Here is a 72,089-nt window from a genome sequence, read left to right on the forward strand (position 1 = left end):
TAGATTTCTAGTTGATAGTCTAGAGAATCTATGTTTTGATGTGTGGTATTAGATATTCTAATTATACTAAATTGCTATATTTAGTTGATTTCGCATTTTTTATTTTAAATTAGTTACCTTGAAAATCTATATCTTGTTGCTTTGTGTAAGCATATTCCTATCTAGTTGCTTTATGTAAGCATGTTTCTATCTAGTTGCTTTCTGTAAGCATGTTTCTATCTAGTTGCATTGTGTAAGCATGTTTCTATCTAGTTGCTTTGTGTAAGCATGTTATATCTTGTTGTTACGTGTAGCATGCTCTTGTGTTGTTGAAATTGCATAAAGGATGTGTTTTATGCTAGTAATGATCTTAGGTAGCTAGGATGCTCCCTGAGTCTCACCTTTGACATAGACGTTAGGTGGAATGAATCACAATGATTAAATCATGCAAACTTGTAAAACTTAGGTCGATGCATGTTCATTTCCTACGAGTAGCTTTATGTTGCTCACCCCTACGTTACTGGGACATATTTCTGGTACAGGGTACAAGATTGGTGAGTTGCACATGCTTTGGGTGAATTGCAGTATTGAAGTTTCTTTAGAGGCTTTCTTGTTCACATGCAAGTGTTAGCATGTTTAAGATTTGTATATGAAATGTAATTTTCCTAACTTGGAGGTTTGGCATGTCAAATCTTGTAAATGGAATGTAATAAGGCCGTAGGCCATTGTAACATATTTAAAATGCCATATTACACTTGCATGCATGTTCACATCATCACATACTTGCATATAATGCAAATTGAACATGCCATGGGGGATTCCAAGTAGACTTTCAGCCATGGATGCATAACAGGAGGTTAGTGCACTTTCTTGAGTCATTTCGGTCAACCGAAATGCCATTTTGGTCGACTGAAGCCTTTTGGGGTTTTGTTTGAACCTTGAAACTTCACTTTCCAGTAGCCAAAGTTGGCATTTAGGGTCATTTCGGTCGATCGATGGCTCATTTCGGTCGACCGATGGTTCCTTTTGGTGTATCAAACCAACCAAGCCTTAAAGACTTGTTTTCAACTGAAATTTTGTCCATTTCGGTCATCCGATGGGTTATTTCGGTCGACCGAAATAGCTAGATCCCGAGAGTAGCTTCAGTCCAATTTCAGCACTGTTCTTCCGACTTCAAATGACCATAATTCTTCGTTTTAAATCCAAATGGGGTGATTCTTGAGCCTAAATTCATGGATTTTGAGTCAGCTTTCCAATGGTAGTAATTCCATTCTCAGATTACAATCACAGTGGGAATTATTCAACTTTTAGTGAGAGGGGGTTGGTTTTCGCTTAAACCGGGAAATGGCATTTTGTGGGATTCTTATTCAATGTTCTTAGAACCTCTTAGAAAGTCATGAAATGATTAATTTAAGTTGTTTTTACCTTGTTTGACTTGTTTATAGTCAAGTTTCTCTTTTTGGTTGTGAGTTGACCATATTGCCCTTGGTTCATGGTTTTTGTCCGTTTCGACCTTTGTTTCCGTTTTCGTTCTCCTTGAACTCCGTGACTTCTTGGAAGGTCACATTGGTGCCTTAGAGATGGTCTATATCTCTATAGACTTTGGTTCTATTTTTTGCTTCCGCATTTCGTACTCATTCTCGGGTCAACTTTCGGTTCATCACTAACGAACCGGGTTAAAAAACTTGGGTCGCTATAGTGTGCCACTTGGTGGGCTTGTATTTTAAGGATTTAGTTATCCATGATAGAGATGTGGATCTGATGTTTGATTACGGTGTAGTCTTGTAGTTGATCTGTTTCAGGGAGATATGTGGGACTTTCGATTAAATGTCTTGTAGTAAGGTTCGTTTTGATTCCTGGTGGTGTTGATTTATCTGTCAGGCTTTGGATTCTTGATTGATGTTGTTAATAGGAGTGTTTTGAAATGTTGAAGTTGTTGGTTTTGTTGCATTGAGGATTTACGGCCTTAAGCATGGTGGTACCTACGGCATTGTTGTCAGAGTTTCAGGATTGGCCAGGATGGTCCGGTCGGACATCTTTAGACCATATCTCAACTCTCACAAAATGCTGGTCTCCGTAGTGCTTTTGGTAATGATCATTTTTGACATTGATGTCATTGGTATCGAAAGGTTTCATGGGTAGACCTAGTGGGGGGTAGGTTATGAATTAGTGCCTTATACTGTCATACTACTGTACAACTTGTGTGTTGTGGGCGAGTGCTAGTTGCCGTCAATGCTGCCTTACTGACGAGTAAGTGTGGGCGGGCACTAGGCATTGTCATTGCTACCACACATTTGAGTACGTCGTGGGCAGGTTCTGCTCACTATTCGTACTGCCATGTTGTCTTTGTTCGGTACCCTGATTTGATATATGGTGATTTTGGAGCTCTTTTGGTGGTTATTTTTGGTTCCTTATGATGGCTCATCAGGAGGGATGCTTTTGATTGTTGTTCTAACTTGTTATGTGGTTGCGTGGTCACTTTCCTTTTGAGAGGTTGTCCTGTCATGAGCACGTGGGTGTGAATGACATTGGTTTGTACTTTGTCTTTCAGTTCTGGGATTACTTTTGTAGCATGTTGTGTGGGATACTCAGAGATGTACTCCGTAGTTATCCTGGTTTCGCCTTTTATTTTGTTAGGGCAGGATTTCGGGGTTGAAATCCCTTTAAGGTAGGAAGGTTATAATGACCTGGTCATTTTCTTTCCCTATCTTTTTTCAGATTTTTCACGGATATTTTTTTCTGTTGATCTTTTCCTTTCTGAGTTCGGTATCTCGTCACTTAGTGTCATCTTGAGTGCTCGGGGATGGATTCCGAGACTCTTTTCCTTGGATTGATGACTTCTTTGAGGACCGAGTTATTTTCACATTTTCACTTTTGTGACACTATTTACTTTTCGTCTTTTTCTCGGTTGTCATTTTGTTGGCATAACTTCACTTTTCGTGTTCGGATTTGATTCCGATTTTACATGCATCCACGATATTTAAATTCCATGCTATATGCATTTTTACTTTTGTAGAAAAACATGCTAGTTGTGTACTTTCGTCCTTAGGGGTGTGGATGCACACTTCTTTGGAATTTTTCTTTCTTTTAGGGTCATTTGTGTAATTACTATAAAGTAATTATTTTTCATCTTAGGGACCTTTTTGCAATTTAATTTGGAAGATATTTTCAAAAAGGACCTTTTTCAATTTTTGAAAAGTATAACAAGTGTCACACTCTCATTGGTTAACTTATTGACATTTGTGTGGGGACACTTTAATGCCTAGGATGATGACATATGGAGGGTATAGATTGAACCACTTGTTGACCTAGGATAGGTGCACTTGTTGGATGCTTGAGAAGTGTAGGCTTAGGATTAAGCCTACAATGGATGCTTGGATGAGTGAGAAGTGTATGCTCCAAATTAAGTCTTGCAATTATTTTTGGGCCACTTTGGGATTATGGTTTTAAAGAGGGGTTTTTGTGCAATTGACCATAGATGTGTGTGTTGACCATGGTGTACGAATACATAATGAGTGGAGGATTTCTATTTCCTCCACTCACACATTTTCACATTATGTCATTTTCTTCCTCATTAGAACCCTAGCCTCCATGGATGGAGCTTGAAGCCTTAGGCCTTAACCTTGATTTATGAGGGCCTTCCATTGATTTCCAAGCTTAACCTTGGGAATATTTTTGTTCCCCTCCTCCTCCTCTTCATAACCCTTAAAGGGTTTACCATTTTGTACTGATTTGCCTTGGATTCTAGAGAGGCACTTCTATAGTGAGGTAGGGGGTGTTATAATTTATTTTTCGAAGTGATTTTACTTGCTTTTTGTATGAGATATAAGTTGTATGCATGTCTTATGTAAATTTGAGAAATTAATGATGTATCTTAGTTTGCTTATAAGTCATTTTAGACTTGATATATGGCATGGCCATGACTTGATCTTTGTTGTATGTTAATTTGGGGTGATTTAAATGAGTTTTCAAATCTAGAGATTAAATGAATTTAATTTGATTTAAATTCTAGTTAATTATGTTTTGCTTGTATTTCATTTTAGACTTGAGATATGGTATGACCATGACTTATTGCTTGCTATACATTAAATTGGGATCATTTGAACAATTTTTGAAAATTAGAGATTTAATTAATTTAAATTAATTAAATTCTACATGATGATGTCTTGCTCATTTTGCTCTTTTGATTTGATATATATAATGAGCATGTTATGTTGTTTAACATATAATAATTTGAGGTCATTCGAAATTGATTTAAAATTTAGAGAATTTAATTATTTTTGTTTAATTAAATTCTATCTAATGGCTTCATGGATCTAATTGTGTTTTAGAAGTTCTTTCTATATTCAAATCATGGATTTGGACTTGTTGTATATTCACTTGGTTATGTTTTAAGCATAGGATGACATTGTTGTTATATTTATATTCATGAGAGCATGTTTTCCTTGTGGATTATATTGTTGCCTTATGTAATAAGTTGTACACTTTGTTCTTGACATCTTTCATGCCATAGTAGTTATGGACTTAGAGCATGTATTATATATGTTTCCAAATTTGGTTGTGCGTGGTAGATAGTTGATTATCTTGTATATACATGTTGATATATACGTTGTTGCATAACTTGTTGATTTTGGTAACTTGGGAATGTCGTTGTTTGACTACGGCTAGGACATGGTTCCAGTACGGGGGAATGTCCCTCTATACTCTAGTGCGCACATAGGGCGATTACCCGTGGGCTAGTAACCCTAAAATAACTATGGTGTCGGTCTGATCCGGCGTGATGTCCAAGTATCCACCTTATTTGATTTTGTATTTCATTTCAAGTTCATAACTATACGATGTTGTAACTTGTTATTCCTTATTTGATTTCCTATTTTAAGTTACAAGATGTTAACTTTGAGAATTCGTACTTTATGCGTTGTATTGGAAGTTCCAATGTTGGTTAAATTGTATCGGTATGGTGAAATGTGTTTTGTTGTTCTAATGTAGCCTAGGATGATTCCTTAGACTCATTTGGAACGTAGATGCTAGGTGGCATGAACCACTTTAGTTGATTTCGTATCTTAGATATCAAGTTAATGATTTTGAGGATATATGTCTTGTTGCATTGTATAGCATGCTTCTATATTGTTTAATTGCATAAATATTGTAGTTTATGATTGGAATGCTTTGAAGTAGCCTAGGATGATCCCTGAGTTTCACTTTGATATAGATGTTAGGTGGCATGGCCCCTTTTGAATTGTTTCAAGTTAATGTAAAAATCTTTAAAGAAATCGAGTTGATGCATGCTCATTCTCTACGAGTAAACTTGTTTATTCACCTTGAAGTTATTGGGGGTTTTGTTCAGGTACGAAGATTTGGTTCGTGAAGTTCATCATTGCTTGGATGATTGTAGACTCGAAGGTTTTAATTCTTGTAAAGGTTGGCTTGAAATGCCACTTGCAGCCTTATTTGTCAAAATGTGTATATTTGATTCCATATATGTAATGTGTACATGAGTACACCTTTTGTATTGTATTCGACATGTATGAGATGAGGCCGGAGGCCAATGACATGTATCTAGTATTTTATGTAACTTTTAAACTTTATAGTTTGTTTATGGAATTTCAAGGATTGAATCTAATTTGTAAATGGCATGGCATGAGGCCTTAAAGCCATCCTTTGCTTTATTTTTATTTTTATTTTTTTTGTTGTTGATTAAAATCACTCTTAAGTAGTTTGCACAACCTTAAAAATGATTAATTATGTTCATCCATGTTTCCCCTTAATTAGTTTTCACATTTGAGGGGTTCTAGCACCCATATTGGTGTACAACTAGCGGGCCCCTGTGGATTTTCGAGGCTACTGCTGCATTTGGTGGGCCCCCACAGCATTTGGGCGGGTGCCCGCGGGGATCTGTTCCTGCTCCAAACATCTTCATTCAGAGGGCCATATCTCACTCATTTCAAATCCGAATTGGTCCGTTCTTAAGTCTAAATTGACTGTGTCAAAATAAGATTTCTAATGGTACCAATTAGAGCTTTAGATTCCATTTGTAGCTCAAGTTATTCAAGCTTTAGTGAGGTAGTGTTAGGATTTGGTTTGAACCGAAATAGGGTTTTCTTTCCTTAACTTCAAGACTTGATATCTTTTCCGTCCAAACTTTGAATTAGGTGATTCTTGAGTCGATTTTAATTCATTTTGGTTCGAGTCAGGATAGGGTTCATTTGGGATTTCACTTCCTTTGCCCTTGGTACTTCATGTAAAGTCACCAAAGAATGTTTTTGGATGTTTTTGATCTCATTTGACTTGTTAGAAGTTAAATTCCTTCCTCTTAGGGTAAAATGACCATTTTACCCTTGGTCCTTCTTTCGGTAGGGTTTTGATACCCTTGTCTCCGTTTTGCTTCCGTTGAGTCTCGAAACTTTTTGAAAGTCCATTCTTGTGTCATAGGGATAACGTACATCTCTATGGACTTGTTTTCATTTTGGTTCCCCATTCTGGATCCTGTTCGGGTCATTACAGGACACACTGGGTTGAAAAATCTAGGGTCGTCACAAGAGGTGTAAAAGGTTTGGTTTATTTGTCACTTAGAACTAGGAAATGAAATTTGCATAAAATGTTAAATGGAAGGAATTTAAGATGAGACGAACTTATGTAGAGAGAGCTAGGGAAGTGAATCCTCCACCGACCATATAAACATGCTTGCTTGTGATTATCTTGGGGAATCACTTATGTATATGACCATGATATGTAACAATACATGATTGCTACATTATCTTCAAGAAATTCATAAAATTAAGAAGTAAGTACAATCTATCAAAGTTTTATGTGCTTGAACTACCTAAACTAAGGTGTAGCTTATGACATGCTCACTAAGCTAGGGACTATCAAACTCCTCAATTAATATGATAATAGCACATGAAGTCAAAAACCAAGAATAATCCATTAAAAGGAGGCCCTAAGCTATGGATCACAAACTTTCCATACATCATGCCATTAAAAACATTTTCATAATCTTATCTCCATTCTCACTATGAAGATGTAAGCAATATAATCATGAGAAAATACAATCTAAGACAAGATAATGCATTTAACACAATCATTTATTGAAATAAAGATCCATTACAACTTGTGTAAGTCTCTAGAATATGAAAATATCACATACATACTTCATTCCCCAAATTAAAACAAAACTAGAGCATGCTTACAAAGAAAGGCTTCATCACCTCCCTATAAAGGGAGTTAGTTACCCATAGAAGCAAGGGAGGAAGAGGTTGAGAAGATCAGCCCTTCCATTTTCCCCCCTCTTAGCAAAATACCGCACAAAGCTCTCAATAACACAATATTTCTCTCTCTAGAGATCCTACCAATCTTACATAATGATTTTCAATGATTTAAGCCCTTCAAATAAGCAAAAGATCCTACCAAAGTCCATTAATTTCGTGGCTAGAAATCCCTAGAAGAGTGCAGACCCATCCCTTCAATCAAGGGGACAACATTGGGTAAAACAATGAAGCCCACAACCTGCTGTTTGTAGCTTGGCAAGCACCCGTAGCGGATGGCGGGCGCTCGCGGGGTGCCATAGCTGGCTTCCGCGTGCTAGTAAAGGGGCATCCTGGAGCTGTGGTGGCAACTGGAGGGCTCCTGCAAGAACTAGCGGGGCCTTGCGAAATCTGGAAGCTACTGCCCGCGGGCGCCCGCAGGATTTGTGCATGGCTGGCAGGTGCCCGCCATGGTATTATCTTGCTCAAAACACTTCTCTAAAATTAGCCTTGGGCTTGGCCCAACGATTACATCTTCCTTCTCAGGCTCTGCAGAATGCGTCCATGAGTTCATTGGACCATATTTACTTAGCAAAACTGTAGATCCCCGGCTCGGCATGCTTTGACCTTCAAGAACTCACCAAAACCTCAATTTTATTTCTTTTTGAGGAACAAACCTGAAAGTGCACAAAAACACGAAATTGAAGATAATCTATACAATAAAACCAACTAATGGACTTAACTAAGGCAAATAAGGGAGCTTAAATATGCAATATTCGGCGCTTATCAAAAGTTGAAACCAAACCTTATGTTATCACTAGTTCTCCCAAACTTATTTTAACATGTCATTTTTTCGGAGAAAAAGGGCATATCAATTATAAGTGTCAGAAAAGAAAAATTGAACTTGGGAAGAAATTAAAAAATCTAGAGAGTTCAAATAAGAAGAAGAGAAGGATTAGGTCTTTTGAGCCTTGTGACACTTTGCCTAGGACAATAGGGAAATCATTATATAATGAATCTAAAATTGTTTGGGTAAAGAAAGAGAATTTTAAATGCCTTGCCATGCGCACTGCACTTAGAGCACTAGGTCCATATGGTTAGTACTTTGATAGTGGTTGCTCTAGGCATATGACAGGGGATAGAACATTGTTTACCACTTTTAAGGAACGCTCAGTTGGAACTGCTACTTTTGGTGATGGTAATGCTTCTAGTGTAAGTGGTAAAGGTAATATCAAATTTTAAGGCATTGGAGAGTTGAAAAATGTTTTATATGTTGAAGTTTTAGCTACTGATTTGTTGAGTATTAGTCAAATATGTGATGAGGAGTTTCAAGTCAATTTTACTCAATAAGGGTGTTTTGTAACTAATGAAAAAAGTGAATGTGTTTTGAAAGGAACTAGAACTTCTGAGAATTGCTATGTTGTGTATTCAGGTCCATCACTAATGTGTTTTTCTACAGTTACTAATGAGACAATTTTATGGCATATATGAATTTAATGATTTGGTGAATTTGTCTAATAATGATCTTGTTCGAGATTTTACTAAGTTAAAAATGCATAAGAATGAAATATATGATCCATGTCAATTAGGAAAACAAACTAAAGTGTCACTTAAGAGACTTATTCATAAAGTCACTATTCGACCTTTAGAATTGATACATATGGATATGATGTGGTGTGTGTCGTGCACCCAAAGCACAAAAGTGTGTAGTGTGGCCAAGTTTGAATTTATAGAATGCCACTACCACTACTAACTATTAATGTAGATAAAGTAAGTAGGGATCGTCCTAAGGGAAATGGAGTGTATTTTTGCTTGGAAATCAATGTTGGATTAGTAGGGCGAATGATCAAAAAATGATTTGATTGGTTAATTAAACTAAGATTCAATTAAAATGATACAAGTAAGAAATAACCTAGAAATTAGGGAAAGATATAGGAGAGAGAGGTCTTGGGGCTTAGAGTTCACCACTAAGCTTCCCTTCACCAAACACTAGCAATTGTAAATTAATGGGGAAATTTAAGTTGTAACTTGTGTGTGTGTGTGTGCGTGCCATTAATTAAAAACTAATCATGGATGACAAATAAGCATAGATTGTCTAATAATTCTAGTGAGTGGCACAAACTATCAAATGAGACTATTAACTATTTAATTAAACTGCAATTAGTGCACATACAAATATCTAGAGAAATGTACTCTTTGTATTCAAAAGCATAGAACATCAAATAATAAGAATGGATTATCTACCTACCTAAGAAATTAAAGCAATTATACTACAACTAAGCTAGTGACATGAAAATTAAGCTAATTAAACTAAAGGTGTGGCACAATCCATTAACAAATAAGTATAAACCATCAAATAACCACAATATTGTTCAATTAAGCACCATGCCTTGACCATCACTAGATTAACAACATCAACACGCATAGACATGTATCAATTTCATTAAATCTAAAGACAAAAATATGAACATCAATTCTAGCAGACATAGACATATGGATAGAACTAAATAATCAATTGAAAGCATTAATCCAAACAAGTCAAGTAAAAATTACAAGATCTATATTTATTCATGATCAAAACATCTATTACAACTAAAATTCCTAAAAATACAGAAAAGCTAGGTTTAGAAAGCAAGCATAGGGGCTATCTCTAGCCCTAAGAGAAGGATTTAGCCACTCATTGTAGTGGTCATGGAACCCTCAAGGGCTAGCTTGGAGGTTGGCATCATCATCTTCATCCTTACTTTCTTCCCAAAACCCTAGTTCTAGAGAGAGAAATATTTTTATAATTGGTAATAAAACTCTATGATGATATCTTATAATATTGGTTCAATGAATCAATTACATTCTACTTTGAGTAGGCACCAAGTTAGAAATATAGCCTATGATTGGAGGAAATTCGCAGCTACACAAGTTAGGTAGAGATCGGCGCGCTCGGGAATTCGACAGCTCACTGCCAACAGCATTCTTAATCGGTGGAAGATTCTCTATCGATCAAACATTTAGCTTTGATTGATTGAAGCTAATATGGCACCAAAAATATCTTCTGGGCCTTATCCACTTTGCTGAGCTGGCATCACCTCATTTTGATCGATTGTAGACATCTTCGAGCGATTGGGATTCCTTTTGATTGATCAAAGTTCCTCTAGTGCATTTTCTTGGCTTCTTTCCAACTTTGCTCCTTAGCTCCAAAATTGATCTAAATGGCTCATGTTAGCCTGTTTGAACTTTATTGACTTGAAAAAGGCAAAAACAGAAATAAGTGTCTAAGACATGAAAGTAAGAAAGATGAATAGACTAAAATACCCTAGCTTAGGTGCTAAAATGCATTGCATTTGAGCATTTATCACACCCCCAAACTTAGATATTGCTAGTCCCTAGCAATGAACTGCAAGGAAAATAAAGAAATAAGCAACTATACAACTATATACTAGAAAACAATAAAAGGATAACACCACTTTCGTAGGGAACACGATTGCATTTAGCATATGCAACAAGCCTTTTAAACCCCTAAGTAACCCTTAGTAGATGAGTGAAGTCTCCTGAGGGTTTCCAGAAATGATACCCACAAACATTGAGCTCTTTCTCACTAAAGAGGCACCAGTATACAAAATAAGCATTGGGAGAAAACTACCTTAAGTATGCAATTTTTCAACCCTTTTCCAAGCAATCTCCCAAAATCTTAACACCAAGCAAATAAATATGGTACTCCACACAACAAGACAATGATCATGCAAATAAAAACAACACTAGAATACTTTTAAGTGAATTGGCATTAAATATGTTGCTATCTAAGCCAACCAAAGAAATAATCACATCCGGCCTCAAACTAGCACACAAATCTAGTACTGATCATCAAGACAAAGAGTAGACCTTTTATTAAAGCTTTATTCATCTAGGTTCGCTTATTCTTTTCACTCGCTTTTTTTTTTTTTTTTTTTTTTTTTTTTTTTTTTTTTTTTTTTTTTTCTGATCCTAAGGATCAAAGATGGAAGCATGGTGTAATGTGTTGATCTATTAAGCTTTCTAGCGATCCATGAGGTCGAGCGTTAAGTCAATGACTCCCAAACCGGATGGCTTTAGGGCATTAGGTGTTTAAACACCCCTAAAGACTTACAAGCTCAAATCAACTAGGCTACAAATCAAAACAACCTCCATCTAATCATTTTCCACTTCTCACCTTTTGGGAGAAGTTCTTACTTTTTTTATTTGCCTTTACAACCCTTATTTATTTATTTTTTTTTAATTTTTTTTTTTTTTTAACCTAGAGTTTCGGCCCTTCACCTTTCTGCGTGAGAAATTTAGTACTTGATGAGGCTAGAATCCCAGTTACTCAATGAAAAGGGTTTGTTATTCACCTTTATCAAGAATGAAAGTTTTCAATGCACTACTAATTCAATTGGGATATAACCAAATCAATAGTCAACAAAGCATGTTCCCCGTCAAATGAATGCTAGTGTGCGCCTGTCCTACTATAAAATCCTAGAGTGAATCTTAAAACAATCACAAGATTAGGATGATGTGGATCATAAATGCAAACAAGATATACATTTTTCAAAAAACTTATTACTGAATGGCATCCATAAAGCATACAAGGAGTATTGGACTCTCAAGTTAAGTAATTTTTAAATTCTAAGTATCATGGTCCTCAAAAGGTCAAAATCATAGCCTAAGACTCTCAAATCATACCACATGCATAAAAAGTAAGTACGACAAGTAAAATATGTAAACAAACCCCCAAACTTAATTTGTGCATTGTCCTCAATATGCAAAGAAGTAATAGATAATGGAAAGAGTATACCAAACGGAAGCTTAGCATTAGAAGGCGCACCCCCAAACTTAGATTCTGAAAACCTGTCTGAAAATGGTCACACTAACAACTATCAAAGCATATGCATCAATGATATAAATGAGAGGTGAAACTGAGAACTGGGAAAAAATCATGGCATATAGTAATGTAAAGTGCAGAATATCCAAGACTGATAACAAAATCCCAAAAATCCATATATAACAAATATATCCAAAACCATATATCCAAAAAGCAATGTGTAGCAAGTGCAGTGCAAGAAATAATATCCAAAATATCCAAAACTAATGTAAGTGTCAAGAAGGTACAAAAATATCTCAACCATAACAATGCAAGTATTAATGACATATAATAAGTAGAATAAAGAATGGTAGAATTAGGTAGTGGGATCTGGGACCATCATGTCAGCAATGTGCTATAGCATATCAGACATCTGGTTGTTGTGGCGAGTGAGAGAAGTCATAGGGTCTATCTTCAAAGTTCCAAGCTCATGCCTTACCTTAGCAATATCAGCTTTCAAGTCATTAGACCGCATAACTAAATCATTGTGTCTCCCCTACCAAGTCGTCATGTTGCCTCACTAGGTCATCATGCCACCTTGTGTCATCCGGTCATATCAGCTCTGAAGGAAATGAAGTCTGTGTGTAGCCCTGTAACTAGAATCAGTACTGGTAAAGCGGGATCGAGTGTCAGTCTGTGCTATTAGCTCGGCGGAAGGGGCATGTGAAGGGTCAGCCTGCTGAGATGTAGTAGGTACATCTGGCTACGAAGTAGAACTTGAAGTGGTAATGCGACACCTCTATCTAGGGTGAGATTTATCTGCCATATCCTCTGCAGCGTCGTCTGCTACTGCTGCTATCTTTCAAGCTGTCTTTTCATGTCTCTATTTTGCTTATTCTTTAGACAAGAATTGTAAGTCTTCGTCCACCTGGGTAGATCATATGTTCTCCTCTCTCTCTCTGCATTAGTCTCAGGAATCTCATCCGGGTCAAACTGGTAACCCTGATCCAGGAGTAGCTGTGTAATTAGATGGCCATAAGGTAAAGGCCAAGTCGTAGCTCTAGAATTCTGCGTATGATACAGATTCTTCCAGAACTTATGGATAAGCTCCCAAATGAGTGCAGGTATAAAAATCCAGTAACCCTAGCTCAAACAGTAAAGAGCCTGGAAAATCCCCTCTCACCTTTAAGTATTATGGCCTGATGGAAATGCATTGAGGTGCAACACAGAATTAAAGAACCAATACCAGGGGTCAATCTCAACCCGGTCTGCAAAGCTGTGGCCCTCAAATACAGCACGCAGAGGTAGTGTAACAACCATGGTCGGCTCAGGTGGAAAAGGTGGAGCAGTTGGATATAATAGATCCTAAGAATTAGTAGCCAATCGAGATGAATAGGGGCATTAGCTAGCAGCAGCTATGGCCGGGAGAGAAATATTGATCTCCTGACCGTCAATGGTGGTATGTAGAAGAAGTCTGTCATCCTCATCCATCCGAAGGTGCTGGTAGAATAGTACAAAAAATCGGGGATAGACAACTGTGTCTGCTAGTGTCATAATAGCATCAATGCCCCTCTGAACAAGCTTATCATAGGACCACTTAGTCTGGTTTAACACAGAGAAAAGATCACGGTCAAATCTGTACTCGGGCTCTTACTTTTTATGGGAGTAAGACTCATCAGGAACCTCTCGAATAATAGCATACTCGGCATCCATAGAAGATGTCTCAGAATGGACTGATGCAAAAGATGAAGACGATGACGAAGACTCTGCAACTGGAGATGGAAGAGGTTGTGGCACTCTGTATACTCTTTTCCTAGCAAGAGTCTTTCTTCTGTGCTGCATATGCAAAAGCAAGAAAAATAAGTCAGTGCACAGGTATAGGATAATATAAGCAATTGATAAGAAAACACAAAGCATACCTAAGTTAGATAGAAATAAAGAACAGACAAGTAGGATTATGTTTGTGCAAGAACTGATTAAGAAAACTTCAATATCATCATTCTACATGCCTCAGCTAAATAGAACATATTAGATATACAATGATGGCATAGAGGGTAGAAAAATCACATGTGGAACATTTTGAGCAAAAATATGATCAATAGGGCAAGCATAGGCTGTGATGTGCTTAAATGATGCAACGTGTATTCACAAACCTAAAAGCTTAAATAGATGCTGCAATGACATGACAAGTAGACCCTAAGAAGACATTGTATGAATTCCTAAGTAAGAATGTCTAGAATTGGAACAGTTAAGATCAAATGGAGCAAGTATGATAACATAGAGCATATATAAGCATGGCAAATGTCAACCTATGACTCAAGAAATAGACATGTCATGTAATAAAGACTATGTGAAGTGTACAGTTGCAAAGCACTACAATCCAAGGCATGCTATGACAAGCAAGTTCAAGAATGAATCTTGGACATGGTATGTAACTAGATGGCATATATCAGAATGATGCACAGATATCAACAAAAAATCTAGATAAAGAAATATCTTGTACTGTAATGCAACAAAATCAACATCCTATGATCACTCATGGCTCATGACCCCCTCTATAGCTTAAATGAAGCAGAGAATGATCAAAAATTGAGAATACAAGAAGTTTACCATAGTAGAATCAAAATCTGGACCGGAAAGAACCTAAGTCATCAAGAATGGATCACAAGGTATAAGATATCAAACAAATGGCATTCAACAGACAAATATCAAGATTAAGCAAACATATTCCCAAACTTGGTTTAAATTGCAGTTCAAAATTCAAGTTAAGTTTAAGAATTGATACTAAGGCTAAAGAACAAAAACATCATCCAAATCATGCATTTTAAACTCCAAGAATCCATAACACACCCCCAAACTTAGTCAAAAATCAATTCCAAGAAGATGTGTTCAAAGGATTAACAGAAACTCAAAAAAACTGTTGATGTGATATAAGTGTGTGCAAAATGGTGTATATACAAGCAACAAGTTGCAATTATTCCAAAGTGCACACAATTATTCAAAAGAGATCACATTTAACAAGGTTCAAAGTCATTAAGCAACAATGGAATCGTTTGACTTCAAATAGTTGGGTTAGAATGGCAATTCAACTCAATTTGCACGAGAAGATCAAAATCATGATAAGGAAGGTCAAAAGACATCAAACTTGTGCCCTAGCATGGCAAGAATCAAGAATTGCATCACAAACAAGTTCAAAGGCACTTACAAGATGCAAATGGATAAAAAGGAATCAAATGGAACAAGCTTCAACTCAAACAAGGTCATGTTGGTCAACTTTGGAATTACTCAATACATTTGGGGCAAAATTCAAATTTTTATAAACTTAGGGTCAAAACATTCAATTGCATTGTATAAAAGCTTCATGACAAGAATCATGCAATGAATTAACATCAAAAGAAGGAATCATGCAACTCGAATTCTCATTTTTTAAATAAAGTTCAAAAATTTCCCTTTTTAATCATTTAAAACCCAACAAGTGAGACCGCAAAGCATTTCAACATTTCAAGGCCATTTTATCAAAACAATGCACTTGACACTTGAGCTTAAGATCAAAGAGATCCATTTGAAACCTTTTTATGCATTTAAGACAACTTAAAACACATCCATGTATTTCATATTCAAAAAAATCAAATGAAACAAGTTGGATTATGATCACAACAATTCAAACTTTTCAATGCCACTCAAGTTCAAAAACTATTTCAAGTCCAAACAATTTTTCCTTTCATTGAAATCTCAAGACAAGAATTTCACTTTAACTTTCAAATTTGCAATTTAAATCAACAAACAAAATTTGATCAATTAATATATTTCCAAAGTCAAAAACTATGCATGTCAAAACAACTTGGATTTTTAAAACAATTTAAAACTTTTCTTTGCAATCCAAATCCAACATCTTAACTTCAAAATCCTTTTCAAATTCTATTTCAAGTCCCAAAAAAAAAAAACCACATGCCTTTCTGGAATCGAAATCAAAGTTTAATTTTTTTGAAAATCCGGCATGATTTCCCCTTAAAAATGGACATTCCCAAAATTTTTCAACCACAATAAGATTCATTTCATTCACAATCATCAATCAAGAATATATGGCATACAAATCAAATGTATTCAACAAGCAACAAGGGACACCACCCACTGCAATTAACAATTCCAATTAAAGTTTGTCCATTCTCCTTCTAAACTACATCAACAACCACAAACCAATCTTCAATGTGTCAAAGTGTGCCCATCACCATTCAAGCAAAATTCAAAGGCAAATCCAAATGCGAGTTCTCCATTTTTTTTTATAAAAAAATTTCTATTTTTATTTTTTTTTAATTTCCATTTTTTAATTTGTTTTTTATTTTGATTTTTCAATTTTTATTTGTTTTCCATTTTTTGTTTTATATTTACAAGCATATAAACAATTGGCAATAACAATGCAAGAATATAAAATGAAATGAGAACAAACTAAAAAAATAATAAAAATAAAGTGAGCAAAAACAAAAATAAAAAATAAAAATAAAAATAAAAATAAAATCATTTGGCACATACCCGACCAAATAAGTGAAGAGGAGGGTGAAACAGAGAGATTCAAATGTGGTAACCACTTGATCGTTCTCATGATGAAAGTTACAAGGAGTAATCTCATCATTCATAGAATTCTCTTTTGGATTGACCACAAGTTCAATTGAAAATTCTTCTTCCTCTTCATGATTTAAAGCATTAACTGTAACGACCCTGGATTTTTCAACCCAGTGTGTACTTTGATGAACTGAAATTTGATCTGATAATGAATCCGAAATGCGGTAGCAAAAGATAAATCCAAAGTCTATAGAGATGCAAACCATCCCCAAGACACCAATGTGACCTTCCATGAAGTCACGGAGCTCAAGGAAATAACCGGAAGCTAAAACTAACATGAAAAGGGTCAAATGGTACCCTATGGCACCAATGACAACTAAAGGGACAAAATCTAGTTCAAACTAAACCAAGAACACCACTAAATGGCTTACACAAGATTAACAAAATCTAGTAGGAAGGAACGAAGTGATAAAGGCCTGAAGAAACAATCTATCAAACAAAACCTATAAGGCAGCTCCATTTCAAAGGGACAAAATCTAGTTCAAACTAAACCAAGAACACCACTAAATGGCTTACACAAGATTAAAAAAATCTAGGAGGAAGGAACGAAGTGATAAAGGCCTAAAGAAACAATCAACCAAACAAAACCTATAAGGTAGCTCCATTTCGGTCGACCGAAATGGAGCTTCGGTCTGCTAAAATGAGCCAGGAAAAAAGAAGGAAAAGAGCCTTCATTTTGGTCGACTGAAATGACAAACCGATTGACCAGTTTGTGGCTCGAAACTGAAAAAGGCTACTGGAATTGGACTTTTACTGTTCAATTGAAATTCGAGGCCATCGGTCGACCGAAACAAGCTACAGGTCGACCGAAATAGGTTGAAAATGCAAAAGTGAACCTGTTATGCACCAACAATGAAAAAAAGTCCCTAAGGCTCAATTGGATCCCCCATTGCATGATCAAATTGAATTGTATGTAAGTGTGTGATGATGTGAACATACACGCAAGTGTAAAATAATATTTTAAACATACTGAAATGGCCTATAGCTTTATTACAATTTATTTACAACATTTGACATGTCAAACCTCCAAGTTAGAAAAATTACATTTCATAGGCAAAACTTAAACATGCTAACACTTGCATGTGAACAAGAATGCTTCTAAAGAAACTTCCATTCTGCAATTCACCCAAAGCAAGTGCAAATCTCCAATCTTGTATCCTGTACCTGAAATATGCCCCAGTAACTTTGGGGTGAGCAACATAAAGCTACTCGTAGGAAATGAGCATGCATTGACCTAACTTTTTACATATTTGCATGATTTAAACATCGTGGTTCATTCCACCTAGCGTCTATGTCAAAGGTGAGACTCAGAGAGCATCCTAAGCTGCCTAAAATTATTTCTAGCATAAAACACATCATTCATGCAATTCAAACAACATAGGAGTATGCTATACAAAGTGACAAAATATAGATTCTCAAAGTCATCAACTTGAAATCTAAAATGTGTAAACAACTAAATATAACCATTTAGCATAATTGGAATTTCTAGTACCACACGTCAAGACATAGATTCTCAAAGTAATCAACTTAAAATCTAAAAGTGTGTAAACGACTAAAGTGGGTTGTGCCACCTAACGTCTATGTTCCAAATGAATCTATAGGATCATTTCTAAGTCACATTTGAACAATATAGCATAGATGTACTTAGCAATATCAAAGTTTATAATGATTCATTAAAAATCATAAAACATAAATGTACTTAACAACATTAAAGCATGCTATGATTCATTCAAAATCATAATGTATAAATGTACTTAACAACATTAAATCGCTAATAACCAAAACCACAAGTCATATTTAAGCATTGGTTGTCAACTTGGAATTGAATGCGAAAATAAATAGTGGAACACTTGGACATCACGTCTCGGACTAAACTAAGAACAAAATGGTTATTCTGGGTATTAACCCGCTGGGAAGACCACCCTAGTGCGCACTATCTCAACGGAGAGAACTCATACCTCCCGCACTAGAGCCAAACTCTAGCCATATCACAGTAATAATGTCCCAAGACTCCAAAATAAATAAGTTAACAACTTATATACGAAATATGTATATACGGCATGAAACTACATTCCATGCACAAGTAGGTTAAAACCACACAGTGCATGCTCTAAATCCACAACTACTATAGGATGACAATGTCAAATCTTCAGAGCGCGATTCGTTACATACTATAATAGCATCACATGTCGAATCTTCAGTGTGCGATTTGTTACACGCTATCACAATATATTTCAACATTAAAACATAAACTCATGCATCTATTACAAGTCTAAAATCATGCTTCAAACATATTATCAATGTCAAATACGTGATTTAATCAATAATGCAATAGAAATGGAAATTAATCAAATAGCTAATTAATTTCCCTAGGTTTCAAATCCCAATCAAATGGTCCCTAATTAACACATGTTATACAACATAACTTAATCACTACGTATATCAATTCAAAAACTTGATTAAGCCATTTGAACAACAAAATGGAATTTAATCAAATCATGATAATCAAATCCCTAAATTCTAAAACAACATCAAATGGTTCCAAATTAACATATACTAGTATACAAGCCCTAGTCATCACAAATATCAAGTTGAAAACTTAATTAGGCCAATGGAACCATTAAATCGATTTTAATTAATCATTTTAATTAAAATCTCTAGATTTTCATACTTATCCAATTGCTCTCAAATTAATGTATGTCAAAGGACATGCCAAGACTTAATTTAAAAGAACATCATAAGTTCATTTCATGCAAGGTACGACCATGGAATTTAATTTTTCACAAAAGATAAATATTAAATAAAAAGTGCAATTCTTATTCAAATAATTCCAATTTAATATATGTTAACAAATATATCAAAACATAATTTATCATCATGCCATAACTCAATTCTAGACTATATACATCCTTGAAAATTAAATCTTATACAAAGAAATAAATAATACTAATTTTTCCAGATTTGATACAAAACATGCAAATAAGTTGTATAATCATGGAGAACACTCAATACAACACATACAAAATCCTAAAACATCCCCTACCTTAATTTGAGATGAAAATCTCAAAAGCCACCAAAATGAAACGGCTCCGAATCCGACGATACTTTGGGGTTTTGTCGGGGACAACACCGTAAACAATAAACTCCAAATAGGACCTACCAAAATCCTAACTTGGCCTCAAACCTAAACTCAAAAATTGGCCAAAAACGGGTTCTAATAAGGGTGAAAGATGCGCATCATCAAGACGAGCAATAAACATTAAGGCACTACACTATTTTACAAAAGGGAAGTGGCCGGAAAAGAAGAAAAAAGACTGGCAGCCATGGCTACCATGGATGGCCGGCCATGAGAGGGGAGAGAGAGAGAGAAAAAAATCTAATATTTTCTCTTAAGTCACTCTATTTATAGAAAATCTCAATAAGTGCCCTGAACGGGCCTCGCCAGGTCCGGAAAAGTGGAATTTGAGTAACCATGCTTAAACGGAAAAACTCTGTGAATGAAAAAGATTTAAAATGAGAAAATATAAACAACAAAGGAAATGGCGTCAAAAACTGAGTCCTAAGCAGAAAGTTTTGACCCAAACAAGTTCGGTTGCAATTGGTGCCGGAAACCCTGAAACTGGAGAAAAACAACCAGAAGGAAATTCGAAGAGTATGCGACTCGATGAAAAGTGAAAATGAATCCCGTACGAGGATTCAGGCTCAAAACAAGGAATTTGGCAATAACTTTCGTTAATTGCACAATGGCCCCTCCAAAAAGTGAAAACTACACTAATTGGCCAGAATGAAAATATCTTCCAAAAATATTTTCTTAAAAACCCCTAAAATAAAATATCTTCGAAAGATATTTATGAAAAACACTCCAAGAAAAGAAAAAGATTCTTAAAAACTATGCATCCATGCCCCTATGGACATCGGGAGCAACCAGAGTACTTTCTTACAAAAGTAAAGATACGTATGTCGTGGAAACCACTTAGAATAAAGATATGTGAAGTCAAAAACCAACTCCGAACACAAGAAGTAAGGTTATGACAACAAAGTGACAAATGGGGAAAAGACAAAATACGAAAAATGACGAAATAGGGAAAAAGACGAAAAGTGAATAGTGTCGAAAAACGAAAAAATGTGGAATTGACTCGGTCCTCAAAGGAAGTTGTCAATCCAAAGAAAAGAGTCTCAGAACTCACTCCAGAGCACTCGAGATGATACTAAGCGACGAGGAACTGAACCCAAGAAGGAAAAAGATCAACGGAAAAAAAATATCCGTGAAAATCTGAGAAAAAGAAAGGAAGTAAAAAGACCGGGTCATTACATTAACCCTTTGTTGAATTTGGTCTATTTGGTCATCTATCATTGCACTAGCTTGGAACTTGTGGTATGGTACTACTTGATTGATGAAATCCATTGTAGATTGCATGCCATTAAGGGCAACCAAGATTTGATTGTTGTTATCCTTTATTTTTGCTTTCAATACAGAAAATGTTGGAGGTGAAGGTTGGAAAAAATGGTCATTGGACTGAAAATTTTCATTCTCACATATGTTAACAATTTGATCATTTTCATTATGAAAGTTACTAGGAGTAATCTCATCGTTCAAAGAATTTTCTTTTGGATTTGTTACATGCTCACATGGAAATTCCTCTTCCTCTAAATGATTTAAATCATTAGCTATTTGTTCTATTTGCATTTCTATCCTAGCTAGAGCTTGAGAATGAGATAGAGCTTGGGAATGAGAATGGATCAACTCAATGGTGGATTGCATGCTAGAAAAGGCAACCAACATTTAATTGTTATTAGTAATTAGCTCGTCAAATTGAGATGGTGAAAAAGGAGAAGAGGGCTGGAAATAATGATCATTGGGCTGAAAATGTGATTGAAAATGTTGCCCATGAGATTGTGGGGTTGAATTTCCCATATCATGCCACAAAAAAGTTTTGATGATCTCCCCAACTCGGATCATAATGATTGAAATATAAATCATTCCCCTGTTCAAAGAAATCTGCATTTTCTTGTTCTTGATAAAAACTAGAAAATTGTCCCATTGTAAGACAATCCCTTGTATTATGTGTATGACTAGAACAAAATGCACATAACTCATGTGGTATGTAAAAATGAGTTGAAGGATAATTACCCTCCATTTAGGACTAATTCAATCACTTGTTTAGATACATAAAAAAAAAAAATTCACACAAAATATATACAAATAGAGTATAGAGTGCAAATAAATTCAACTTTGAAAACTCATAAAGGGTCTAAAATTTCTAGAATTTCCAGAATTTTCCTTTTAAGCAAAACAGCCCCTTGTACCTACATAAATGCACTCAAATACTCCAAAACAAGTTAAAAATAGAATATATACAAAATCTTAAACTAAAAATCAAACTAAATTTAATCTTTAAATCTTAATCACAAAACCGTGTGCATTCCCTTGCAACGGCACCAAAAGTTGATGGCTATAATTTGTTTACCAATTAAAATCACCACTTGCAATAGCACATATCAATGTAGAATAGGGCTATTATAAGGGTTTGTTGAACCACAAGGAATGCTAGCTTCTGGCAATCAAGATTGTAAGATTAATTTTCGGTTTGATTTGTGAAATATAATTGATTGATTGTTTTGCTTGTCACATACATAAATTGCATTTAACTAAAATTACTGAACTAAAATTTTGATTGTAAATAAATAAGATAATAAAGATAAGGGTTAGGGAAATGACTTCATCACAAGCCTTATAAACATGCCTAATTGTAATTAACTTGGGGAACAACTTATACATGTAACCATGTTATGTAGAAATGCAAAACAACTACAATATCTTCCAGAAAATTATATATTTCAGGACTAAGCATAACCCATCTTTGATTGGCATGGTGCGTTTGGATGCCATGCTTACTGGCAGCTGACCAGTTACAGGATTGACTTGTTTTAATGGTTACGGGATTTTGTTATTTGGGCTTATTTTGTAACCTATTGGGCTCTAATAGGCTTGTTACTTAAGGGCCGTGAACCATTAGTTTAGGGTTAGTTATTATTTTATTTGAGTGAGTATTTTTTTTATAATTATTTTATAATTAAGTTTTAATATTCTATAACGAAAATATCATCGTTCTCTCTGGAAAACACGAGAAAAAGGAGAAACAGAAGAACGGGCTAAGGTTTGGAAGAAAAAGCTCAGAGATGATGAAGCTTAGTTAGTTTAATTAACACTTAGTTTAATTTCAAGCTTAGTTAGTTTAAACACTTTTCATTGCAATTATTAGCCATATTTAGATTATACATTATTATTGAATCCTATACCCTAAGTCTCTTTCATAATCTTTTAAACTCTATTTTTTTTATTGAAATTATTTAGATTAAAATTAGTTCTAATCACAAAACAAACCTCTCTCTAGCAATCACATAAGCACTAAAGTAGAATTCAATTCTAAAAACCAACATTTATAAGATCTCTTGGGACGATCCCTACTCGCTTCATACTCGATAGTATAAGTGTTTAGTTGTTTTATAAATTATAAAATACAATGCCCACTTGACATTATTTCTAAACCTAAAGTGTTGTGCATTAATTTGTGCACACGCTCGGTTGCATCATAGTTTTGGCGTCGTTCGGACGCTATGCTTACTGGCAGTAGACTAAAAAGGGCAACATAAAATATGTTCAAATAAATTCATGCATTGGATTATGATTTGAAAAGATAAATTAAGGATGTGGAAGGCATTGCATGAGCCATAAAAGGGTTAAAAGTGCATTATAAAAATAAAATTAAATTCTGGTTCACTTATAAGGAACTTATGATGAAATTCTATTATAAATGAGATGTTGAAGATCATGTATGTGGACTACTTTGTTGATGCATGAATGATGTGAATTGAATATTGTTTTGAGATGTCATTGTATGCATACTTGTTGTAGTCTTCATGATAGAATCTTTTCCCCCAAAGTCACATGTTTTAGTTTATACTAGAATGAGCCTTGTTACTTAATGTTTGTGGGTATCATTTTTGGTAAATCCTCATGAGACTTCACTCGTTGTCTAGGATTACCTAGGGGTTTTAAAGGCTTATTGCATTTGCTAAATGCAATCGTCACTTCCACGAAAGAGGAGAAATATGTTTTTTTTTTTCATTGTGTGTTCCATTTTGTGTTACTGAGGGACTAGCAAAATGTAAGTTTGGGGGTGTAATAAGCGCCGAATATTTTATATTCAAGCACCCTTAATTGCATTAGTTAAGCCTATTAGTTGATATTTGTATATAGATTATCTCCATTTTCATGTTTTTGTGTTTTTGTAGGTCTAATTGTTAAAAAGGAATAAAAATAATGTCTTAAAGGTTTTTGGAGAACAAGTTATATCGGGCATAAACATCAAGTAGTTTTTAAGAAGATATGGCCCAAACAGGCAATGGATACAACCAGTACTGTAGAAGAAAAAAAGAAGCCAAGCAGCATGCTTCGTGTCCGGACGCAGGAACTCGCTTCCGGATGCCAACTAGTAGTACCTCACGTCCAGATGCCATGTTTCGCGTTCGGATGCAAGCCTACGGGCCCCCACTTTGAATAAGTCAGAGTTTGTTCCATATTAAGGGGGAATTTGAATTTTAATGAGTTGGGTTGTTTTGAAACTCATCTTGGGATAAAAGAGAGGGCAGAGGCTTGAATTAAATCAGTTAGTTTGGTTTCTAAAAAGATAGAGAGGGGGAGAGAATTTTCCTTAGGGTTTTTATGCTGAGTTTTGCAACAATGGGGCTGAAAGGGAAATCTTTCTCTTCTTCAATCCTTAAAGTTGCTATCATATCCATGAGAGGCTAACTTCCTTTCCTAGGGAGTTGATGTAACCTAGACCAAGTAAATATGTTGTAATTGCTATTTCAATTTGGGGATTCTTCTTGTATATATTTGATTTCATAAATGAAGGTGTTTACATTGAATTAATGTGTTTTTACATTGAATTAATGTATGTGATGTTCATGTGAATATATAATTAAGTTGATATGTTTATCTTGTCTTAGAAATCATATTGATACAATTATGCACTTGATTTCCTATAGTGACAATGGGAAGGAATTTATGAAATGGTTTTATTGGCATGTAATTGAGAATTTATATAGATTATACTTAAGGAAGTTGGACCATGCTACACCTTTAGATTAATGTAGTTAGGTAGATGATCTATACCAACTGAAGATACTCTATGATAGATAATTGATTTCATGTGTTGCAACATACAATTAAACAACCTTGATAGGCCATGCCTAGGGAAGATGGTTCATTCCACAACCTAGTTTAGGTGGATGAACCATGCCAACCAAAAATGGGTTATGCTTAATCCTTAAATGTATGATTTTCTTGTAGATGTTGTGGTTGCTTTATGCTTTTACACATCATTTTATATATATAGTTATATATCCCCAAGTTAAGTGCAAGTTGACATGTTTATAAGGTTGAGGTGAAGTCAATTCCCTAGCCTTCTCTTTATAAGTTCAATCCATTCTATTCATTTTATTTACTATTTTTATACAAGTTTAATTCATAGTTTAAGTGACAAATCAATTAAACTATTATCTCTTTTATCAAACTAAAAAGTAATTTTACAATTTTAGTTGCCATAAACTAGCAATCCTTATGGGTCGACAACCCTTTACTATAGCATTATTCTATATTGACTTGTGTTATTATTATAAGTGGTATTTTTAAAGTGGTACACATTTGTAGCCCATCAGAGAGCATGGAATTTCTTTTGGATGCATGATTATTTTGAGTTTTCTTGAGTTATCTACATATGCTGATTGTTTAAAGGACTCTTGGGTTAGTCTCTATGTTGATTTCTGAAATTTATTCTGGTGTAGTTTTAGGTAGAGCTCAAGCTTTACAATTTGAAGCTTGAGCATTGGTTCAAGCTCAAGCTTGGACAGTTAAGCTCGAACCTTAGTTTCCAGATTGCATAAATTGAAGATTTTTGGTGATTTTGAGCAATTTCTTGGAGGTTATTATTAATTAAAAGTTAAGATGGTTCGTCCTGCTCCTTCTAAGCGTGCCAGGGTGACTAAAACTGTTTTTCCAAGTGCTTAGAAGATAATTCCAATTTCTTATGAAATGACCTTTGATTATGAGGCGTTCATCACTGATCCTCGCATTAGATGGGCTATGGAGTATTTTAGTTATAGGCATCTTTTGCATCTTATGGTTCCTATTACCAAGATATGGTTCAGTTGTTTTATCTTAATCTTGTTTATAATAAGGATGACCCTTGGGAGCTTAAAACTATAATAGATGGGCATAACTTGATTGTTAATCATTATGCTATTGCCACAGCTTTAGAATGTTATCATAAACTTCCTCCAGTGGTTGATGAGAGGCGTAGTTGTCCTAATTTCACACCTTTCCCTAGGGTATCAATTACAAAAAATTTGATTCAAAAGTTATGTGATGGAAGGTTTGCTAGAAGAAAACGATGTAGTACTACCAAAGCTAAAATTCTGAAGAGGTTATGGATTTTGGATTCCATTATCTCTGCTAATGTTCATCCTCTTGGGCATAAGAATATTCAGAATATGGACTTTCTTCACGCACTCTATGCTATTCAGTTTGAGCATTGGTATTCATTTCCTCGGATGATTTTCTGTCAGCTATTGGACTTTTGGTTCGAGATTGGACTGCATAAAAATGTTCCTACCTATAATCTACCTTTTCCATATATAATTACTAGGCTATTAGAGCTACAGGGTTTTATGGTGGATAAGAAAGAGGAGTCTTGTGCTGAATCTCCTCTGTTTGGATTGAAGGAATAGAATAAGGTGCGGACACATATGCCGGCGAGTCGCCCAAATACAGTAGAGTTTGGAGATGAGGGTTATATAGAATTTACTACTAAGGTGGTTGATGATGAGGCCACAGAGGATGAGATGGATCTCTCTGATGGCCAAGCTTTACTTAGGAGGAGGCCAGTTCCTACAGCACAGCCTGAGAGTTCTTCTCAGGCTGAGATTAGAGTTTTATAGGCCCAGGTGGCAGAGTTGCAGGACGGACAGACAATGCTGAGACAGATGCTGACTGCACAGTAGAGCATTCTTGAGGAGCTACTACGCCGCACTCCGTCTGCTCATTTTATTTCTACTGAGACTCCTCCACCTCATATGGATTAGCTGTCTAGGGCTTTTTTGTATTTTCTTTTGATAGATAGGCACTTTTATTGACTAGGGCAGTATTTCTGATATATTTAATTCTCTATGCTATATTTCTGCCCCAAGTCTGTTATTTAAAAGCATTGTATGATTATAATCATATATATATGTGCTTTTTTCCTGTCTAATACTTGTGTTGGTATATGAGCTCCATATGTTATTTCTCTGATATTACTCCATATACTTGATACTTTGATGTGTGTTGGAGATTGTTTATTTTGCCAGGTATTACAGATTAAGTTTGGGAGTGATTTCTTTACTTTGCCCTCTTGTGCTTCATTTTGGTATATCTTTGCTGGTCTGTTTTTATGGTAATATCTTTCTAACTCTATTATGTTTTCACACATTGAGGACAATGTGTACACTAAGTTTGGGGGTAAGGGGAAATTCAAAATATTTGCTGGAATAGCACAAGGTTTTACAATTTGATGTTACAAGCATGATTTTGAGTCTATTGATTATCAAGTATTATTTTTGTAGTTTGATATTGGTTAGAAATGGTTTGTATGACAATAGAATGTTGAAAAGGATTCTTAAAAATTTTTGAAATTAGTTGGTGGCCTATGGTCCACTTTGTTAGGATGGTTATTGTTTGATGAAATTGATCTATGAAATACCTTTACACATATTCATACTTACATGATTTTTTGTGGGGTATAGACTAGAAATCTTGTTTTGTTTTGAGTTAAACTGAGATTAGCAGGTGCATTTGATGATTTTGATAACCGAGGCATTAAAAAAATAAGAAAAAAAAGTTTTAAAAAGGTATGCATGCAAGCAAGAAAGAAAAAAATTTCTTCACCAATGTGAATGAGAGAAAAAAAAAATGAATAAAAAATGAAGAAAAGAAATAGAAATGGGTCAAGTTCAGGTTTGTGTCTAGATTGCTTGAGCAATTATGTCCTTAGGGGTGTGTTCTGACACCTAATGCCCTAAGACTATCTAGTTTGGGAGTTATTGGCTAAAAGCTTATTACATAAGGGGTTTAGGTTGCGTAGATTACTTTAACAATTAGGTCCGGAGGGGTGCTTTACCACTTAATGCCTTAAAACCGTCTGGCTTGGGAACTATTGGCCGAAAGTTCGTTACATGGATGATTTAGAAAGCTTAATAGACTTGAACATTGCAAAATATCCTTTTCGAAAAATGCATACCAGTAGAGAAATAATAATGCCTTGGGAGTTGGAATTTTGAAAAGTTTGCTTGTGAGTTGATGAATAACAATGAATAAATGCAAGAATAGACAGTAAGCCACATGTTTGACTGTAAGTTCACTACTAAAATCTTTTGGAGATTAAAATTATTGAATAAATGATTAAATTGACATATGGGAACCATGGCTGCCAAATTCAAATTGGGAGTTGAAAGTTTTTCTGATTAATATAATTAGTTGTACTAGCTATATTTGATTGACTGATGAGTTGCAGGGATATCATGACTTGAAAATAGGCTTGAATGAGCTTATTGTGCAATTAAGGCACTGTTTGAGATGTTTATGGGTACCATCATTGGAAACCCTCACGAGACTATAATTCGTCGGCTAGGGTTAACCTAGGGGTTTAAAGGCTTATTGCATAAGGTAAATGCAACTGTGATTCCCATGAAAGCAGTTTTTTAGTTTTGTATTGCTAAGGGACTAGCAATATGTAAGTTTGGGGGTGTGATGAGAGTTGAATATTGTATATTCGAGCCCTTAAATATACGTATGTTAAGGCCTAAAGTGATACTTTTATCCATTGTTAGATTGATTTATGTTTATTGTGTGTTTATAGGTACTTTTCCAGATAAACGATTAAAATCGGTACCTTATGATGAAAAGATTGATATCAAAGCTTACAGAGTCGTTGCTGGTCATTCAAAGCAAGCTGAGAGCTTAAATGGTGAAGTTTGGAAGAATGCAAGTCCTAAAGCTCGAGCCTAAGTCCTACGGCTCGAGCCCTGCAAGAAGAAAAAGAAAAAAATTAACAAGGCATTAACACTCGAGCCTTGTACCTTCAGAGCTTGAGCCCTAACCAAGGGCACTCAAGCCTTGACCCTTAAGCTCGAGTATGAGGTGTCAGAATTTGAAGAGTTGATTGAAATGAAGAACCAAGCTTCCACGGTCTCATGCCAAACCTCAAGGATCGAGCGCCATCATTCAAAACTCGAGCCTTGAGCACCAAAAGCTCGAGCCCAGCACCAAAAGTTTAAGCCTCATGAAGATTGGATCGAGCACTGTTAAAAGAAAAGAACCCTGAAATATTCTAAATGTTGAAGGAAAAGACCCTTCGGAAAATATTTGAATAAATTTGACTGAGTACAAAATTGAAGCTCGAGCACCATCTTTTGAAGCTCGAGCAATACTTCAAGAAAGCTTGAGCTTTGCTCCTAAAGTTAGAGCCTGAGCCCTAACTTTTGGTGTGAGAAATTCAGTATTTGATGAGGCTAGAATCCCGGCTACTTAGTGAAAAGGATTTGTTATCCACCTTTGTCAAAAATGAAAGCTTTTAATGCACTATTAGGTCAATTGGGATATAATTAGATCAATGGTCAACAAAGCATGTACCATACAAATGAATGATAATGTGCACCTGTGCTAGCATAGAATCCTAGAGTGTATCTTAAAACAATCACAAAATCAGGATGATGTGGACCACAAATGCAAGCGAGATATCAATTTTTCGAAAAATTTACTCCTAAATGACATCCACAAAGCACACAAGGAGTATTGGACTCTCAAGTTAAGCAATTTTTAAATTCTAAGTATCATGGTCCTTAAAAGACCAAAATCATGGCTCTAGACTCTCAAATCATACCACATGCATAGAAACTAAGTGTGATATGTAAAATATGCTTACACACCCCCAAAATTAATCTGTGCATTGTCCGCAATATGCAGAGAAGCAACAGATAATGGAAAGAGTATACCAAATGGGTGTAGCAAAAGGAACCCGGCAACAGAAGCTTAGCTTTGGAAGGCACATCCCCAAACTTAGATTTTGAAAACCTGTCTGAAAATGGTCACACTAGCAATTACAATCAAATATCAAATGAAATAGAATTAAACATGTAAATGCAATATGGCATGGGATGGAAGAGAGAAGAAAGTGCAAGCCCAAAATGAAATTAGCAAGACTACACAATAAGGCAAAATATATATATTTTTAGTTTTTTATTTTTTTGATCAATCAAAAATTCTTTAATCGATCAAAACCGCTGAAAAACTGAGGCCAAGGATCAAAAATTTCTGATGCAAACTTGATCGATTGAAATTATTTTTGATCAATTAAGACCATTGTTCGACCGATCGAACATTTTTGACGCATTTTCGATTGATCAAAATTCAGATCAATTGATAGAAGACTCCAGCCTTTGAAATTTAAAGAATGCAAATTTTGAAAAACTCACAACATGCTTGGAAAGATTAAAGAGGAAATGGAGAAATAGAGTTTGGAAACTCTATTGGAACTAGGTTTAACGTCTCTAGACTATCAAACAGTTCTATACATCAACATAAACTGGATCCACCAAGAGGGCGGATTCCATATGTCTTTGAAAAACTTGCCTTTCAATGTTGGGCTTCAACCTTTGCCCATTTACTTTGATTGCATTGCCAACTTTTAAGCTCTTTATCTCAACTGCCACATGAGGCATAATAGAAATGATTTCATATGGGCCTTCCCATTTGGTACGCAACTTCCTAGGAAAGAGTTTAAGTTTAGAGTTGAAGAGCTATGCTTTTTGATAAGCGCTGAATATTGCATATTCAAGCGCCTTTAGCTACATTACTTAAGTCCATTATTTGATTATTCTATATAGATTATCTTCATTTGCATGTTTTTATATATTTTCAGGTTTATTGGCTAAAAAGGAGCAAAAATGATGTTTTGTTCAATCTTTGACTAACAATGTGCTCAAGGCTAAAGTTCTGGCAGCAGTGGAGTCTGATTTTGGTCACCATTTTTGGCCTACAAACTCAAGAACTAGACTTCCATTAAAACATGGCGTATTTAGAGCTTTGAATTAGCTTTCCAAATCTTCAAACGGTTCGTTATTTGGAGTTCGGAGCAGAAAGTTATGGCTATTTTACCAAAGTAGTGCAAAGTAGGTCAAGAGAAAGGAGCATTCTGGCCAAACTTCGAGCGCTCGAAGTGCTTATTTAAAGCACTCGAACTTTGAGCAAAATGCTCTCCGGGATCCATCACTTCAGCCCATTTGCACCTTGATTCCCTCATTCATGATTTCCATCTTTATGGGTTGGTTGGAGATGTCTTTTGGAGGGGAGTTGCGCTTTGTTTGGAAGGGTTTGGTAGGAGGATGTCTACAAAAAGGTGAGGGGAACCACATATCAATATCATATCTCATCTTGCAAGATTTCTAGAGAGAGAAGGAGGAGGAGAAGAGAGAGTTCTTGAAGCTACAACAAAGGAACTCGAAAATGGGGATGGAGACCAAGCTTCTTCCTTCCTTTAGAGTTTCCATGGGTAACTAAATCTTCTTCTAGGGAGGTGATGAAGCCCCTCCCTTGTAAGCATGTCCTAGTATAGTTCTATTTTAGGGATTGCAATGTATAATCTTTGGTCCTTTCATGGTCTAGAGCATTTTGCCTCTTGTAATGGATCTTCATGTATTTAAATGATTAATGTTGAGTCAATTATCTATCTTAGATGGTTTATTCTTTAAATCATATTGCTTGCACTCTCATGGTGACAATGGTAGTGAGATCATGGAATAGTTTTAATGGCATGGAGTTGGAGAACTTTGATAAATCATTGCTTAGGTGAAGCCTTTGATGGTTTATGCTTATTTCTTACCTTCATGTGCTTCATCATTTTATCTAGGGCTTGATAATCTTTCATTCAAGTAAATGTGGTTAAGCTACACCTTAGTTAGGTAGTCTAAACATATTAACCTTTGATGGATCATGCTTACTTGAGATTTAATGTGCATCTTGTTGATTATATGGCAACTATATGTTGCCATATATTTCTTGACCATCATATATTGTTTGTAACGACCATAGTTTTTAGGCCAGCGTGTCCTGTGATGAACCATAAGGATGATCCGATAACGGATCCGAATGCAGAAGCAAAAACAAAAAAACAAGACTCTAAGAAGTCAAAGTGACCTTCCATGAGGTCGTGGAACTCAACAAAAACTGATGCGGAAGCAAAAGATCGAAAATATGGCAAATAAGCCCCCAGGGGCAAAATAGTCATTTCTAAAAACATTAGATTCGGGTGCCACCGAGCACACCGCTGGAAGGACAACGAAAAACTAATCAAGATGGACTCAAGAATCGCATGATTCGGAGTCTGAACGAAGGAGAAACGGCATGACGAAGAAAAACGAGCACTTAAAGCAAAAAGGGTAAACTGGTAATTATCTAGGAAGAACTGGGTGCAACCGAGCACACCGTTAGAAAGACAGAGAAAAATTAGTCAAGTTCAAAAAAAAATTCACTTGAATTGGAGTTCGGAAGAAGGAGAAAAGCCCAAAAGAAAAATTGACGTCGCGGCGGCTCGACGAGGGGCCATGGCGCACACGGCGCCCATGTGCGAGCCCACCGGCGCCCAAGGACATGGCTGGTGGCAGCCCTTGGCTGCTGCTACATTTTTTTTGATCTGCCCAGAACTGAGGCTTGAAACGGAGGTCAAGATGAGTTTTTCTGAAAAAACACGAAGAAGAAACCCCCCTAAAATCAAGTTTTCTACCCGACAGCATAGACGGAATCGAAAAAACTCACTGTGAAATCCCCAAAATGCCCCTAGATCAGAACTGAACAAGAGGGTCATAAAGCTGCTAAATGAAAACTGGAAGCAGAAACTTCACAAGGGATTTCCGGTACTAAGACGACCTTTTTTGGAAAAACACGAAAAAAAAACCCCCCCTAAAATCACGTTTTCTAAGCGACCATGTTGAAAGAAGAAAATAAAACTAAGGTGAAAGGTCCAGAATGCCCCTAGATCAGAATATGCAAAAAAAAATGCGAAATGAATTCACAAGAGGCTCAAAACACAAATGATGAGGTTTTGCCCAGAAACGACTATGCAAGCAAACGTAACTTACCTATTTAGATGCGCTACAATGGTCCATGGCTTAAAAATATAGCCAATGCAAAATCCGACCCCCTAACGGGCAAAAAGGCAAAAATGGACTTGGAATGGAAAACATGGAATCCAAAAATGCAAAACGGGATCAAATGATCGTTTGGCCCTTGGCCACACTTCATACAAGATTAATAAGACCCTATAAAAGAAGGAAAATGGAATTCCCACACCCGATGCAACCGTGGTGAAGGAATGACTTGCGATTTTTCAAGATTTTCACAATATTTCATGAAGTTAAAAAGTTGCATAAAATACAATATACATGTCATTGGCCTCCGGCCTCATCTCATACATATCAAATACATTGAAAGGAGTGTACTTAAGTACACATTACAGACATGGAATCAAATATACATATTTTGACATATAAGTCTACAAAATGACATTTCATGCTAACATTTGCATGAAATGGAAACTTGAAAGCTACTCGACATCCAAGGAATGCTAGGCTTCACGAACTAAGTCTTCGTACCTGAAATATGTCCCAGTATCGTAGGGGTGAGTAACATAAAGTTACTCGTAGGAGATGAGCATGCATCGACCTAGCATTTTACAAATTTATCACCTTAAGGTGAAACATGTTAAAGGGGCTCATGCCACCTAACGTCTATATGCAAGTGAGACTCGGGGAGCATCCTAAGCTACCTTAGAGTGTAAGCAACAAGAATCATGATATACATACGTGTATGAAACGAATCATGGTTGGGATAATCTATAGAACACGACAAGAGGAATGCTTGAGCATATATTAACATGAATTGCATTTTCAATACAATTGAACTAGGTCTAGAGTAATCTATACAACATAACAAAAGCATAGTTGAATACAAGTTAACAAGAATCACATTATCCATGCAATTCAAGAAGAAAAGAGCATGTTATACAACGCAACAAGGTTTAAGTTCTCAAAGCCATCAACTTAGAATCTAAAGCACAAAATAACAGTAGTGGTTCATCCCACCTAACGTCTATGTTATAAAAGAATCAATAGGATCAATCCTAAGCTTTATTAGAATGTTAAAACACGATTTTCAATATCGATGCAATTTAACCAACATTAGAACTTCTAATACAACGCATAAAGCATAATTTCGCAAAGTTAACATCCTATAACTTAAAATGGAACGACAAATAAGAAACAACAAGTTACAACATCATCTAGTTATCAACTTGAAAATGAAATGCGAAATTAAATAAAGTGGATACTCAGACGTCACGCCGGATCAGACCGACAACATAGTTACTTTAGGGTTACTAGCCCATGGGCAACCTCTCTATGTGCGCACTAGACTATATATAGAGGGAATATCTCCCGTGCTAGAACCACGTCCTAGCCATAGTCAAACAACGACATCCCCAAGTTTCCAAAATCAATAAGTTGTGCAACAACGCATATATCAACAGGAATATGCAAGATAATCAACTATCTACTAAGCACAACCAAATTTGGAAACCTATACAATACATGCTCTATATCCACAACTAATATGATATGATGAATGTCGAATCTTCAGTGTGCGATTCGTTACACGCTATGCACGAAAGATGTTAAACACGAAGTGTACAAATCATTACACAAGGCAACAATATATTCAATAAGGAAAACATATTCTCAAGAATACAAACATAGCAACTATGTTATCCAATGTTCAAAACATAACCAAATGAATATATAACAAGTCCAAGTCCATGATTTTGATATAGAAATGACTTTCAAACACAATTAAATCCATGGCTCAATTCGATAGAATTTAATTAAATAAAAATAATTAAATCCCCTAGATTCTAATTCAATTCTAAATAACCTCAAATTAATACATATTAAAGAACATGGCATGGTCATCACCTATATCCATTCTAAAACTCAATTAGGTTATTGGAACAACAAAGTAGCCTTCTAATTAAATCATGCTAATTTAATTACCAAGGTTCTAAAGCAACTTCAAATGGTCCATAATTAATATATACTAGTAAACAAGTCATGGCCAATACAAATATCAAGTTAAAATCTTAATTAAGCTAATGGGACCACAAAATAGATTTTAATTAATTCTTTTAATTAAAATCTCTAGATTTTCAAACTTAACCAAATGCTCTCAATTTAACATATCTTAGAGAATATGCCAAGGACTAATGTAATATCACATTACAAGTTTATTTCATTCAATTTAAGACCATGTGACTTAACCTTTCACTAAAGTTAAATATAAATTAAAAGTTGCAATTCTCATGTAATTAATCCCAATTTAATATATGTGAACAACTACACCAAAACTTAATTTTCTAACATGTCACAATTCAATTCCAAGTTGTATATCACCATGAGGATTAAATCTTAAACAAGGAATTTAATTAAATGAAAGGTTTGAAAATCTAACCGAATATTCTAAATCAAACATATGTGAAGCTATATGGCATGTAAGTCAAGAATATCAAGTCGGAATTTAAATAGAGTGAATAGTGCACTCGGAGCAAATTAATTAATAATTACTAATTTTTAAAACACCTCCAATTACTTTCAAATTCAACTACGTCGGAGAGCATGCAAATGCCTAATTTAATATGCTAACACATATTGATTTTAAGCTAGTTAAGGCCATGCGAATTAATCTTTCACCTAAGATAAATATTAAATAAAATCTTTAATACTTATTCAAATGTTCCAATTTTAATACATGACAATGAGCATATCAAGGGGCAATATAAAATCATGCTACATGTTTAAACCAAGTCATGAGCAACCGGGAAAATTAGATCCCGTACAAGAAAAATAAATAATAAAATCTCTACATTTTATATTTAATCATACAAACAAGTAGTATAAGCATCACAAGCATGCTATATAACAAGAATTTAAACCTAAAACATTTCCTACCTCAATTTGAGATGAAAATCTCAAATGCCATCAAAATGGAACGGCTCCGAATCCAACGAAACTACTAGGTTTTGTCGGGGACAACGCCATGAACATAACCCCCATGAAAGCCCCATCAAAATCATAACTTGACCTCAAAGCCAAACTCAAGAAATGGTCAAAACTGAATCTAATAATGGGGAAAGGTAGAGCACGGTGAGGGGAACAACAAACGTTAAGGCTGAAGACTTTCCATCAAGGAAAAGTGAACCAAAAGAGGAGAGAGATGATGGCTGCACCCCTTGGGCTGCCATGGGAGCTCCAGGTCGTGCATGAAGAGGGGACAAGATGAAAAATGAAATATCTCACCCCCCTTTTATAGAAATCTCAAAAAGTGCCCCGAACGGGACCCGCCGGGTCCGAAAAAGTAAAATTTGAGCAAACACGCTTAAATGGCAAAAATTTGTGAACAAAAAAGATTCAAAATGATAAAATATGAATAACGGAAGAAACAGCATCAAAAACCGAGTCCCGAGCAGAAAGTTATGCCTAAAACAAGTTTGGCGAAAACTGGGGCCAAAAACACTGAAACTAGAAAACATTGACCAGGTGGAAATTCTATGAATTTACAAGTCAACAAAAAGTGAAAATGAATCCCGTACGTGGATCCAGGCTCCAAACAAGACATTTTGCAATAACTTTCGTTAATTGCACAATGGCCCCTACAAAAAGGATTAACTACGAAACTGGCCCAGAATGAAAATATCTTCCAAAAGATATTTTCTTAGATGCCCCTGAAATAAAATATCTTCAAAAGATATTTATGAAAAACACCACAAGAAATGAAATTAATTCCAAAGATTTATGCATCCATGCCCCTATGGGCACCGGGAGCAACCAGAGTACTTTCTTGCAAAAGTAAAGATACATATTTCGTGGAAACCACTCACGATAAGGATACGTGAAGTCAAAAACCAAATTCGAGCTTGAAAAGTGAGGTTGTGCCAAAAACTGACAAACGGAGATAAGACGAAATAGGGAAAAGGACGAAATAGCGCATAGTGTTGAAAAACGAAAAATGTGAAAATGACTCGGTCCTCAAAGGAAGTTGTCAATCCTCGAAAAAGAGTCTCAGGAACCAATTCTGAGCACTCGAGGTGACACTAAGCGACATGAAACAGAGCTCAGAAAAGAAAATTAAACGAAAAAAAATTCATTCGTAAAATTTCAAGAAAAAGGAAAGGGAGGCAAATGACTGGGTCGTTACAACCTACCCTCCTTAAAGGAATTTCGTCCCTGAAATTAGGAACATACCAGAGAGAACAGAATAATGACCGAACAAAAGGTCAAATCAAAGGACAGCTCACAACACACTGAAGGACGAATCCCGAAGTCTACAGATCAATTGAAGGAACGCGAAACCAAGAACTGAGGCAACACCTAATACCAATCGGCACGTTAACTCAACGTCAACTACCGAGAGAATCCCAAGACAATGAAACGTTGAAACATGATAGAAGAAGAGAATGACAAGGCAGTACGAACAGTGACCAGAACTCGCCCACATTTACTCGTCAGCAAGGTTGCATGACGGTATAAGGCACTAGTTCATAACATGCCCCAACCAGGTCAACTTTGAGAAACCAATTGATACGAATGACATCAATGTCAAAAATGATCATTACCAGAAGCACCGCGGGAACTAGGCATCTGCGAGAGTTTGGGTAGCTAATCCCAAAACTCTGACAACAATGACACTGGCACCATACGCTTAAGGCCTTAGATCTAGAAGCCACGATGAAAGGGAATGAAAAGGTACCTCCCTGGCCCACGTCTTACCCTACCATAAAATGAAAAGGAAATGAATCACAGTCGTCTACGCTCACATGAGCCTCACTCGCATAAACCAACAGAACAGACAAGAAGGTTCCCTACATGGGTCCTCACAGAATGAATTTCTCCTATCCAAGGAAGAAACTCGTGAAACAAGAACGCATCCAAGGGATACGACAAATCCTAAGAGACAATGCAAAAACCTGACATAAAGTAAACAAGTAGCATGCAACATAGCATAACTATCAAATCACACAAGTAGTAAACAAGTTGCCACATAAGCAAATAGGCATGTTATCAAATCAAACATGTTATCAAGAAGCACACAGACATGTTATCACACTAGAACATGATAGTGACACAGAACATGTTATCAGGAAGCATATATACATAAAAGCATGCTCAACCAATGATAGATATCTCAAAACACCTGAACATGTGAACATGTTATCATACAAGACAGGTTATCAAGATACAAATGATAAATCAAAGCAAAACAACATGAGCATGATATGCACCCAAAACCCGTCGTCCAAGGTATTCAAACCCGGATGCTCTGATACCACCTGTGACGACCCTGGTTTTTAGGCCAGCGTGTCCTGTGATGAACCATAAGGATGATCCGATAACGAATCCGAATGCGGAAGCAAAAACAGAAAACAAGACTCTAAGAAGTCAAAGTGACCTTCCATGAGGTCGTGGAACTCAACAAGAACTAATGCGGAAGCAAAAGATTGAATATATAACAAATAAGCCCCCAGGGGCAAAATAGTCATTTCTAAAAACTATAGATTCGGGTGCCACTAAGGACACCGCTGGAAGGACAACGAAAAACTAATCAAGATGGACTCAAGAATCGAATGATTCGAAGTCCGAACGAAGGAGAAACAGCATGACGAAGAAAAACGAGCACTTAAAACAAAAAGGGTAAACTGGTAATTATCCAAGAAGAATCGGGTGCAACCGAGCACATCGTTCGAAAGATAGCAAAAAATTAGTCAAGTTCAAAAAAAAATTCACTTGAATCGGAGTCCGGACGAAGGAGAAAAGCCCAAAAGAAGAATTGACGTCGCGGCGGCCCGACGAGGGGCCATGGCGCACACAGCGCCCATGCGCGAGCCCACCGGTGTGCATGCTGGCGCCTAAGGACATGGCTGGTGGCAGCCCTTGGCTGCTGCTACATTTTTTTTGATCTGCCCAGAACTGAGGCTTGAAACGGAGGTCAAGACGAGTTTTTCTAAAAAAACACGAAGAAGAAACCCCCCTTAAAATCAAGTTTTCTACCCGACAACACAGACGGAATCGAAAAAAACTCACTGTGAAATCCCCAAAATGCCCCTAGATCAGAACTGAACAAGAGAGTCATAAAGCTGCTAAATGAAAACTGGAAGCTGAAACTTCACGAGGGATTCCTGGTACCAAGACGAACTTTTCTGGAAAAACACGAAAAAAAACCCCCCCTAAAATCACGTTTTCTAAGCGTCCATGTCGAAAGAAGAAAATAAAACTGAGGTGAAAGGTCCATAATGCCCCTAGATCAGAATATGCAAAAAAAATGCGAAATGAATTCACAAGAGGCTCAAAACACAAACGATGAGGTTTTGCCCGGAAACGACTATGCACGCAAACGTAACTTACCTATTTAGACGCACTACAATGGTCCATGGCTTAAAAATATAGCCGATGCAAAATCCGACCGCGCAACGGGCAAAAAGGCAAAAATGGACTTGGAATGGAAAACATGGAATCCAAAAATGCAAAACGGGATCAAATGACCGTTTGGCCCTTGGCCACACTTCATACAAGATTAATAAGATCCTATAAAAGAAGGAAAATGGAATTCCCACACCCGATGCAACCGTGGTGAAGGAATGACTTGCGATTTTTCAAGATTTTCACAATATTTCATGAAGTTAAAAAGTTGCATAAAATACAATATACATGTCATTGGCCTCCGGCCTCATCTCATACATATCAAATACATTGAAAGGAGTGTAATTAAGTACACATTACATACATGGAATCAAATATACATATTTTGACATATAAGTCTACAAAATGACATTTCATGCTAACATTTGCATGAAATAGAAACTTGAAAGCTACTCGACATCCAAGGAATGCTAGGCTTCACGAACCAAGTCTTCGTACCTGAAATATGCCCCAGTATCGTAGGAGTGAGTAACATAAAGCTACTCATAGGAGATGAGCATGCATCGACCTAGCATTTTACAAATTTATCACCTTAAGGTGAAACATGTTAAGGGGCTCATGCCACCTAACGTCTATGTCCAAGTGAGACTCGGGGAGCATCCTAAGCTACCTTAGAGTGTAAGCAACAAGAATCATGATATACATACGTGTATGAAACGAATCATGGTTGGGATAATCTAAAGAACACGACTAGAAGAATGCTTGAGCATATATTAACATGAATTGCATTTTCAATACAATTGAACTAGGTCTAGAGTAACTCATACAACATAACAAAAGCATAGTTGAATACAAGTTAATAAGAATCACATTATCCATTCAATTCAATAACAAAAGAGCATGTTATACAATGCAACAAGGTTTAAGTTCTAAAAGCCATCAACTTAGAATCTAAAGCATAAAATAACAGTAGTGGTTCATTCCACCTAACGTCTATGTTATAAAAGAATCAATAGGATCAATCCTAAGCTTTATTAGAATGTTAAAACACGATTTTCAATATCGATGCAATTTAACCAATATTGGAACTTCCAATACAACGCATAAAACATAATTTCGCAAAGTTAACATCCTGTAACTTAAAATGGAACGACAAATAAGAAACAAGTTACAACATCATCTAGTTATCAACTTGAAAATGAAATGCGAAATCAAAGAAAGTGGATACTCGGACGTCACGCCGGATCAGACCGACAACATAGTTACTTTAGGGTTACTAGCCCATGGGCAACCTCCCTATGTGCGCACTAGACTATATATAGAGGGACTATCCCCCATACTAGAACCACGTCCTAGCCAGAGTCAAACAACGACATCCCCAAGTTTCCAAAATCAACAAGTTATGCAACAACGCATATATCAACAGGAATATGCAAGATAATCAACTATCTACTAAGCACAAACAAATTTGGAAACCTATACAATACATGCTCTAAATCCACAACTAATATGATATGATGAATGTCGAATCTTCAGTGTGCGATTCGTTACACGCTATGCATGAAAGATGTTAAACACGAAGTGTGCAAATCATTACACAAGGCAACAATATATTCAATAAGGAAAATATATTCTCATGAATACAAACATAGCAACTATGTTATCCAATGTTTAAAACATAACCAAATGAATATACAACAAGTCCAAGTCCATGATTTTGATATAGAAATGACTTTCAAACACAATTAAATCCATGGCTCAATTCGATAGAATTTAATTAAATAAAAATAATTAAATCCCATAGATTCTAATTCAATTCCAAATAACCTCAAATTAATACATATTAAAGAGCATGGCATGGTCATCACCTATATCCATTCTACAACTCAATTAGGTTATTGGAACAACAAAGTAGAACTCTAATTAAATCATGCTAATTTAATTACCAAGGTTCTAAAGCAACTTCAAATGGTCCACAATTAATATATACTAGTAAACAAGTCATGGCCAATACAAATGTCAAGTTAAAATCTTAATTAAGCTAATGGGATCACAAAATAGATTTTAATTAATTCTTTTAATTAAAATCTCTAGATTTTCAAACTTAACCAAATGCTCTCAATTTAACATATCTTAGAGAATACGCCAAGGACTAATGTAATATCACATTACGAGTTTATTTCATTCAATTTAAGACCATGTGACTTAACCTTTCACTAAAGTTAAATATAAATTAAAAGTTGCAATTCTCATGCAATTAGTACCAATTTAATATATGTGAACAACCACACCAAAGCTTAATTTTCTAGCATGCCACAATTCAATTCCAAATTGTACATCACCATGAGGATTAAATCTTAAACAAGGAATTTAATTAAATGAAAGGTTTGAAAACCTAACTGAATATTCTAAATCAAACATATGTGAAGCTATATGGCATGTAAGTCAAGAATATCAAGTCGGAATTTAAATAGAGTGAATAGTGCACTCGGAGCAAATTAATTAATAATTACTAATTTTCAAAACACCTCCAATTACTTTCAAATTCAACTATGTCGGAGAGCATGCAAAGGCCTAATTTAATATGCTAACACATATTGATTTTAAGCTAGTTAAGGCCATCTGAATTAATCTTTCACCTAAGATAAATATTAAATAAAATCTTTAATACTTATTCAAATGTTCCAATTTTAATACACGACAATGAGCGTATCAAGGGGCAATATAAAATCATGCCACATGTTTAAACCAAGTCATGAGCAACCGGAAAAATTAGATCCCGTACAAGAAAAATAAATAATAAAATCTCTAGATTTTCTAGTTAATCATGCAAACAAGTAGTATAAGCATCACAAGCATGCTATATAACAAGAATTTAAACCTAAAACATCCCCTACCTTAATTGGAGATGAAAATCTCAAATGCCATCAAAATGGAACGGCTCTGAATTCGACGAAACTACTAGGTTTTGTCGGGAACAACGCCGTGAACATAACCCCCATAAAAGCCCCATCAAAATCATAACTTGACCTCAAAACCAAACTTAAGAAATGGTCAAAACTAAATTCTAATAAGGGGGAAAGGTAGAGCACGGCGAGGGGAACAACAAGCGTTAAGGCCGAAGACTTTCCATCAAGGAAAAGTGAACCAAAAGAGGAGAGGGAAGATGGCATCACCCCTTGGGCTGCCATGGGAGCTCCAGGTCGTGCATGAAGAGGGGAGCAGATGAAAAATGAAATATCTCACCCCCCTTTTATAGAAATCTCAAAAAGTGCCCCGAACGGGCCTCGCTGGGTCCGAAAAAGTAAAATTTGAGCAGACGCGCTCAAATGGCAAAACTTTGTGAACAAAAAATATTTAAAATGATAAAATATGAACAACGGAAGAAACAGTATCAAAAACCGAGTCCCGAGTAGAAAGTTATGCACAAAACAATTTTGGCAAAAACCGGGGCCAGAAACCCCGAAATTGGAAAACATCGACCAGGAGGAAATTCTATGAATTTACAAGTCAACAAAATGTGAAAATGAATCCCGTACGTGGATCTAGGCTCCAAACAAGACATTTTGCAATAACTTTCGTTAATTGCACAATGGCCCCTACAAAAAGGGTTAACTGTGAAACTGCCCCAGAATGAAAATATCTTCCAAAAGATATTTTCTTAGATGCCCCTGAAATAAAATATCTTCAAAAGATATTTATGAAAAACCCTCCAAGAAATGAAATTAATTCCAAAGATTTATGCATCCATGCCCCTGTGGGCACCGGGAGCAACCAGAGTACTTTCTTGCAAAAGTAAAGATACGTATTTCGTGGAAACCACTCATGATACGTGAAGTCAAAAACCAACTCCGAGCTTGAAAAGTGAGGTTGTGCCAAAAACTGACAAACGGAGATAAGACAAAATAGGGAAAAGGACGAAATAGCGCATAGGTCGAAAAACGAAAAATGTGAAAATGACTCGGTCCTCAAAAGAAGTTGTCAATCCTCGGAAAAGAGTCTCAGGAACCAATTCCGAGCACTCGATATGACACTAAGCGACACGAAACAGAGCTCAGAAAAGAAAATTAAACGAAAGAAAATTCATTCATAAAATTTCAAGAAAAAGGAAAGGGAGGCAAATGACTGGGTCGTTACATTGTTTTTCCCCAATTTAGCTCTAATCTAGCATGTGTATAGGGATGGAGGCGGATTCACTTCCCTAGTCCTCTTTACTTGTATTTCATCTCCTTTAAATTCTTGCAAGCTTTTATTTTATGCATCTTAATTTCATAGCTTAAGTGACAACCAACAAATCCTCTATGAACACCCCGTATCATTTAAAAAGACTCTAGAAACTTAGGTTGCCATAGATTAGCGTAGTCCCAGTGGTTCGACTTACCCGACCAATAGCCCTATTTTACAATGATTCGTGCTATTGCGAAGGTTGATTTATAATTGTAATCGACTCAACCAATCAATTTTTGGCGCCATTGTCGGGGACTGCAAAAGATCTATGCAGTATCCCATTCCTTACTGCATTCAGTTTGAGCGCTCGAAGACACCATTTCGAGTGCTCGAAAGCCCATCCATGCCCACTGTCCAAACTTCGAGCGCTCAAAACCTACTGTCTATACTTCGAGCGCTCGAAGGGCTTACTTCGAGCGCTCGAACTCCCCCACTCCTTTTAAAAATTGACTTATCCTCTTCCATTTATTCAATTTCACTCATCCATTCCCCTAGCTCCCACGACCTCCTTGATTCATTTCACCTCCCTAACTTCTCCACCTCTTCCTCTTCCTCATTTCTTCATCTCCAACCTTCTCCTATCTCCATCACTCTCTCATCCACATCACCAGCACTTACCACCAAGCACAAGGGGCCTTTGGTTCTCCATTTTTGGGTGAGTTTCTTCTTTCTTTTCTCTTTCACGTTTTTGGTATAAATGGAGGATGGGATTGTTTGTGTAGAGGTATAGTATATGTTTGGGGCTTGTATATAGTCAATTGCAGGTAAAATTTTTTGGGTTTTCAAGCACCATTCACTGTCTTTACCTCTAATTTTTGCAAAGTGCACACTACCTGCTTGACAAAATTCCTGAACCAATTTCATCTCTCTAAATGGCCCCGCTTTTGGCATTATTTTGTTATCCGTTTTAAACTTGTGGCTAATGTGTGCATATTTGTGTTTTGTTTGGATTTTTTTCTTTCAATAAAATTCATGTTAATGTTATTATTTCTGTTTTGGTTTTTCTTAAGATACCTATGCGTTTACAAGTGTATATTAGTTGTATTTTGACAGGTCTTCATGTCCAAGTTTAGGGGAAACAGTTGCGTATTCACATAAATGGAAACCTTTACCTTCGTCATTCCACTTGGTATTATTGTTCTTTTACCCTCTATTCTCTTTATTTTTACATCTTTGTCTTCACACATTGAGGACAGTGTGTCATTCAAGTTTGGGGGTATTGTGTATTGTATAGTGTTTACATTTGCTATTTTGTTCAAATAGATTGGTATAAAACTAAAAATTAAAAAAAAAAATAGAAGAAATGATTTTATAGTCTTGGAACTTGTTGGAGATTGAAGCACGTGTTGAATACTTTGTGTATAGGGGTAAATGATAGTTATGAAATGAGGAAAATTTGAAATGAACATGTGGATTCAAAATGGTTTGTATAAATGCTTCAATTAGACTATCTTCGAGTATCACTCTCTTCTATGCTTCACACTTCACATATGCACACCGGAAACTTAATTGTGAGGCATGCAACCCGATTTACCTTGACCATGACTTTGTTGATTTGAATTGATGACCCTAATGAATGGATATCTTTGGCATTGAATATATATATATATATATATATATATATATATATATATATATATATATATATATATATATATATAGTTAGATAAGGATAATTGCTAGTTTAAGTTCGTAGCCTTACTAACTCGAGTTATTAAGCCTTAGGAGTGTTTTTACACTTAGCACCCTAAAGCCATCTGGTTTGGGAGTTGTTGGCCTAACACCTGCTACATGGGTTAGTTAGAAAGCTTAAAGGACTTAGGCATTGCACGGTCATTCACAAAATAAAAATAAATAAATATGGTTCGTTGGAGTTTGTAGCCTTTCCAACTCGAGTTATTAAGCCTTAGGAGTGTTTTTACACTTACCACCCTAAAGCCATCTAGTTTGGGAGTTGCTGGCCTAACACTTGCTACATGGGTCGATTAGAAAGCTTAAGGGACTTCGGCATCGCACGACCATAATATGTATCATCTAAAAATAAAAAAAAATAAAAAAAGAAAAAGAAAAAGAAAAACAACAAAAAGTTGTATGGTGAATAAATTCATGCCTTAGAGACCTCATTAAAAAGGAAAATTCAATGATTTGAAGACTTGTGTTATGAAATTGGAAAAAGAAGGTAAAAGCCACATGTTGGGAATCCGGTTCACTTTCACTGAAGTTATAGTTGATTTTTATTATAGATATGACAATTGAAGTATTTATATGGATCATGATGTTGATGCATGAGAATTGAAAGATGTTTTCCCATTTTGTATATCAAGGCCTCATATACACACGGTAGTCTTCATAATGATTCCATCTCCAATGTTCTCTATGTTCCAAGTTTGAAGATAAGCTTTGTGCAACTTTATGCACCATGTTTGATGTTTGTGGGTAACATTTCTGTTAAACCCTCACGAGACTTCACTCATCCTCTAGGGATGCCTGGGGGTTTAAAAGGCTCGTTGCATATGTTAAATGCAACCGTCACTCTCACGAAAAAGAGTTAAAAGAGATGCTTTGACGAGTTCTTAAAGAATTAAAGCACGCCGTTGCCAGGGACCTTCATTTTGGCCAAGATTAATGATCCATAGGACTCATGACACTCTATGAAAAAAGTTCTAGGAAGAATTTCCGCGTCTTCGGGCCGAGCCAAATCATTTTAGGTTGCAAGTAGCAAATTGGTGCAAGGTTGTAACAGCGCGGGCGCCGGTTCATTTTCCATCAGACTTTGGCCTCCAATTCTGACCCTTTGTATGTGCGAATTTGGTCTTTAGTAAAACATGAAATATGAAGGTCTATGAGTCAGCTTTCCATAGACATAAAGTTTACCTCATTTGGAGTTCAGAGCAAAGAGTTATGTCATTTTTACCAAAGGTGTACAGAACAGCCTGGCAGCAGTGAAGTTCAACTTTGCTCTTCATTTTAGACCTACTAAACTTAAGAACTAGACTTCTATTAAAACATAGAGTACTTAGAACTTTGAATTAGCTTTCCAAATATTTAAACAGTTTGTCATTTGGAGTTTGGAGCAGAAAGTTATGGCCATTTTACCAAAGTAGCTCAGAGCTAAACAAGTTAACTTCGAGCGCTCGAAGGGCTTACTTCGAGCGCTCGAACTTTGAGCAGAATGCTCTCTGGGATCCATCACTTTAGCCCACTTGCTCCTTGATTCCCTCATTTATGATTTCCATCTTTATGGGTTGGTTGGAGATGTCTTTTGGTAGGGAGTTGAGCCTTGTTTCGATGGAGAGGATATCTAGAAGGTGAGGAGAACCACATAACATATATCATATCTCATCTTTGCAAGATTTTTGGAGAAAGAAAGAGGAGGAGAAGATAGAGTTCTTGAAGCTATAACAAAGGAGCTCAAAAATAGGGATGGAGACCAAGCTTCTTCCTTCCTTTAGAGCTTCCATGGGTAACTAAACATCCATCTAGGGAGGTGATGAGGCCCCTCCCTTGTAAGCATGTTCTAATTTAGGCTATATTTTGGGGATTACAATGTATATTCTATGATTTTTTCATAACCAAGAGCACTTCATTTGTTGTAATGAATGTTGACATATATGGATGATTTCTTTAAGTTGATTATCTTGTTTTAGATGATGTCTTATATTAATCATATTGCTTGAGTTTTCATGGTGAGAATGGAGACAAGGTTATGAAATGGTTTAATGGCATGTTGATAAGTACTTTGATAGATCATTGCTTAGGTGAAACCTTTGATGGTTTATGCTTATTTCTTACCTTCATGTGCTTCATCATATTATCTAGGGCTTGATAATATTTCATTTAAGTAAATGTGGTTAAGCTACACCTTAGTTAGGTAGTCTAAACATGTTAACCTTTGATAGATCATGCTTGCTTCAGATTTAATGAACTTCTTGAGGATACTATAGCAACCAAGTGTTGCTATGTATCATGACCATAATATATATTGTTTTTCCCCCAATTTAACTCTAATCTAGCATGTGTATAGGAATGGAGGCGGATTCACTTCCCTAGTCCTCTTTACTTGTATTTCATCTCCTTTAAATTCTTGCAAGCTTTTATTTTATGCACCTTAATTACATAGCTTAATTGACAACCAACAAATCCTCTATGAACACCCTATATCATTCTAAAAAGACTCTAGACACTTAGGTTGCCATAGATTAGCGTAGTCCCAGTGGTTCGACTTACCCGACCAATAGCCTTATTTTACAATGATTCATGCTATTGCGATGGTTGATTTATAATTATAATCGACTCAACCGATCAATTTTTGGGCCCGTTGCCGGGGACTGCAAACGGTTTAGCAACCGAAGTTTTAGGGTTAATTTTAGTGTGATTGTTAATATCATGAATTGTGAATATTTCTTTTTTAGTTTGACCACCATGTGTTGTAAGTGAGATTCTAGGGATTAGTAGCTCGCCGAGGGAAAACTAGCTAATTTGTAAGTCTAGAGGACTCCAGGTAAGTCTCTTGACCTTCTAGTTTCATCATTGTAATATATTGTGCATGTGTTAAACTTATTGATAATTTAGTTTTAAAGCCCTGGTTGAGGCTTTTATCTTGTTTAAATTTCGTGTACAAGCATCGGTCCTTGTCGTGGCCATTTAAATTCTGTCTTGATAATTGAGGAGAATGGGAACATCGTATGTAGAGCTGTGAATAATGAATAGTAGCATTGATAGCATTATGTATTGTTGATGTTTGGCCGTAGATCGCTCTCCCTACCAACTCTTGACTTGCCAGTTGACATAAATTCACTTGAAAGAACTCTTAAACGAAACCTTAGGGAATCTTCTAGCATAAGAGAACTTGAAACTGAATTTAACACAATGGCTGAAAATGTAGGAGATGTCAGAAATGAGGGAATTAATAATGATAGGGCCGAAATTCCAAATGTAGAGCCAATGACTCTCAGGGACCATTTCATCCCTACTACATGTGCTTCACCTTCATGCATAGTGATTCCAAACATCGATGCGGCTCAATATGAGATCAAATCAAGTACCATTCAAATGCTTCCATCTTTCCATGGCCTTGATAATGAAGATCCATATAAGCATCTTGATGAATTCCTTGAAATCTATTCGACCATCCGGTTGAGAGGTTTTCCTGAGAATGCACTCCATCTGCATCTTTTCCCATTTTCTTTTAAAGATAGGGCAAAGTATTGGTTAAACTCACTCACTCCAAATTCCATCACTTCTTGGGGTCAATTACAGTAAGAATTCCTTAAGAAGTATTATCCGGTGAGTAAAACCAACCAAATGAGGCGTTCCATTCTTAGCTTTTCTCAAACGGATGGAGAACAACTCTACGAGACTTGGGAAAGGCTACAAGACCTTCTTAGAAAATATCCGCATCATTTGATTCCAAAATGGCAATTAGTGCAAGCTTTCTATGCTGGCTTGACCGAACCCCATAGATTCATGGTTGACTCTTCTTGTGGTGGGATGTTCATGTCCAAGAATGCGGATGAGGCTTGGACCCTAGTAGAGAATTTAAGCGAAAATTCACTTCAACATAATTCTCGTAGGGCTCCGACCTCAACCAATGTAAAGAACACCAACCCTTATCAACCAAAATCAATAAGGGAGGATTCATCCCAAGTGGATGCCATAGCTCATAAATTCTATCAATTGATGGCACCACATCTCTCTCCTTCATTATCTCAAAATTCGGCAAGTTCGGTATGCTCATCGTATACTAGTCTATTCCATCTCACAGAAGATTGCCCCACACCGGAGCAATTTTCCAATCCAAATCAAGAGCAAGCTAATGCCATGTTCTCAAGATCCGGGACTAATCCCTATTCCACTACCTACAATCCGAGATAGCGAGATCACCCAAATTTTTTGTGGCGGCAACAAACCCCACAAAATTCCCAATTCCAAAATCAAGGGCATCAAAATCAGCCCCCTCCTCAATTTCAAAATAGGCAATTTCCAGCCTCTTTAAGCTACCGTCCTTCGTATAATCCAAATGTCTCTAATCAACCTCCGGTGTACCCAACTGATGAAATTGTGGCTGCAAACAAGCAAATGATGGATTCTAACAAGCAACTCTTGACATCTTTGCAGCCTACTCTTCAAATGGTTCACTCTCATACTCAATCCATAGTTAAGCTCGAAAATCAGGTGGGCCAAATAGCTAACTCTATGAACCAATTGCTTCAAAAGGACAAAGGTAAGCTTCCCGCTCAACCATTTGAAAATCCTAGAGGGATACATGCGATTGATGAAACCCCTCCATCGAGTGGGCTGAGTCATGAGCATGTTCAAGCAATCACCACCTCTAGGAGTGGTAGAGTGGTTGACAACAAGGTTGATGGAGACAAAAATGAAAAAGAACCTCCTTTGAAAAATCCAAATTCAAGCTCTTCCAATCAAATTCCAAGCTCTTCTCGTCCAAATACCATTCACGAAAATCCCACACATGTTAACCCAAATGTGGAAACTACTTATGACCCAAAAGCTCCGATTCCTTAATGTCTTCAAGAGTCAACACATATTGGGAACAAGAATTGTAAAATTCAAGACATGTGGGAAGTTTTCAAGCAAGTAAAGATCAACTTGCCCCTCTTGGATGCTATCAAGCAAATCCCTCCTTATGCAAAATTTCTCAAAGACTTGTGCACTCAAAAGCGCACTTCTAAAAGTCATTTGCCAAAGAAAGTGAGGTTAACTGAAAATGTTAGTGCTATCATTCAGCACAGCACTCCTCCAAAGTATAAGGATCCGGGTGCCCCCACAATCTCTTGTGTCATTGGTGACAACAAAATCGAGAGGGCCCTCCTTGACTTAGGAGCTAGTGTGAATTTAATTCCATACTCAGTTTACTTACAGCTTGGCCTAGGAGATTTAAAGCCGACTTCCATGGTTTTGTAACTTACCGATAGATCGGTCAAGCATCCACGAGGCATTCTTAAGGATGTTATCATCCAAGTGGACAAATTCTACTTCCCGGTAGACTTTATGGTTCTTGACACGAAACCGGTCCACGATCCAAAAAAGCATATTACCATGATCCTTGGTGGGCCATTCTTAGCTACGGCTAATGCATTAATTAATTGCCGAACCGGGGTGATGGACATTGTTTTTGGAAATATGCAAGTCAAACTCCATATCTTTCATGCAACTCAACATCCTTCCAATGAGGATGATTGTTTCCTTGTTGATGTCATTGATGAAGTGGTCGAAGAATCTCTCCCCTTCATTCTAAGCAAGGACCCCCTTCAAACTTGTATGTCTCATTTCGACTTCTCAAACTTTGACATTGATCAATCCATCCAAGAAGTTAATTCTCTGCTTGATGTCGACGCTATCATGGATATTCCCCCTTGGAAAATTCCAAGAGAGCCGCTTCCTCAGCTTTTTACTACTCCTCCGGTTCCGTCTCTGAAATCTCCACCACTACTTGAGCTTAAGTCGCTCCTGGCCCATCTCAAGTATGTATTCCTTGGTTCAAATCAAACACTCCCGGTCATCATTGCATCAGACCTTCTAAAGGACCAAGAAACTAACCTTTTAGCAGTGCTACAAGAGCACAAAGAAGCTATTGGTTGGGCAGTGGCTGACTTGAAGGGAATTGATCCCTCCATTTGTATGCACCGCATTCATATGGAGGAGGACGCAAAGCCTACTAGAGAGGTTCAGTGCCAGTTAAATCCTAACATGAAGGAAGTGGTAATGAAGGAAGTGATAAAATTGCTAGATGCGGGAATCATCTACCCCATCTCTGATAGTAAGTGGGTAAGCCCCACACTAGTTGTTCCTAAGAAATCCGGTCTCACCGTTGTTGAAAATTCAGCGGGTGAGCTCGTGCCACAACGAACCACCACTGGGTGGCGTGTGTGTATTGATTACCGGAAGCTTAATTCGTCAACTAGGAAAGATCATTTTCCACTACCATTTATTGATCAAATCCTAGAAAGGTTAGCCGGCCAAAGCTACTATTGTTTTCTTGACTGTTATTCCAGCTATAACCAAGTGGCAATCGCCCCCCAAGATCAAGAGAAAACAACATTCACATGTCCCTTTGGAACTTTTCCATATCGACGCATGCCTTTTGGGCTATGCAATGCTCTGGCAACATTTCAAAGGTGTATGATGTCCATATTTTTCGATATGGTTGAAAAATTCTTGGAAGTTTTCATGGACAATTTTTCTATCTTTGGCTCCTCCTTTGATTCATGTCTCAAAAATTTATCTTTTGTGCTCCAAAGATGCAAGGAGACAAATCTAATTCTAAGCTGGGAGAAAAGCCATTTCATGGTCCAAGAAGGCATTGTTCTAGGACATGTCATCTCTAAACGGGGAATCAAGGTAGACAAGGCCAAAGTTGAGTTAATCTCTAATCTTTAACTAATCTTCCTCCTCCGAATTTTGTCCGTCAAATCCATTCTTTTCTTGGCCATGCCGGATTCTATCGTCGCTTCATCAAAGACTTTAGCAAAATCTCACGGCCCTTGTGTAATCTCTTAGCCAAGGATGTTCCATTCAATTTTGATGAAGCTTGTATGAAAGCTTTCATTAAACTTCGTACTCTCCTCTCATCTGCCCCAATAATGAAACCGCTTAATTGGTCTCTTTCGTTTGAGATCATGTATGATGCATCCGATTATGCATTAGGCGCGGTTTTAGGCCAACGTGTGGACAAGCTCCCATACGTCATTTATTACGCTAGTCGAACTCTTTCTGATGCTCAATTAAATTACGCAACTACTAAAAAAGAGTTGCTAGCTGTAGTTTATGCTTTGGACAAATTCCGCTCCTATCTTCTAGGTTCCAAGGTCATAGTTTTCTTGGATCATGCCGCCCTTCGGCACTTGTTATCAAAGAAAGAGACCAAACCCCGCTTGATTTGATGGATACTCTTACTTCAAGAGTTTGACATTGAAATCCGGGACAAAAAAGGGGCAGACAATGTTGTCGCCGATCATCTCTCTCGCTTACTCATTGAAAAATCTTCCGATTTCGCCGCTGTCCGTGATTCCTTTCCGGATGAACAACTCTTCCAGATTTCCCATGCAAATCTTCCATGGTTTGCGGATATTGTTAACTACCTTGCGGTAGGTAAAATTCCAACTCATTGGTCCAAACAAGAGAAGGACCGGTTCTTCTCCCAAGTCAAGCATTTCTTTTGGGAAGATCCGGAACTATTCAAATACTGCCCGGACCAAATAATCCGGCGATGTATTCCCGAAACTGAGACCACAAGCATCCTCAATTTCTCTCATACTCTTGCTTGTGGAGGCCATTTCAGTGCCAAAAAGACCACTCACAAAGTTCTTCAAAGCGGATTCTATTGGCCTTCCTTGTTTCGAGATGCATACAATTTCTGTAAATCATATGAAAGATGCCAAAGGCTCGGATCCATGTCCCAAAGAGACATGATGCCCCTCACTTCTATCTTAATAATTGAAATTTTTGATGTGTGGGGAATCGACTTCATGGGACCATTTCCACCTTCTTATGGCTATAAGTACATCCTTGTAGCGGTGGACTATGTTTCCAAATGGGTGGAAGCCGCGACCACCAGAACCAGTGATCATAAAGTCATGATTAAGTTCATTCAATCTAACATCTTTAGTCATTTTGGTACGCCCCGAGCAATCATCAGCGATGACGGATCACATTTCAGAAATCATTATCTTAAATCCGTCCTTTCTAAGTATTCCGTCATTCATAAGGTTGCTACACCTTACCATCCTCAAACGAGTGGTCAAGTAGAGGTTTCTAACCGGCAGATAAAGCACATTTTGGAAAAAACGGTTCGATCGGACCGCAAAGATTGGTCACTAAGACTAGACGATGCACTTTGGGCTTACCGGACGGCTTATAAGACACCCATTGGCATGTCGCCATATCGACTTGTCTTTAGCAAAGCGTGTCATCTTCCGGTAGAATTAGAGCACCGTGCTTTTTGGGCCATAAAAAGGCTAAATTTTGATCTCAAATAGGTCGGCTTTAATCGTGCTTCGCAACTAAATGAACTTGAGGAAATCTGAAATGATGCATATGAAAGTGCCAAAATCTATAAGGCAAAGACTAAAGCTTTTCATGACAAGCATATTGTTAGTAAGTCTTTCACCCCGGGACAAAAGGTTTGGCTTTTCAATTCCCGCTTGAAACTCTTTCCCGGTAAACTCCGGTCAAGATGGGATGGTCCATACATCGTCACTACTGTCTTCCCTCATGGAGCAATCGAACTCCAAGATCCTGCAAAAGGATCGCTCTTCAAAGTAAATGGCCAACGACTTAAGCCTTGCATTGACGGCATAGTCCCAACCCAAAAAATTAAGAAAGTCTTCTTAACGGACCCAATTTATGAGGATTGATGCCTGCTCTAGCTTCGTCTAGCTATCGACTTTAAATTTAGCAAAGCAAGGGAAGCAATTCTTTCTATTTCCAGGCTTCTCTACTTTTCTAATTGCCTGAGCCTTGAAATTTTCTGGGAAATGGTTAAGAAAAGCCAAAACTTTAACCTTATCTGGAACCTTTTTAAATTGTGTTCTCGCAATTCAGACTAGTTTTCTTAGACCTTCTCAACCCTTATTTTCATTCCCGGATGTTTCTATTTCTTTCCAGCAATTTCATCGGATCTTTGGAATGCTACATATGTGTATAACTTCTCATTTTTAATGCATTGTTGGATCATGGTTCCCCAAATTCCATCCATGTATTGGAGTGATGTTGCAAAGTTTGAAAATTTTTCCCAAATTCCATTTATGTATTGGAGTGATATTGCAAAGTTTGAAAATTTTTCCCATATTCCATCCATGCATTGGAGAGATGTTGAAAAATTGGCAATTTCAGTCATTTCACCCAGGCTTGTGCTCATTAGTCTAATTTCGAGCACTCGAAGTCCAAGCTTCGAGTACTCGAAGCTTCCATTTTTCATTTAAACACCTACTGCCTCAAGTTCGAGAGCTCGAAGACACACTTTGAGCACTCAAAAGCCCATAAAAACTCACTGTCCAAACTTCGAGCGCTCGAAGTGTCACTTTCGAGCAATCGAAACTCACTGCCCAAAGTTCGAGCGCTCGAAGGCCTAACTTCGAGCGCTCGAACCCCCCTCCCACCTTTTTAATCTGGACTCTCTCTCTCCCGCGTCTTTCAATTCTCTAAGCCCACGACCTCATCCCTCCATTTCCAACTTCCTCTCTTCCATTACTTTCCTCCCACCCCCACACTCCTTCCATCACCCCACGACCTCAACCCTTCCAACTTCCTCTCTTCCTCCATTACCTCCTAAGCCATCCTATTACTCTCATTCATGCACCAACCACCCATATCCTCCTACCTTTTCCCCTCCCTTCCATAATTCCTCTACCCATTTCACTCATCTCCTTCCTACACATCCATCCCTATAAATACCCTTCACCCCCACTATTCCTCCTCATTCCATCCGTGCTTCTCTTCATTTCTCTTTCAAGGTATGTCTCTTCCCTCTTTCTCTTCATTCTTTTTGTTCCATTTATGTTACATTTGAGGAGTATGGGCATTAAATCCTTGGAGTTTAGTTGTGATTGTTTCTATGCTCTACAATAGAGAGCATTATGTCTAAAAATTTTTGGGTTTCTTCATCCATTCCTCTCATTCACACATTCTCTCTTTCTTGGTGCATGCCAGGTGCTCGCTGAAATTCCCCAACCACGTCCGCCTCTTCAAATGTCTCGTGCCGGCCCTTTTCGTCATCCTAAACCCTCTGAGGATGTCCCCGTTGTTCCTTATGAGCAACCCTGAGCCCCTTGGCTTGACAAAAAGCTCAATTATAAGCTTCTCTTCCCGCTCACGGGTGTCTTTGACACTCTTCCCACCACTTTATGGGCTGCCGCGGAATTAGTCAACCGGCGTCTTCAGCACATTTGCCAACCCGTTGCAAAGGTCACCTACCCCCGTGTGGTGCGACTCTTCTACCAGAATCTTAATTGCCCTGAAGAGCCGCCGGTCTCTCTCACCACATCCATTGATGGCATCCCTTTTTCCTTTATTCTTGCTGACATAGTGGCAGTTTCTGGCTGTCCTCTGGAGTGCCCCGATGACATTGTCAATCGTGAGAATCTCCCTTTATATGAGGAGCCGAATACTTTAACTGTGGAGTAGGTTATCGCTGCCATTTACAACGTGGATGACCCTCATCGACCCTGGAGCTTTACCCTCAAATCCACTCTTCCAGAGCGAGTTTGGTTCCTTGACTCCATTCTCAAGCATAATGTTTACCCCTTGGCGCACAGCACCGAGCACCGAGGCCTGATGTTGCAAGCCTTGTATGCCATGGACCAAGGCAAATGGTTCTCTATCCCGGAGCTTATTTAGAACACATTTATGTGGTTTTGGGATGAGTGTATCAATGCACGACAGCAGCGTCTTAAAAATCGGCCTTTGCCATTGCCATTCTTCGTTATCAAGCTCTTGAAGCACAAAGGCTTCATTGTTCCTCCTCATGAACCGAGAGGCAAAAAGATTCAAACTTTTACTCTCCACCAGTGGACCAATGTTCTAAGCCATTCTCGGCACCCTCGGCTCGCTGCTCCTCCATTGCCCCACTCTCCATCTCCTCCTTTTTTCTGAGGATGATCCCAGGGTGGAGGACGCTGAATGGGATGAGCCTCCTGTTGATCTTCCGTCGGACCAGGCCTTCATCCGAGCTAGTCTTGCCGGTATTCATGAGCGGATAGATCATTTTGAGATTTCTTTGGCAGACTACACTTAGACTGTGCGTGAGGACTTCTTCCGTGCCGAAGAAGACCATCGTCTTACTGCAAACGACTGCCGTGTTGCGGCAGAGGACTGTTGCGTGGCACAGGAGGAACAGCGTGAGACTCAATCTCTCCTCAATGCCATCTTCGCCTGTTTTCCCCCTGCCTCGTAGATAGTTGCCAGTGTTGGACTTTATCGTTTTGTTTCGCATATGTATATTTTTTCTTTTCTGTTTTTGTTTTCCTTTTAAACTTTAGGACTGTGCTATGCACGAGTTGCTCTGGTTAGACATGATTGACTTTCCGTTCCTTTTGTAATCATGTCATTTTGAATGCAAATTCTCTCACTTTTCTGTTATCTTCTGTTTAGCATTTTTCCTTCCATGTTTTATTGTTTATTACTATTTTTATAGTTGTCTCTGCCTTTTCTTCGTATCCCATTTCAGGTGTCACATTTCAAGTTTGGGGGACACATTTGCGCATTCACATAGATGGAAACCCTTGCCTTCGTTAGTCTACCTAGTATTTTTGTTCCTTTTATCCCCTATGCCCTTTATTTATACATCTTTGTCTCACACATTGAGGACAATGTGTACTTCAAGTTTGGGGGTGCAATTTTGCATTGTTGGTTCCATATTTTTGCTAAGCAATGATAGTATAATTTGAAACTTGTCGGAGATGAAGCATATGTTTAATACCTTGTATATAGAAGCAATTGTGAATTTTTGAAAATAAAGAAAAACGTGAATTTGAAATGATCATGTGGATGCAATTTAGTCTTTATAAATGTTTCAATTAAATTCTTGCTGGATCTTATACTCTTTTATGCTTCACAATGCACAGATGCACATTGGAAACTTAACCGTGAGGCATGTAACTTGATTAACCTTGATCTTGACTTAGTTAATCTGAATTGATGAACCTAATAGATGGATACCTTTGGCATGATAATAAAATAAAAAAAAAATTAAAAAAAAATATGAATGAAAAAGAAAATAATGACCAGTTTGAGTTTGTAGCCTTTCCAACTCGAGTTATTAAGCCTTAGGAGTGTCTCTACACTCAGCACCCTAAAGCCATTTGGTTTGGGAGTTGTTGGCCTAACGCTTGCTACATGGGTTGGTTAGAAAGCTTAAAAGACTTATGCATTGCACGGTCATTCAAAAAATATATATATATATTGTAATAAACATGGTTCGTTGGAGTTCGTAGCCTTGCCAATTCGAGCTATTAAGCCCTAGGAGTGTCTCTACACTCAGCATCCTAAAGCCATCTGGTTTGGGAGTTGTTGGCCTAACACTTGCTACATGAGTTGGTTAGAAAGCTTAAAGGATTTCAGCATTGCACAACCATTTTATGTATCATTTTTGAGTTATAATAAATTGTCAACAATCAACAAAAGTTGTTTTGTAAATAAATTCATACCTTATGGACTTTATTTAAAAGGGAATTCAATGATTTGAAGACTTGTGTCTTGAAATTGGAAAAAGAAAGTAAAAGCCGCATGTTGTGAATCCAATCCACTTTCACTGAAGCTAGAGTTGATTTCCATTCAAGAGATGACAATTGAGTTATTTATATAGACTAGGATGTAGATGCATGTATATTGAAATGTGTTTAGCCAATTTTTGTATCAATGCTTCATATATGCATGGTAGTCTATTTAATGACCCCGTCTCCAGTCCTTTGTTTGTTTCGAGTTGTATTTGAGCTATGTATATATTTCATTTTGCCATGGGTGATATTTTTGTGGTAGCATTCCCATTGTTGTCATTTCATTGAGTATTTCATTTTAGTTTTGCTAAGGGACTAGCAAAATGTAAGTTTGGGGGTGTGATAAGCACCGAATATTGCATATTCAAACACCCTTAGCTGCATTAGTTAAGTCCATTATTTGATTGTTCTATATAGATTATCTTCATTTGCATGTTTTTATATATTTTCAGGTTCATTGGCCAAAAAGGAGCAAAAATAATGTTTTGTTCAATCTTTGAATAACAATGTGCTCAAGGCTAAAGTTCTCACAGTAGTGGAGTCTGACTTTGCTCACCATTTTTGACCTATTAAACTCAAGAACTGGACTTCCATTAAAACATGGTGTATTTAGAGCTTTGAATTAGCTTTCCAAATCTTCAAATGGTTCATTATTTGGAGTTTGGAGCAGAAAGTTATGGCTATTTTACCAAAGTAGTGCAAAGTAGGTCAAGAGAAAGGAGCATTCTGCCCAAACTTCGAGCGCTCGAAGTGCTTATTTAGAGCGCTCAAACTTTGAGCAGAATGCTCTTCGAGATCCATCACTTCAGCCCACTTGCACCTTGATTCCCTCATTTCTGATTTCCATCTTTATGGGTTGGTTGGAGATGTCTTTTGGAGGGGAGTTGAGCTTTGTTTGGTAGGGTTTGGTAGGATGACGTCTACAAGAAGGTGAGGGGAACCACATATCAATATCATATCTCATCTTGCAAGATTTCTAGAGAGAGAAGGAGGAGGAGAAGAGAGAGTTCTTGAAGCTACAGCAAAGGAGCTCGAAAATGGGAATGGAGACCAAGCTTCTTCCTTCCTTTAGAGTTTCCATGGGTAACTAAATCTTCTTCTAGGGAGGTGATGAAGCCCTTCCCTTGTAAGCATGTCCTAGTATAGTTCTATTTTGGGGATTGCAATATATAATCTTTGGTCCTTTCATGGTCTAGAGCATTTTGCCTCTTGTAATAGATCTTCATGTATTTAAATGATTAATGTTGAGTCAATTATCTATCTTAGATGGTTTATTCTTTAAATCATATTGCTTGCACTCTCATGGTGACAATGGTAGTGAGATCATGGAATAGTTTTAATGGCATGGAGTTGGAGAACTTTGATAGATCATTGCTTAGGTGAAGCCTTTGATGGTTTATGCTTTTTTCTTACCTTCATGTGCTTCATCATTTTATCTAGGGCTTGATAATCTTTCATTCAAGTAAATGTGGTTAAGCTACACCTTAGTTAGGTAGTCTAAACATGTTAACCTTTGATGGATCATGCTTGCTAGAGATTTAATGTGCATCTTGTTGATTATATGGCAACTATGTGTTGCTATATATTTCTTGACCATCATATATTGTTTTTCCCCAATTTAGCTCTAATCTAGCATGTGTATAGGGATGGAAGCGGATTCACTTCCCCAGTCCTCTTTACTTGTATTTCATCTCCTTTAAATTCTTGTAAGCTTTTATTTTATGCATCTTAATTTTATAGCTTAAGTGACAACCAACAAATCCTCTATGAACACCCCGTATTATTCTAAAAAGACTCTAGGAACTTAGGTTGCCATAGATTAGTGCAGTCCCAGTGGTTCGACTTACCCGACCAATAACCCTATTTTACAATGATTCGTGCTATTGCGAAGGTTGATTTATAATTGTAATCTATTCAACCGATCACTTTTTGTCCGGGTTCAAAAGATTTCTTCACAATATGTTTATTATGAAAAACTTTGGTTCTTTCTTTGAAAAGTTTTGTGACGGCCCAAGTTTTTCAACCCGGTGCGTCAGTGATGAACCGAAAGTGATCCTATAACGGATCCAAAATATGGAAGCTAAAGGTAAACCAAGGATTCTAGAGATAGGAGTCACTCCTAAGACACAAATGTGACCCTCCATGAGGTCACGGAACTTAAAGAGGACAAAAACGGAAACAAAGGTCAAAAAGGACAAAATTTGCTATCCAAGGGGTAAAAAGGTCAATTCACTATTAAAAGGAGAAACTTGACTCTAAACAAGTCAAAAAAGGTTAATACAACCTAATCTAATCATTTTGAAATATTCCAAGAGGTTCCATAGACTTTGGCTAAGAATCCCACAAAATGCCCCGTCCCGGTTGAAGTGAAATCTGACACTGCTTCGCAAAAACATACATAACTCCCATTTTGTTTGGAATTTGAGAATGGAATTGGTATCATTGGAAAGATGACTCAAAATTCGTGAGTTTCGGCTTAAGAATCACCCAATTTGGATTAGAAACGAAGAAGTTATGACCCATTAAAGTCGGATGATCAATGCTGAAACTCAACAGAAGCTAGGCTCGGGTTCTAGCTATTTCAGTCGATCGAAATGAACTTTCAGATGACCGAAATGAAAGTACTGAGACCTAAAATCGTGAAGAAAAGATGCAATTCATTTCGGTAGACAAAAATAAGGGTTCAGTCGACCGAAATGAGCTTTGAACAGTTGATTTGGCTACTGGAATGTGATGTTACTGTGCAAACACAAAACCATTTGACATCGGTCGACCAAAATGGAGTTTTAGTCGATCGAAACACTTGGAAAACCTGCTGCTGAACCAGTTATGAGTCCAAGATGCTAAGGTTTAAACTCTACTTTGAATCCCTTCATGAATTGGTTCAAAATGCATGTGGAAAACTGATTTTTTTCATAAAGTTTGAGTGTGTGAACATACTAACATCTTTGATATGGATCCTTGAATGCAAATTAATGGCCCATGGCCTCATACATAACATTTGATTAAAAGACATTTAAAGTAAAACTTTGTTACCAAAGTGTCTAAGTACAAAAGCATACATGTTTCTAATGCCAAAAGCAAATATTTGAGTGTTATTACATATCAAAGAAAGCTACTAAAGCTCCAAAAGTACCATACACCCATGGCATTCAAAATATGATATCAAAAGTCAAGTCCTGTTAAACACTTGCATGTTAATATACAAAAATCCTTCAAATAGCTCAAAAGCTTCTCAGAATGATGAGCATCCATGAACATGGTCTCCTTACCTGAAAAACAACCCAAACCACTACGGTGAGTAATCAAGTTACTCGTAGGAGAAGCATATGCGTAAACCCTAAAGTTTCAATGTCATTGCAAGATCAATATAGACGAATACAAGGGATCATTCCACTTAACGTCTATGTTCAAGGTGTTTTAAGGAATCATCTTAAACTAACTTGAATGATTCTTTAGCAATACAAATCAATATCAATATTCTTAACAACATCAATTCGCCAAAACAAGAATTTCAAGCTACAATTAAGCATTGGTTGTCAACTTGAATTTTAATGCGAAAACAAGTAATGGAAGACTTGGACATCACGTCTTGGACTTAACCAAGATCAATAGGGTTATTCTGGGTATTAACCCGCTGGGAAGACCACCCAGTGCGCACTAACACAATTGGGGAGAACTCATACCTCCCGCACTAAAGCCAAACTTTAGCCATGTCACATGTAACAATGTCCCAAGAGATTCCAAAATATATATCAAGTTTAAAACTTATATATATATATATATATATATATATATATATATATATATATAATAAGGTATACAAACCACCTTCCACGCACAAGTATTCTGAAAACCTTACAAACCATGTCTTAGGGTTCCAAATCTAGAATGGCATGCCAAATGACAAATTCACATCATGATATTATGTACAATACAATATCATAAATTTATCAATTCAAGTCATGCCTTAATAACAAGATCTAGATACTAATTATTAACATCATAGCAATAAGCTCTTAGATAATTACAATTAGTAATTTACAAGGGCATAGAATTATTGTCACAACAAATATAGCAATTCATATCAATAGAGATTGCATATAAAATCAATAATTCTACAAATGTCCCACATCACTAACACATGTGAAATTTCTAGAATTTAGCATGCTACTAAATTATATAATCCTCCTACACATGGTTTACACATATCATACATGCTTAAATCAATAAACCCTAAGTCAAGAAGTGAGGGTTTCCTATAATATGCAATACTATCATATCAAAAGCATGTACACAATATATATTAAACCGCAAAGACTACAAAACACTTAGAATAAACATACTACCACCCCTACCTCAATAGAGAATTGAATCTCTATAATCCAAGCTACCAAGCACAAAATGGAAAACAAGGTTAGGATTCTTGAAGAGGAGAGTGAAAGGAATCCTTTCTCTCCCAAGGTCAAAGGTCTAGGGTGAGTGGAAGAGTGCCAAATGTGAAGTCAAAGTTCTATACTAAGCTTTCCTCTAATGGAGTCTTTGCTAGGGTTCATGAGAGATAATGAAATGAAGAAGGCAAAGTGTAAAAATGGTGAGTGGGCTAGAAATCCTCCACTCACTATGTGTTCTTGCACTACCTCTCACACACACACAATGCAAGACTAAATAGTGAACCTACACTTGTCACTAATCCAATGCCCCCTCCAAGACTTAATCCTAGACCCACACTTGTCAACAATTAATGGTTACATGTGCACCAATCTAAGGTCAACACATGGATGAATCTCCACCCACCAAATGTCAAAAAGTCATGGTGCCAAGTCTCTTCACCAAAATGCCAACAAATGGCTCCATGAGTGTGATACTTGTCACACTTTCCAAAAATTACAAAATGGTACTTTTTCAAAATATATTCCAAAATAAATTGCAAAAAGGTCCTCAAAACGAAAAATAATTATTTTACATAATTACACTAAAACCCCAAAAGTTAAAAATAATTACACTAAAGTATACATTCATGCCCTTTACAAGAAAAGTACTAATCTAGCATGCTTTTCAAGAAAAGTAAAAATACAAATGTCATGGAAATCAAATATCATGAATGCATGCAAAATCAGAATCAAATCCGAGCACAACAAGTGAGGTTATGCAAGGAAAAATGAAAAACAACTAAAAGGCGAAATAAGAAAAAGACAAAATAAGAAAAAGACGAAAAAAGAAAATCGTCGAAAATAGAAAAGGAGGAAAAAGACCGGGTCATTACAATCTACCCTCCTTAAAAGGATTTCGTCCCCGAAATCGAGTCGTACCTGAAAGAGAGAACAAATGGGGATACCGAGAGCGAACCCCCTGTTCGAGCTCCCATGTAGCCTCCTCAACGCCATGATATCTCCACAAGACCTTAACCAATGGAATGGTCTTAGTCCCCAAAACCTGCTCCCGTGAAACAAGAATTTAGACCGGACCCTCCTCGTAGGTCACGTCCTCATCAACAACAACATCTGTCCACCGTAAAACATACGATGGATCCGGCTTATACTTCCTCAACGTAGATACATGGAAAATGTTGTGAACCCTATCCAGGTCTGGCGGCAATGCCAAACGATAAGCAACTTCACCGACGCATTCTAAAATCTGGAATGGTCCAACGAACCTAGGAGACAACTTGCCCGTCTGCCGAAATCTCAGAATTCCCTTCCGTGGAGAAATCTTGAGAAAGACATGGTCCCCTACCTCAAAAGACAAGGATCTCTTCCTCTTATTAGCATAACTCTTCTGTCTGCTCTGAGCTGTAACCAACCGCTGCCGAATCAACTTAATCTTCTTTGTAGTCTCAAAGACAATATCGGGACCTAAGGCGACTGTATTACCTACCTCGGTCCAACAAACTGGAGATCTGTAAGGTCTGCCATACAATGCCTCAAAAGGTGCCATGCTAATACTGGTCTGGTAGCTGTTGTTGTAGGCAAACTCAACCAAGGGTAAGTAGTCTTCCCAACTAAACCCAAAATCCAAAATACAAACCCGTAGCATATCTTCCAATATCTGAATGTTACGCTCTGATTGACCATCAGTCTAAGGATGGAATACTGTGTTGAAATGAAGCCCCGTGTCAAGAGCCTCCTGAAAACTCTGCCAAAAGTGAGACGTGAACCTGGGATCCCTATCCAAAACAATGGATATCGGAACCCCATGAAGCCTGACAATCTGCCCCACATACAGTCCACTAAACCTCTCTGCGTCATCTGTCACTGTCATAGGCAAAAAGTGAGTCGTCTTAGTCAATCTATCAACAATGATCCAAACGGCATAATTCCTGCCTTGGATCTTGGAAGTCCCATCACGAAATCCATAGTGATGTGGTCCCACTTCCACTCTGCCACTGGTAGTGGTTGTAACAAACCTGCCAGTCTCTGATGCTCTGCCTTCACTTGTTGACAAGTAAGGCATTTAGCCATGAACTGAGAAACATCCCGTTTCATGCCTTTCCACCAAAACTGTCTTTGTAAATTGTGATACATCTTCATACCACCACTATGAACTGCAAGTCGAGAATGGTGAAAATCCTGAAGAATAACATCACGACAAGATAAAGGAACAACCATCTTCCCTCTGTACCTGAGACCACCGTCTGAATGCAAGGTCCAACCCTTTACATTCCCGCCGCCTGAAATCTGATCGTGGATGGACTTTATCTCCCCATCCTCCTGTTGTGCCTCAATAACTCTGCTAACCAGAGCTGGTTGAGCCACAAGGCTAAACAAAATAGCCAGTGAAACATCCTCATACAGCTGCAAACCAAGATCTGTAAGCTCTTTTAGTATCTTCCATCTGTGAATGGAAATGCTAGCAAGAGTACCCCGTGACTTCCTACTCAATGCATCAGCCACCACATTAGCCTTCCCCAGATGATACTGCAACACAAAGTCATAGTCCTCCATGAACTCAACCCATCTGCGCTGTCTCAAATTCAAATCCTTCTGAGAGAAGAGATATTTGAAACTCTTGTGATCGGAGAAAACTTCAAAATTCTCCTCATATAAATAGTGTCTCCACCCCTTAAGGGCAAAGATAACTGCTGCCAACTCCAAATCATGTGTCGGATAGTTCAACTCATGAGTCTTCAACTGTCGAGACCCATAAGCTACCACCCGTTCAGTCTGCATCAGAACACAACCCAAACCTTCTCGCGAAGCATCATAATAAATCATGTAACCCAAACCACATTCAGGTATAATAAAAAATGGAGCTGATGTCAACCTGACCTTTAACTCCTGAAAAGCAAAATTACAAGCCTCATTCCATATGAACTTGACCCCCTTGCGAGTAAGTCGAGTCATAGGTGCCGCTAAATGAGAGAAATCTCGAACAAATCTCTTGTAATAACCGGCTAGGCCAAGAAAGCTCCGAATCTCAAACACTATCTTCGGACGCTCCCAATCCATCACAGACTCAATCTTCGATGGATCCACTGCAATACCACCACCTGACACAACGTGTCCAAGGAACTTCACCTCTAGTAACTAAAATTCGTATTTCTCGAACTTGGCATACAATTGGTTATCCCTAAGGATCTGTAAAACTGTTCTCAGGTGATACTCATGCTCCTCTCTCGAAGCTGAGTATACGAGAATGTCATCAACGAACACCACCACAAATTTATCAAGATAGTCACTGAATACACGGTTCATCAAATCCATAAAAGCTGCTAGAGCATTGGTCAAACCAAATGGCATCACCAGAAACTCATAATGGCTATATCGTGTACGAAAAGCGGTCTTGGATATATCCTCATCCTTAACCCTCAATTGATAGTAACCTGATCTCAAATCAATCTTTGTAAAGTATGTCGCTCCCTTTAACTGATCAAATAAGTCATCAATCCTAGGCAAAGGATATTTGTTCTTGATCGTAGCTTGATTCAACTTGCAATAATCGATGCAAAGTCTCAAAGACCCATCCTTCTCCTTCACAAAAAGAACTGGTGCTCCCCATGGTGAAGCACTAGGATGAATAAAGCCCTTAGCTTTCAAATCATCCAGCTGACCTTTCAACTCATCAAGCTCTGCCAGTGCCATACGGTACGATGCCAAAGATATGGGTGCTGTGCCGGGAGTGACATCAATGGCAAAAACTACTTCCCTTAAAGGAGTTAACTCCGTTAGCTCCTCTAGAAAGACATCAACAAAATCCTCAACAACTGCCGAAAAAACACAGCCCAAACTGCTATCCTCATTAACTAGCAAACTAGCCAAGTAGGATCTGTGGTGACTCCAGTCACCAATGCTGAAAACCATAGCCTGGTGGGAATCACTCCGATCTCCCATAAAATGGAAACAATCTCCCTTGGGAGTACAAATGGTTACCCTTCCGCAGAAGCAATCGATCGTAGCTCGAAAGAATGACAACCAATCTATCACACGAATGACATCAAAAACCGTCATGTTGAGAACAACGAAATCGAACTCCAAAGTCCATCCAGCTATCTCAATGGCATAACCCCGACAAACATGATCCAAGGACACTGGACCCCCTACTGGTGTGTCAACACAGAGAAAACTGTCCCGAGGTGTGACCTCCAGACCCAATGAATGTGCAAATGATGCAGAAATGAAAGAATGTGATGCACCCGTGTCAACAAGAACTCGTGCCCAAGTACTGAAAACTGGAAAGATACCTCGAACTAAAACGATGCCTATGGAAACATCCGCCCTTGGAAGAGCATAGGCTCATCCCTGAGTCCCTGAGCCCTACTGTGAAATGCCATGATAGCCTGAATGATGTGTAGAAATAGTAGGTGTAAAACCCCTGGCTGGATAAGTGCCAACCGGCCCAACTGACTGTGGTGCCTAAAGAACTCTGAAACCAGACTGAACCCCTACAGACTGTGCCGGTACCATCTGTGAATCTGTGCCACTACGTGGCTTATTCAACAATCTTGGACAATCTTTCTTGAAATGACCTGGTTTCTTGTAATAGAAGCAAGCTCCCTGCCCTGTCTTCGTAGAAACCGAAGTCTGACTGGCCTGTGGTTGAAGCTGTGGGCAGCGAGGCTTGATGTGCCCCGGCTGCTAACAATGGTAACAAACCACTTCCTGAGCTGATCCCATAGATACAGGAACTGTGGGTGCAGAACGATTCTGCTTTGATGCCCCTTGTGAGTGAGTATTGTTCCCTGCCTTAGCCTTCTTCCACTGACTCCCAGAAGATGATGGATTATCTCCGTAAGGCTATTTGTGTGAATGCCTGATCCATAACTGATCCTGCTCCTCTGCTTCAGCTAGCATAGCCCTCTGGACCACCACTCTGTAGGTCCTCAAATCAAGAATGGAGACCCGTGGCGTAATGTCAAGATGTAGTCCATCCTAAAACTTCATTGCCCATCATGAAACTTCATTACCCTGGCCTCATCTATCACCACCATATCCTCGGCATAACGAGAGAGAGAAGTAAACCATGTCTTATACTCAATGACACTCATAGTGCCCTGATAAGGACTTGCAAACTGTGTCCTCATCTCCCGACTCATAGCTCTCGAAAAAAAGCACTCAAAAAATAGATCTCTGAACTCATTCCAAGTCATCAACTTAATATTATGGACATTGGTCGTAGACCTCCACCAGATATCTGCATCACCCATGAACAAAAAATTAGTCAAGGAAATCCTCAACCTGTCCGTGGGTACCGCCATACTATCTAACTTGCGAACCATAAGGTCCAACCAAGCTTCTGAGACTAGCGGATCTAAACTCCCTGCAAATGGATCAATCTTGACCTTCTGTAGTCGCATGAAGTACTCCAGTGCCTCATTGATTATCGGTGCTGGTGCCGGTGCTGGAATCTGCACTCCTGCCACCTGCCTACGTATTAACTCCTGTAGGGATTCAGCGATCCCCAAATTGATTCCTTAAGCCACTCGCTCCTCATAAGTCGGTGCCTGTGGCGGATTAGCATCCATGCCACGAACTGGAATCCTGGGCCTCCCCGGACCCCGTGTGAACTAGGTGTCAGCCACCTGCTTCTCAATGCCCTGACGCAAAGACTCTCCATGCGTGACAACCATGACGCTAGGCGCACGAAAGAAATGAAGTCAACAATAACTCAAGTTATTATGACCAAGTGCAATTCACACTATGAATACACAAGACATGAAGCAAGACGAGATATGCAACATACTGTCATGCTAAAGCAATTAACAAAAGCTTTTAAACAATTAAGCACTTAAGCAAATAAGCATACATGTCAAACAAAGGTGCTCTTAACCACATAGGCATATAAGCATAAAGACATGTCATACTACTAAGCATGTTATCACGAAACACCTAAACATATTATAAAGTCAAAACATGTTATCAAAAGCATGTGAATGCATCAAAGTACATCAACAAAAGCATGATATGCACCCAAAACCCGTCGTCCTAAGGTGTTCAAACCTAGGAGCTCTGATACCACTTGTGACGGCCCAAGTTTTTCAACCCGGTGCGTTAGTGATGAACCGAAAGTGATCTGATAACGGATCCGAAATGCGAAAGCTAACGGTAAACCAAGGTTTCTAGAGATAGGAGTCACTCCTAAGACACAAATGTGACCCTCCATGAGGTCACGGAACTTAAAGAGGACAAAAACAGAAACAAAGGTCAAAAAGGATAAAATTTGCTATCCAAGGGGTAAAAAGGTCAATTCACTATTAAAAGAAGAAACTTGACGCTAAACAAGTCAAACAAGGTTAAAACAACCTAATCTAATCATTTTGAAACATTCAAAGAGGTTCTATAGACTTTGGCTAAGAATCCCACAAAATGCCCCGTCCCGGTTGAAGTGAAATCTGATACTGCTTCACAAAAACATACATAACTCCCACTCTGTTTGGAATTTGAGAATGAAATTGGTACCATTGGAAAGCTGACTCAAAATCCTTGAGTTTAGGCTCAAGAATCACCACATTTGGATTAGAAACGAAGAAGTTATGACCCATTGAAGTCGGATGATCAGTGCTGAAACTCAACAGAAGCTAGGCTCAGGTTCTAGCTATTTCGGTCGACCGAAATGGACTTTTGGATGACCAAAATGAAAGTATTGAGACCTGAAATCATGAAGAAAAGATGCAATTCATTTCGGTAGACCGAAATAAGGGTTCGATCGACCGAAATGAGCTTTGAACAGTTGATTTGGCTACTGGAATGTGATGTTACTGTGCAAACACAAAACCATTTGACATCGGTCGACCGAAATGGAGTTTTGGTCGACTAAAACACTTGGAAAACCTACTGCTGAACCTGCTATGAGTCCAAGATGCTAAGGGTTAAACTCTACTTTGAATCCCTTTATGAATTAGTTCAAAATGCATGTGAAAAACTGATTTTTTTCATGAAGTTTGAGTGTGTGAACATACTAACATCTTTAATATAGATCCTTGAATGCAAATTAATGGCCCATGGCCTCATACATAACATTTATAAGATTTTCACATGTCAAACCTCAAAATTTGATTAAAAGACATTTAAAGTAAAACTTTGTTACCAAAGTGTCTAAGTACAAAAGCATACATGTTTCTAATGCCAAAAGCAAATATTTGAGTGTTATTACATATCAAGAAAGCTACTAAAATTCCAAAAGTACCATACACCCATGGCATTCAAAATATGATATCAAAAGTCAAGTCATGCTAAACACTTGTATGTTAATATACAAAAATACTTCAAATAGCTCAAAAGCTTCTAAGGATGATGAGCATCTATGAACATGGTCTCCTTACCTGAAAAACAACCCAAACCACTAGGGTGAGTAATCAAGCTACTCATAGGAGAAGTATATGCGTATACCCTAAAGTTTTAATATCATTGCAAGATCAATATAGACAAATACAAAGGATCATTCCATTTAACGTCTATGTTCAATATGTTCTAAGGGATCATCTTAAACTAACTTGAATGATTCTTTAGCAATACAAATCAATATCAATGTTCTTAACAACATTAATTTGCCAAAAACAAGAATTTCAAGCTACAATTAAGCATTGGTTGTCAACTTGAAATTCAATGCGAAAACAAGTAATGGAAGACTTGGACATCACGTCTCGGACTTAACCAAGATCAATACGGTTATTCCGGGCATTAACCCGCTGGGAAGACCACCCTAGTGCGCACTAACTCAATTGGGGAGAACTCATACCTCCCACACTAAAGCCAAACTTTAGCTATGTCACATGTAACAATGTCCCAAGAGATTCCAAAATATATATCAAGTTCAAAACTTATATATATATATAATAAGGCATATAAACCACCTTCCATGCACAAGTATTTTGAAACCATACAAACCATGTCTTAGGGTTCCAAATCTAGAATGGCATGCCAAATGACAAATTCACATCATGATATTATGCACAATACAATATCACAAATTTATCAGTTCAAGTCATGCCTCAATAACAAGCTCTAGATACTAATTATCAACATAATAGCAATAAGCTCCTAGATAATTACAATTAGTAATTTACAAGGGCATAGAATTATTGTAACAATAAATATAGCAATTCATATCAATAGAAATTACATATAACATCAATAATTCTACAAGTGTCCCATATCACTAACACATATGAAATTTCTAGAATTTAGCATGCTGCTAAATTATAGAATCCTCCTACACATGGTTTACACATATCATACATGCTTAAATCAATAAACCCTAAGTCAAGAAGTGAGGGTTTTCTATAATATGCAATACTATCATATCAAAAGCATGTACACAATATATATTAAACCACAAGGACTATAAAACACTTAGAATATAAACATACTACCACCCCTACCTCAATAGAGAATTGAATCTCTATAATCTAAGCTACGAAGTACAAAATAGAAAACAAGGTTAGGATTCTTGAAGAGGAGAGTGAAAGGAATCCTTTCTCTCCCAAGGTCAAACGTTTAGGGTGAGTGGAAGAGTGCCAAATATGAAGTCAAAGTTCTATACTAAGCTTTCCTCTAATGGAGTCTTTGTTAGGGTTCATGAGAGATAATGAAATGAAGAAGGTAAAGTGTAAAAATGGTGAGTGGAAGGGCTAGAAATCCTCCACTCACTATGTGTTCTTGCACTACCTCTCTCACACACATAATGTAAGACTAAATGGTGAACCTACACTTGTCACTAATCCAATGCCCCCTCCAAGACTTAATCCTAGACCCACACTTGTCAACAATCAGTGGTTACATGTGGACCAATCTAAGGTCAACACATGGATGAATCTCCACCCACCAAATGTCAAGAAGTCATGGTGCCAAGTCTCTTCACCAAAACGCCAACAAATGGCTCCATGAGAGTGTGACACTTGTCACACTTTCCAAAAATTACAAAATGGTCCTTTTCTAAAATATCTTCCAAAATAAATTACAAAAAGGTCCCCAAAACAAAAAATAATTATTTTACATAATTACACTAAAATCCAAAAAGTTAAAAATAATTACACTAAAGTATGCATTCATGCCCTTTACAAGAAAAGTACTAATCTAGCATGCTTTTCAAGAAAAGTAAAAATACCAATGTCATGGAAATCAAATATCATGAATGCATGCAAAATCAGAATCAAATCTGAGCACAACAAGTGAGGTTATGCAAGGAAAAATGAAAAAAGACTAAAAGACGAAATAAGGAAAAGACAAAATAGGAAAAAGACGAAAAAAGAAAATCGCCGAATATGGAAAAGGAGGAAAAAGACCGGGTCATTACAAGTTTGGCATTATCATAAGCATTGTATCTCAACTCTTCCAACTCATTCAATTGAAGTAAACAATTCTCTCTCGCTTTGTCAAGGTTAGTATTAAGCTTTTTAATTGCCCACATAGCTTTATGTTCTAGCTCAACCGGAAGATGGCAAGGCTTTCCATATACAAGTCTATAAGGAGACATGTCAGTGGGAGTCTTATATGCCATCCGATAAGCCCACAAAGCATCATTCAATTTGCGTGACAAATCTTTCTAGGTTGTGTTTACCGTTTTCTCAAGATTTTGTTTAATTTCCTGGTTTAAAACTTCCACTTGCCTACTCATTTGTGGATGGTAAGGGGTGGCGACTTTATGAGTAACGGAGTACTTGAGAAATAATTGTTCTAAGAATTGATTGCAAAAATGCTTTCCTCCATCACTAATCATTGCTCTTGGTATACCAAAACGAGTAAAAATGTTTGATTTAATGAATTGAACAACCACGGAGTGGTCATTTGTTTCGGTAGCACAAGCCTCCACCTACTTAGAAACATAATCTACGGCAAGTAAAATGTATTGAAAGCCGTAGGACATAGGAAAAGGACCCATGAAATCAATGCCCCATATATCAAAGATTACCATAACAATAATATTAAT

General features: G+C 37.3%; 1 protein-coding gene across 1 annotated transcript; it reads left to right on the forward strand.

Moving 5' to 3' along the window:
- Positions 1 to 26,460: 26,460 nt before the first annotated feature.
- LOC132272560 (uncharacterized) lies at positions 26,461 to 53,249 on the forward strand (the record flags this gene model as incomplete). Its single annotated transcript, XM_059773684.1, has 5 exons — positions 26,461 to 26,643; positions 51,196 to 51,279; positions 52,017 to 52,212; positions 52,414 to 52,791; positions 53,026 to 53,249. Coding segments are annotated over exons 1-5 (1,065 nt in total), but the record flags the coding sequence as incomplete, so codon positions are not given.
- Positions 53,250 to 72,089: the final 18,840 nt, after the last annotated feature.

This window comes from Cornus florida, unplaced genomic scaffold, assembly GCF_030987335.1.
Source record: "Cornus florida cultivar Cherokee Brave unplaced genomic scaffold, ASM3098733v1 CherokeeBrave_3.0.0_Hap2_Chr09, whole genome shotgun sequence".
Lineage (NCBI taxonomy): Eukaryota > Viridiplantae > Streptophyta > Magnoliopsida > Cornales > Cornaceae > Cornus > Cornus florida.